Source organism: Opisthocomus hoazin, chromosome 3 (genome assembly GCF_030867145.1).
Source record: "Opisthocomus hoazin isolate bOpiHoa1 chromosome 3, bOpiHoa1.hap1, whole genome shotgun sequence".
Classification (NCBI taxonomy): Eukaryota; Metazoa; Chordata; class Aves; order Opisthocomiformes; family Opisthocomidae; genus Opisthocomus; species Opisthocomus hoazin.
Window position 1 is genome coordinate 53,575,902 of NC_134416.1, and position 71,859 is coordinate 53,647,760.

Consider the following 71,859-nt stretch of genomic DNA (forward strand, 5'->3'; position numbering starts at 1 on the left):
ACGTGAGCACGGCAGTTCTCCAACCCTCCCCCCCCTCCGGCCGTACCACTTCGCTGCCCGTCCGGCGCTGAGGCGCGTTGGGCGGGAACGTACCAACACCGCGGAGGGAAAGGGGTAGCCTAGAAGGTCGCGTGACAATAATAGGTCACGTTCAAAGGGCGCAGCGGCGACTCGCGGCCCCGTCCTTTTGGCCGAGAGCTGCGAGGCGGCCACGGCCTCATCGGGGCTCCCCGTCGCAGCGGGAAAGGAGGAGAAGCCGCCGGCCCTCCTTAGCCCTTTCCCGGCGGGACGGGGATGGGCCGTCCCGCTGGGCAGCCGCCCCCGCCCCCCGCGCGCAGCGTTCTTCCCGGGTCGCCGCCGCCTCCCGCCGCTGGTGGTTGCGCGGGGCGCGTGAGCGGCGGGGGCGGGCCCTGCGGGTAGCGGCCCGACATGTCGGTGGCGTTCGCGGCCCCGCGGCAGCGGGGGAAGGGCGAGATCACGCCGGCCGCCATCCAGAAGGTGAGGGGAGGGGGGGGGGAAGCGGCTGGGCCCGGGCCCCGGGGGCTGTAGCTGCTTCCTGCCGCCGGGCCGCGCGGGGAAGGGGGTGGCGGCGGCGGCGGCGCCCCGGAGCGCCCAGGCTCCCCGGGGGGGAAGAGGGGAGCTTCGGCGCTTGGCCGGGGGGTCCCGGGGCCGGGGGGAGGCGCTGGCGGGCTGCGGCGGGGGGGCGGGGGCGGCCGATGGCCCCGGGACCCCCCCCGCCCCTTCCCGGGCTGCCCCGAGCGCTCCCGGGGCTCCTCAGGCCCGCGGGCTTGAATTCCCCCGTCGGGACGTGGCCTGGCGCGGTGGCGGGACGGGGGAGCCGAGCGGCTCCTCGCTGCGGAATGTGTCCCCAGGTCGGCCCTCAGTGACGGAGCCCGGCCTGGCTGCGGGCTCTGCCTCCGCCGGCGGCGGCTCCCGGGCTTGGTCCGCCGCGTAGCAAGGCCCACCCAGCTGAACTTGAGGTGTTGTGGAAGGAGAGCGTCATGGCCGGAGCCGGTGACAGCGACTCCGGGCGGCTCCGTTTGAGCTTTTGGGCGGGAGCAAGTTGACTCGCTAAAGCAGTCGGAGAAGAGTGTGTGTGGGGTTTGCAGTAACCCACGACGTTTTGCATCTGCAGGAGCAGAGGAACGTGGTGAAGTTCACCGGTAACTTGGTGGCATTCAGAAACTTCACCGAAGACTCGCTATTATCGGTGTAAATAGCTGTGAACTGCATGGATTTCAGATTACTGCAAATTCTTTGTGTAGGAGCCTTTTGGGTAGCTGCAGCTAACCTCTGGTCTAGTAGAAAGTGAGAGCGTCAGCAAGGTGGATGTTGTAGGGAGCAGGACCTCAAGGAAGGCTCCAGAGTTGTGATGGAGACCACAGTTACCTGGCAGAAGTCGGTGCTTGAGATGTGTACGTGAAAAATCCCTACCTGCTGGGTGGAAAGCTGCCTCAGGGTAGTCAGTAGAGACGACAGGTCACTGGGCTGTATGCGGTGAATGCAGACAATTAAGTTTTTCTTGAGCTGTAGTCAAACCATTAATTTGATGGTGGTGTGCTGGCAAAACCCTAGCATAGTTAAAGCTGAAGAATCTTTGTAATGTACATAAGCTGTCATAAGCCCTGGAGGTGTCTTGGTCCAACTGGAAACTTTTGATGGTAGGTGTTTGTAACTCTTTGGAAGAACTGCTTCCATTTTCTATCGGCAACTGCTCAGTCAAAATTGTATAACACAGTGCCTGCAGCCCTGTCTAGGATACAGTTGTATTCCTTCTTGTTTGTTTTCCTCTTGGCTCTCGAATTCCTTTCCCACCCTCCCCAAGAGGTCCAGCTGACATGGTGACAGTGAAGAAGGCAACCGTCTTGCTGGCAGTCTGAAGGCCTACCTGTGTGCTGAGCCTTAAGGATCTGCTGCCTTCCCGTGGAAGGTGGGAGGTATCCTGAGGAGAGCCTTGATTCAAGCCTTCCTTTACAAGTGCTGTGTTAGACTTTGGTAGCAATGGTATTGGCTCCTTTTTCCTTATTTTTTCTGGTGAAAATGGCCACTGTGTTTCTTACAAAATTTGATGTTTGCACGTGTGAAACGTGTCTGTGTAGCATTGAATAGCTGTTTGTGAGGTTCTTCAGGGTGTGCAGCTACAGTTCTGCCTAGTTTCTGAGGTTCAGGCAGTAACTCAAAATATTGCAGTTCTGTCTGTGTTTAGTGCTTAATGACAGTGTTTCCAGATCCAGCAGTTTCAGGCAAAATAGTTTTTCAGGGATCGTTCTAGTCAGTTCTGGTGAATTATTGGTTTGAATTTAGGACTGCTCAGCTTGTTGGCTGGTTCTTACATGGATAGAAGTCCTGAGTGGACTGCGTGAGGTTTTTGGCTCTGTACCCTGCTCATAGTAGAGATGGATTAGTTGGAAGAAAAAAAAAGTGTCAGTACTTACTACTTCCTTATTGCTTCTTGCCCCCCTATAGAATTTGTTTAGGTTGGATTCCTAGGGAAATAAAGGTGATGTAATAACACTTGTGCTTTCCTTGTAGAAGCATGAGCCCTTTGGCTAGTCTCAACCATGTCTGGAAGAAGGAAAGAATCTTGCAGATGGTTAAGATCCTATTAGTTTTGTGAAATTCAGCAGCTGGGTAGAGTACAGGTGTCTAAACTAGCTTTCCGCTGGGAAGAAGCAAAGGGAGAAATCAATGCAAAATTTTACGTTTGGCACTAAACTTTCCGTTTAGTTCAGTTGACTTGGGTAACTTTTCTGGTAGCTCAGATTAGCTGTGGTTCTGCTGACTTTTGTCTGATCAGAGTGCAGGAGTGTGGTTAAAAAGACAGGAGTGTGGACATGTGCAGCTCTAGGAAACCAGGCTTTGTTTTTTTCCTGTTTATGGAATTTGGAACATCTTGAACTGGTGAGCTTTTTGTAGAAAGCTGAGAGATCTGCAGTTTCCCATGGTTTTGGGACCTTTTTTTTTTTTTTTTGTCAGAAAGATACTTCACATGTGCTCATATTCCTGGATGCTTCTGAAGTATGATAGATCTGTTGTGCCCATTATACAGAATATTCATAAAGTGCAGTTTAATTAGAGATTCTTGATGCAAATACAGCCTAGCTTTCCTGTGCATTTGCTTGAAAAAAAACCTGTCTGGTAATCTCAATTTCTGTCAATAACAATTTCAATGCCTTTTAGCATTAAATTTATGAACAGTTGCAGGCTTTAGAAGAAGGGGAACTTGGAGCATAAATTTTTAAGTAAATTTCTTGGTAGAGATCAAATGAAGACATGCAAAACTTTGAAAACTTCATAAGAACTGGATGCAAAACCAGCATAGGTATTTGAATGGGAAACTTCACACATGTAGCTATAGTAGTGAGATGAAACACTTAAACTGAAAGCTGTAAAACTAACCGGAGGGGGGAAAATAGGAGCAAAGGAGTGTTCTATAAATAATTGGTTGAAGTAGAACTTTCTGTAATGCTACTTTTTTGTTGTGTTTTTTAAGAACTCTGAGAAGAGGAGCAAGACTCAAACTTACCTTCAGTTTCTTTCCACAAAGAACATGAAATTTACTGCAGACCTCTTCTTTATCGTTTCAGATGTTGGATGAAAATAACCATCTTATACAGTGTATAATGGACTATCAGAACAAAGGAAAGACGTCTGAATGCTCTCAGTAAGACATTAATCAAAATCTACCGTGGACTGGTTGAATTTCTGTCTAGGTCTCCATTCTTGATTTGTTTAGCTCACCTTGTAGGAGAACTGTGCTGTGAAGGACAGAAAAGTATTGCTATAGATACTACCTTTGTAGTTGATGGGGTGGTTTTTTTTTTTTTGCCACATGATTATCACTTCTGTCACTGAAATGTTGCAGCTTGCCTACTGCAACTTGATGTCATGGTGATGACGCTTATAAAAGTGGGGACTGTATAACCAAGATCTTTTTCCTCTGCATCAGAATTACATTTTGGGAAAGAGGTAGTTTTCTTCGCAAAGCTTTCAAAATCGTGTAGTAATGGACCTTTCTTCTTCCTGACGGCATGTTTGAAAACTACTTGCTTACCACTTGCCCAAGAGCAAACAGGCTTGTCTTAAAAGTTTGGCTTCCTGGAATATCCCCCGTGGACTTGCTGTTTAGTGGGATCTCTGGAGAGTGATCTGAGAGAACTGTGGAAGGAGTGAATTATTACGGAGTGTTGTTTTCCCATTACTCTTTTCTGGCATGGATGGTCATGGCACCCTTGTAATCGGACAAATAGAGAGTTAAATGACAGATGGGGCATGACAGTATGGCTGGAGTCCCTTACTAAGAGAACTGGTAGTCTGGAAGTAGGAGGGAGGTCATAAATAGTAGGTATTTTTGCTTTAAGGGAATGCTTTTATTGTAGCACAGTTACTGTATTAAACTGTTTGCAAGCTTGTAGTTATGTATTCATAATCTGTTTCTGCTTTCAAGGTTATTTTTGTGACTGTGGGCTAGATGTTGAGACTCTGGAACGTGGTTCTGTGGCAGAAAAATCATTCCATAGCAAACTTCCAAAGTTCAGGGTCCTGATGAAATGTTTGCACTGTTCTTGGTCATGATTCTCATAAATCTATGGTATCTTGTATCTGGGGACATAATAGATGGAGCTCTCTTTCCGTACTGTTTCTGGTGGAAATTACACCAAACAGCCACAAACATACACCCTGTATATGTCTCCTGGTGACTTAGTTTGGGACAGGAAGTGAAATAGGTGAGAACAGTGGCACCCACCCAGCTTTAGATTTTTCATAATAAGGCAGAAGTTGTATAGAAGATACAGGCACAGGTCTGATGGAGAAATTGGGAAAGACTGGGTAGTAGTAAAGTGTGAGGAAACAGGCTTAGGTTTCCTAAAAATAGTACTCTTGTAAGTCTTTTGAATCTTGTTTTACATAGGTAACTTTCTTTACATGTAGATTTAAAGTAAATTCTGATGTTATTGTATTTGTGACTGAAGATCTGTTTTGCTTTTGTTTGTTTTGATAGGTACCAGCAGATGCTGCATACAAACTTGGTTTACTTAGCCACTATAGCTGACTCCAACCAGAACATGCAGTCTCTACTACCAGCAGTAAGTACAAAATAGTGTAAAAGTAGGGAATAGATTTCATCTGGGTTCCTGGAAGAAAAAAACAAAACACAAAAACATACAGAAGTGTTAGAGGCAATGACCAAACATTTAGCCTCTGATTTACTGTACAGTGGATACAAGACGTTGCGTTGATGGTTGGACTTGAAGATCTTAGAGGTCTTTTCCAATTTTAATGATTCTAAGATGCACTGGCTCTTCATGTTGAATTTGGAGTCTAGTAATCTCACTACTTAGGTGTTGCTGATGACTGATATTCCAAATTAAACTTACAGTGCACAGGTTATCTGGCCTGCCTCATAGATAGTATTTTCTTTTGTTTTTGTTTTGCTTTCTCAACTAAGAAATCTAGTGATGTGGCTCTTAGCTCCTACAATAGTACTCTGTTTTTCCTCTCATGTTAGGGAAGGGTAAGGGGGTGGGGATTTTTTTGTTTAATGTTTCTCTGTAATATCATCCATTCTTTTGCCTCAGTTGAATGAGGTTGAGTAAATCTGTGTCTGCTTTTCTGTACTTTAGGTGAGTCTCTTAAATTTGGTGGTTAATGATAATATGCAAGAAATAATGTTGCACAGGCTTCACTTGAAACACTGCATTGCTTTACAAATGAAGCATTCCTTGGATAATAGTTGCTGTCTTACTTTTTTTTTTTTAATCTGGAGTTTTCTGAATCTGTATTCCTGAACTCTGTGTTTTAGAAGATATCCCCAATTTTTCACTCTTCCCATTTTTTATGGAGCAGTAAGGAAAGATACAACAGGCATTAAAATAGCTTGCTATCTGTTTGCTTTTTGTGTTAATCGGAAAGCTTGGGGAGTTCATTGAGAGTAACCCAAGGAAGTTCTTTGGTTTTTGGTAATAAGACTTTTCTTGAATTAATATAGTCTTGATTCATTTCTGTAATATGAAGCTAAAAAGAATGTCTATAAAACAGCCATTCCTAGATACTAGTTTTCACCAACTGAAATTGAATTACTTTTTCTGTGGTCTCTGGAGAAGTGTTCTCCAATCATTGCTGCTGTCGAATCATCCTTTCGAGTTGGTACCTAGAAGACTACAGAAACAGTGCTTCATTATGTCTTCTTGTGCCTGTGGAGGCTTCTCTTTTTATGAATCCATGCTTGTAGCTGGCGGGGGAAGAAACCTTTAAGAGGGCAGTGTGTCTATTACTCAACTAATACGTTTTTGGAGGCTCAGTTCATATCCTGGTTCCGATGACAACTGGAAATGAATTTGACCTTGTCCTAGTCCCTGGTGAACAGCTCTGTTCTTAAAGTTGAATGTGATGACATTCTCTTCTTGTGAGAAGAATCAAGATAGGGCCAGGAAAGACTTTTGCAGATCAGGACGGAAGTGGATTTCTGGTCTTGAATGTAAGGAGTATTCCACAGTAGTGAGAAAATAGCGCAGTGTGTGTTTGTTTGCTATGGGGGAGTACCCTTTGGACAGCTGAGGAGGGGAATAAAAAGGTAGCTTTTTCTTTTTTTTTTTCTTTTCTTTCCAAAGTAAAATACAAAATAAAATTTAGATGTTCAGTCTTACCTAAGTGTACATGCTCTGACTTAAAGTCAAATCTTCAAGATTTTGCTGAAATACGGTAACATACTCAGGTAAAATGACTTTTGTTGGAGTTTTTAGAAAAATATTCTTTAAATTCTTTGTCTTCCCAACAAATTTTAGTGACAAGTATTTGGGAACATGAGCTACTGCTTATTTCAATGCAAGATAAACTGCTTCAGACTCTTTTCCTTTTAGTGGCTTTCAGTTTAAGAACTGATGAGGCTCAAGTTGACGTGGAAGTATTATGTTTCTGTTCGCCATGCTTCTGTGGCAGCTGTTGAACAGTCTTAATAAATTCAAGGCTTGTAGGTGGCAACAGTTAAATACGGAGCAAGACACTGTGTGTGTGAACATCTAATGTTTTTAATAGTAAAATACATCAACTTTATAATACTACCATTGCAACAGTTTGCCACAAAACTTAAGAGGGCTTCAGTCTGGATAGCTTCTGAAGTTGGACTGTAGCTGATCTATTCGTTTCTGGAAGATTGCTCCCCTGGTAAATGATTTTTTTTGTTTGTTTGTTTAAATTTAGTCTTGTTTTTGTTTTGATCAGGTAAATACACTCTCAAGAAACTTCGCAATTTAACTATTACTTTTTTACAAAATGCTTTATGTGATAAAATGAAGTTGCAAAGAGAATACTGCTGTTAAGGTAGCATTCACGCTGAACAAAAGAGCTGAATGATCAGGTTCACAGAGGTTTTTGATATAAGCTAAAATGATTTGAACCTGATGACAACTTCTTTGTTTCCTCTCAAAATACTCGTTAGACTTAATGCTTCATATGGTTGGAAAAAGTGCTTGTAGTCAGCTTTTGTGCCTGTGTCCACATCTTTTAGAATGCACTATTGTAACCAAATGACTGTACATCCTTTCTGAAAGTGTGATATTGCCTGTAGAGAACAAGATAAATGTTATACTAAATGAAAGTGTAGTGAAGTAACTGTGTTGTGCAGAGAAATGCTTCTACAAAGGGGTCCTGGAAGTGAGGAAAAGGGGAAACAGGTGAAGCAAGCGTTGCACGGTGTGGGTGAAGGGAACTAGAAAGCCTTTGAAACTCCAGTGTCGTAACAAAGCTCCTGTTGTCTGTGTATGCATGATAAATTTACAGTATTAAATTGTGACTTGTGGGGTAAGAGACCTTCCCTCACATCAGAAGACAAAAGAAGTGCGAGGTTAATCTCCTCAAGTCAACTAGTCTTTTTTCAGCAGTGAGAACAGCAGCATTATTAAGGGCAGGCTGTTCTGGAGTGTCTTCTCAGCTGGACAACAGTGGTGGCTAAGTCCACGTCTGAAGTTGATGCAACTTTATGCTGCCTCTTTCCGAGTTACAGGTATTCTCTTTCTTAGATAGCAGTCAAAAGTCTGTTTACCACCACTACCGTATGGGATAAGCTAGCTTCCCAAAATGGGCTTGTATGATGAGGAACACAACACTGTTGCATTCTTTTTGATTTTAATTTGTGCTGCTTTTGAGGGAGGCAATAGCAAACATTAGTCTTCTTGAATTGTGGAGAGCAACAATACAGTTAAAGCGTGTTACTGGGACTTCCAAGAGAAACTCCAAAAAATAATAGTGAGGTATTGTGTACGTGTGTTTCTAAACACATTAACTCTCAATTTGCAGAACAGGCATCTCATCCTTCCCGACTTACTTATTTTTTGTTTTCTTGCAAGGGAGTGTTTTAGTGGCATTGAAAAGTCATTGCAAACTAGTGAATAAAACCCCCCAGCTTTTGCACTTGGACATGCTTCCTCCCCAATATATCTTCATTTTGCCAAATATTTATAAGAAAATCAACCCATGACCATCACTTTATTGGGAAAAGTAGAGGGGAACTTTTGACCTGTACTCCAGCCTTTTTATTTTGGTAATAGTTTTATAACAGGCAAATATTGAGGTCTGTAGGAATCATTGAATTGAGAACGTTTGTTTTGGTTTCTGTAGACACAGAAAAAGGCTTTGCATGTTTTTCTTCAGAGTTGTTCTTACATAGTGGAACTTGCCTTCTGTCAGCATGCAGAGCACTTGATTTCACTGTGTATTTCAAGAAGGTAATGAAAATAAATGCTTATAATTATTACTCACTTCTAGAATGTGCTAGTTTTGGTTTCTATTTAAAGTGCCATTTTCTTCCAATAGCAAGCTAACTCTGTATGTGAAGTGACTACAAAACACTTCTATATAATACGGTGATTGTTTTTTATAAACACCCAACATAAACACTGAAAGGCTGGTTACTTCCAAAGAAACTGCTTCAAGAGGCTGAATCATTAAACATACCTACTAGCACCTAAAACTTTGCTTCAAGTTCCTTGTTGGAAGGCAGTTTTTTGGGTTTTGGTTTGGTTTTAAAAGCTGTGGAGTTCAGGAGGCTAAATAGGAGTCTTCGGTGTAAGAATGGTTTTACTCCATCAGTGGAACGTCTCATATGATCTTAAATACACTTTAGTACTTTTGAAAGGGGTAGTGTTCAATCTATGGTTCTAATGTACTTGGGATTAGTTTGATTCTAAGACTCTGAATTGTTTCTACGTAGAATCATAGAATGGTTTGGGTTGGAAGGGACCTTAAAGATCATCTGGTTCCAACCACCCTGTCATGGGCAGGGACACCTTCCACGAGACCAGGTTGCTCAAAGCCCTATCCAACCTGGCCTTGAACACTGCTAGGGACAGGGCACCTGCAGCTTCTCTGGGCAACCTGTTCCAGTGCCTCACCACCCTCATTCATATTGAAGAACTTCTTTCTTATATCTGGTCTAAATCTACCCTCTTTCAGTTTAAAGCCATTACCCCTTGTCCTGTCACTACACGCCCTTGTGAAAAGTTCCTCTCCAGCTTTCTTGCAGGCCCCCTCCAGGTACTGGAAGGCTGCAGTAAGGTCTCCTCAGAGCCTTCTCTTCTGCAGGCTGAACACCCCCAACTCTCTCAGCCGTTCCTCGTAAGGAGAGATGTTCCACCCCTCTGATAGCTCTTTGTCACCCTTGTCTGGACCCGCTCCAGCAGGTCCATGTCCTTCTTGTGCTGAGAGCTCCAGAGCTGGACGCAGGAGTCCAGGTGCGGTTGCAGGAACTAATCAGTGCACTCTGCTTTTTTAGTAGCTTTCATTCTGAACATAAAAGTTGTCTAAAATACATGTTAGTTGAATTATCTTGATAGTGCAAGGTAGCATCCAGAAAAGACAAATATGACTTAGTTTTAATAGCTTAAAAAGAAATTTACAAATAAAATTCCTGTTAGTAAAGATGAAAGTAATCCTAAATTAATGAAATTACTGTCTAGATGTGTACTAAATGCCTGGGAAGGTCTGATATCTGTTGTAGTATAGCAGAAAATCTGTTAGTGGCATCTACTTTCCTGCTAATCACAGCTGGCATCTGGCATCAATCTTTAAACCTTTGGCTGAATTCTGTGTTTATTGAATGGTAGCGTGTTGATTAAATTAGTTTTAAAGCAGATACACAAAGCAGTATGGTGTATTGTTCTGCACTAGCCTTTCAGAACACAAGTCCATGCCAAATTCAAGTTCAACTATTGGTAAACTGAATTAATAGGGAACAGAGCAAAAGAAAGGTTGAATGTTTCCTGTCAATATGCAAGTGAGCTGTTAGTAAAAAATGGAGCTTGAATTTTGAAGAACTCTGATTAAATGTTCTTCAAACGGTTTTCAAAAATCGTAATAATTTCTACAGGCTTTTTAAAAGAGAAGCATTAGCTAGCAGTTTTTTGAGAAAGAGAGGAAAAATGATGTGTTCATACCCACCATGTTATGCAGGTGTACTCAGAGGAGGATTTGTGGACTGTGTCACTAACAGTGATTGTGTACTTTAAAACAAGAGATTTGGATACTTCTGTTTGGTGTGGAATTTCACATTAGAGTAACTTAACCAAAAGAGCAACTTTCCTACTGCTCTTTAAATAAGAGGCAAGTGGATCCACTGTGATTGAGATGGGTAAAAGACATTAAGTTTCACGTTTCTGTATTGTTATTAGAAACTGTCAAGCTAGTGCAAATCCATAATTGATAAAACCTAATCTATTTGTTCCTTAATCCTCCCTGAAGAACATGATGTCTTGATTTTTTTTTTCCCTCTCTCCAACTCTTGATGCTCTACTTTTTTGTTTGCGCTGTGTGTTTTGCATAGCAAAAAATATTTCCTGTGTTTTATGTGAGCAAGAAACACATGGGGTAAGCCTCCTTTGGTAATGATCTCTAGCCCACAGTTAGTTAGGCTTTGTCACTAAAGCATGGGAAATGTGGGATGCTTAGGTTCATGTTGTAGTACCACATCATTCTAAGAATTGAGCGTTACTACACTGTGTTTGAGCGATCTCAGAGACTCAGCACTTTGAACAAAACGGTAAAGAAGACTTTTCCTGAAATTGTGCAGTATTACAGGTCTGTTAGAGATGAGATTTAATTCTTTATTGCTGTCAGTAGCGTGGTTCTTGGGTCTGGCTGCAATAACCAGTCATAAAAGCAATGCATTATGACAGAACCTTGTAAGTGCTTACAGAGAGGTCTCGTGTGTGTGTGTATCGCTTCATTGTCTTTGCTCCAAGGCCAGCACGTGGACATCTGTATCCGTTTTTCTTTATTTGAAGCTTTGGATGCTATTTTACTTGTGACCTCTCAGTGAACACTCCAGTTGCCTGCATGTTCATGATATGTAAAAATGGGGCTATGGGATATTAACCAAAAGAGAACTAGTTTTACAAATAGCTGCTCAGAGGTGTTTTTTTTTTTTGGTGGAGCACGAAAGAACACATACATTGCTTCCACCAGGAAACTGAAGAACAACTCATTGTGGGAAGGAGATCTTGCAAAATTGTCAGTAGTACAAGATTTTTAGAAGGCTTAAAGGCAAAACAATAAAATTTTGAGTTGTTTATTCCCTAGCCTATTTGTTTAATCTTTGTAACAACACAAGGCTGTGTGGGGTGCATGAAGAAGACTAGCCAGCAGCTTGAGGGAGGTTCTCCTCCCCCTTTACCCCGCCCTAGTGAGGCCCCGTCTGCAGTACTGTGTCCAGTTCTGGGCTCCCCAGTTCAAGAAAGATGAGGAGCTACTGGAGAGAGTCCAGCGGAGGGCTACGAGGATGATGAGGGGACTGGAGCATCTGTCCCATGAGGAGAGGCTGAGGGAGCTGGGCTTGTTCAGCCTGAAGAAGAGAAGGCTGAGAGGGGACCTTATAAATGCCTAGAAATATCTTAAGGATGGGTGTCAAGAGGATGGGGCCAGACTCTTTTTCAGTGGTGCCCAGCGACAGGACAAGGGGCAACGGGCACAAATTGAGGCATAGGAAGTTCCGTCTGAACATGAGGAAGAACTTCTTACCTCTGAGGGTGACGGAGCCCTGGAACAGGTTGCCCAGGGAGGTTGTGGAGTCTCCTTCTCTGGAGATATTCAAGACCAGTCTGGACAATGTCCTGTGCAGCCTGCTCTACGTGAACCTGTTTTGGCAGTGTGGTTGGACTAGATGATCCCCAGAGGTGCCTTCCAACCCCTAACATTCTTTTGGGGCTAATAGTGTCATGCTGCTTTAGCAAAAGACAATTGGGTATGCTGCATTTTTAAAAGAATTTTCAGATTGTGGCTCCTCGGTTTATCCACACATGCCATAGTCTTATGAAAATTGCTTTTCTAGGTTGTTTGTTTTGCTCCAGTGAGGATTTTAAATATTGGAAAGAAGTTTGGCTGTTGTTTGACAAGATTTCCTTTTGATGGTAGTGGTTACGCTGACATAACCATACCCACACTCTCGTCAGGTGCAGTTCTGTGCGATGGTTTGAAGTTGTATGATGAACCAATCTGGAGAATCAGTCCAGATTAATTAGGTGGAAAGGAGGACATTTTCATTTTGGATTAGTTCAGATTAACCGCAGAGCTATGGAAATGGCTGTGTTGGCACAACTGAAGGGTAGTAGTGGGAAATGCAAAGCAGTTGGAGGGGGTTTCTTAAGCCAGCAATTCTGATAAACAAAAATATCAGAATAAGGGAATTTAAGATGTTAGCATGTTAGGAGTGAATTCATAGACCACTAGTGTACTCCACTTTAAATAAGAGGATCACTCTAACTTCTGTAAGCTAGTTTGCATGTATTGCTAATCAGGTGCGTCCACATGGGGAGCTAGTGCACTGTACACAAAAACCTGCTTATATTGCCTACTAACTTCTGTGGCTGATCTAGAAACCAGTAAAAATAGCAGCCAATTTGAATTAGGACTATGCTCTAAAGTGTAGTTCTCTCATACTTGAAGATGTGATTTTCCTCTCTGTAGTACAGCGTCTGCACGGTAAATACCTGTTTCAACCCTAGGCAGTTTGCTGAGAGCTGTACCAGCCCGTCTGGTAGCATACATGCCGAGTCCTTTAGCCTGTATGGTTTTGCGGTTTTCCCCAATTAAATGCTCTGAGGGTTCTGCAGGATTCTTTCTGCTTTAATTGAGTTTACATAAGGCTGCCTAGCTGAAATAGAGGTGGATTTTTTCTCTTAGGTTACTAAATGCAAGCAAAACCTGTATATATTGGTCCAGACATTAAACCATCTTAAAAGTCAGAGGCAGGAGGTAAACAGCTGTGGAGCAGAAAGCTCCTGCTTCTGAGGACAGACAGCCACTGCATTTTATGAGGGAGTTAGAGTACCTCTGAAGTTCTCTAGTTTCTGTAGTTCAGTGTTCACCAAGTTAACATCCACAGTTAACTTATTGCTAGTCACTTGAAATAAAACCATCTGAATTTGTACCAGACTATTTAACTTTTGATCTAAAGAATTTCTAGCTATATCAAGAGTTAAGAATTTTGTGTGATTGCTTTATAAGTATCAGAAGAGCTATTGATTTGTGGACGTCAAGTATTTTAGGGTTAAAATAATTCTGTTTGTTAAAATGATGCTAAAGAATATTTGTACAATGAAATATTTTTGTACGGTGATACACAATTTGAAAGAACTAAAGATTTCAATTTCCTCCTTAAACAAAGTGTCGAAGAATTATATTGTGCACTATTTTAACGTTTTGTTCAGGTAGTAAATCAGAGTTTCTCTGGTTTTTGAAGATACTGATGTAAATCGAGATTTAGAAACGGCTTGTCATTCTAAATTTAGAATTCCTTACTGCTAGTGTCACAACTGGTGCTCCAATGGTGAGAGTACAAATTACATTTGTAATTAATATCACTATTTAGATGTGATTATAAATGCTTTTCATGTAGAAACCCTCCCTACCGCCAAATACTACACTTGCTGAGAATTGATGCAAGTTCTTTGTTTTTTTTCATTTAAAGTATTCTCAGTACTAGAATACCCTGCACCTTGTAGAAGAAGAGTTGTAACACAAACAAATCTCACCTCTTTCAAATTGCAAAATGTATACCTTTATGATCTTACTTCCCAGTCTGACACCTCAGTAAGTACTCTGCAGGTGCCATCACCACCTATCAACAGAGTACTGTTCTCTGAGACTGGGACAGGTGCTGTGATATTAGCGATGTGATGTCAGCAGGGCAGGGTGCCTCCTGGGATGGGATATTTTGCTTTGCAGAAAATGGTAGTTGAGAACTGAAAACAAAGATGATTGATTAAATCCTGAGTTAGAGCTTCTTTTAAAAGGATCAGAAGGTTTTTCTGTTTGTGTTCCACATAGCTTTTGATTGTTATTCTGAGAGAATTTCAAGAAAATTGTATTTTTGATAGTGTACTTCAAATATCTATTGCTATTTGTGTTAATTAGCAGTACTTTGTTTTAGTGTGCTTAATGGTATTTCTTGTTTTTTACATTTTATTCATGACTGAGTTGGTATTCCATCTCAGTTTTTACAGCAATAAATGTTCCCTAAACAAATCTTTCAACCTGCTGTTGATGGTAAGAAAAATCTGATTATAAATATAAAGTAGGGCAGAGAAGAGGTGATAGATGCAAGTTCCAGGTGTACAATTCTACCATGGCAGCTTTTATTTTGCTGTCTTGCATTTGGTCTAATTTGTTATTTAAAAGAAAATCCTCTAAAAAAACATGAAGTTTGGCTATTGTTTTAAGTGTATGCTTTCAAATAACTTTTGGGTTTAGTAAGAGTTTGTTTGCTGAAAGTTGTTGGTTAAAATCTGCTTTTTTTTTTTTCTTATCTCTTTTTTTTGGTTACAACCGCAGGTCAGTTTCAGTCTTTTTCCAGTTCAGATTTCCAGAGTTGGTCAAAATAGCTTATAATTTTTTTTTCATGCTCTGACAAATTTTAAATGCTCATAGCGGCTATAAATTGTATTCTGTGTGTTTGGGGAAGTGAGCCAAAAACTAGCGTTTAGCAAGTCAAGCTATGTCTAACATCTTGCTTCTAATTCTTTGATTTACTTTTTACTGACAGTAAAATATTGAACATGTTCTACTTCATAATTGGAATAAAATCAGCAGTGATTTTAATTCCCATTCCTTTCTGTCGTTCATCCAGCAGAAAGAGGGAGGTAGCCTTTCCTTTGATTCTGTTATCCTCGGAACATTTGGATGTCATTTCACCCTTCATATCTAGACTGAATGGGTAGGGTTCATGCTTCTCCTTTCACAAAGGGTGAGGAGCTTCTTTTTTCTTTTCTTAGTATTTGGCTTTTGAATACTGCATGGTCATTTTGTATTTTAAAAGGTTTTTATCTTGCATAGTGCGTATTACTGGGGATAGTCAATTTCCTTAACTTCTGTAAAGAACAAAAAAGGTCAAAAGATCTAGGTTTTGTGTGTGGTTTTTTTTTTTAATTAAAGGTGATATAAAAGAAGTTTGTCACCTATAAAAGCCTGGATCAACTCTGACAGAAATAAGGAAGCTGCCATTTATAACAATTTTTTCTTGTTTTGTTCTGGCTGCGGCCAGTAGAAAAATGCTCTGGAGGAATTTCATTGGGGAATAATTATATCTGCAGGAGGCTTTTTTTTTTTAATTACTCTCAAATAGTGATTGATTTAGGACCCTAACATGAAAGCTTGTAACACACTTTTAAAATAGCCTGTATAACTGTTTTGACTGCGTATAGATATGTGTAATTATCTCTGAATCTTATTTAAACTTTGTTCTAGTGTCTCGTATTGATGAATTCTTCAGGTTTGTGTGATTTATGTGGTGTCTTATATGTTTAATGTTATTCCTCAATTTATTGACTATTCTCTGGGGTTTTCTTTGCTGTTAAAGCATAAATTGGATGATCTACTTTTTGTATGTATCATATATTAAATTGTATTTCTGTTATATCCTCTGTTCATTTCCTTTCGAAGAGGAGAAAAAAACCCCACCAAAACCCCCAAAACTCTGTACTTCAGGTGTTAACATTCAAAGTCTTTAATCACTGGTTGCCTGTCTTTGGAATTCTTCTGCTTTTGCAATATCTTTTTGTGATTGCTTTCCTCAAATCGAACATGTATCATGATCACAAATACATTTTTTTTCTTGCTTATTGCACCTCACTTTTGATATATCAAGTACTGCAGACAATCAGAAAGTGAACACAGGTATTTTGAATAGTTTTTATGCATTATTTTTTAATTATTTTTTTCCCCACTAATCTGTCAGGGTAGGGGTCAGTTGTGTGTTTGGGGTTTTTTTTTTTTATATTAGTTGCAATAGGAGTTTCCTATTTCTGAAGAAAGAGTGGCTCAAAATTCAGTGTAATTGCTGTGTATTTATCCATGTTGAATTTCACTTGCACCATTCTACTTGTTCTTTCTTGCACAGTTTTCAGTAATTAACGTTGCAGTGTCTTCAAATGTTGACATTTAATAAGAAATATTTTCAGGGGACCTCTATATGTTCCTTTATTCTTTGAACTTCATGTAAGATTATTGCTTATTTCTTCCCTTTGGGTGGTTTCTGATCAGTAAAAGTATGTACCCTTGGACAACGTTTCTGAAAAGGGCTTTGTCAAAAAACTGTTTTGAGAAGTTTTTTGTTAAATATGCAACTAATTTTTTTTTTTTTAATTTCTAATAGATTAGAAAGATATGACTTCACTATATTGGCACTTTACTAACTCATCTTTATTTTTATCATCCTGGGAGTTTTATAATACTCTTAATTATTAATTTTCATCAATTTACTTGTAGCTTGGGGAACAAGGCTAACAGATTTATGATTCTTAGAATTGGTCCTCCTACTTTTATAAAAAAAGGTACAATGTTCACTACCTTCTAGTCATCTTACGGGGTAGTTTATTTTAATGAAAGATTGAATTTGTTAATGGCTTAGACCTTTGTGTTGCAATATTTTCAAGAATCTGCAGTGGATTCACAGAGTCTTTGGGCTGTTTCCGTACCTAGAAGTTCCTCTTGCTAAATCGTTTTCTGGTAGTAATACCTTTTTGGGTGTTTTTAATTACTTACTCAGTTCTCTCAGTTCCCTGTGGATTGTGAAGTCTCTTGCAGGTTTTTGTATCTAATGGGATTTTTAAATCCTTAATACTTTTTTATTCCTGTCCTTGAATGTTTGTGCCCTCAGTGCTGTTTTTGGATCACTGCAGTGTTTGTCTAAATGTTAAATGATACTTACAGAATAAATTTCAAAGCTGGAATATGTAGTGTTGTCTCCAATAACCCTTGGAGTTTTTTTGTCCGTCTTTCCATGCAGAAGGGCATGCCTATATTTGTACCTGCAGGATAGCTAAAACCTAGGTATGATCTAATATTTTTTTAGTACTTTATAGTCTTTTTCATTATCTGCATGTTGTATGAACATTGGATTTACAAATGATTTATAGTTGAAATCTGAGAAGTTGATTTTAGTTCTGGAAATCTTTCAACTTGGATGGTTTTTGGCTTTGCTCTCTCTGCTGAGATGGGGCTCTTGTTATGCTCTGAGCTCTAGCTGCGCATGTGGAGTGCACCAAGTGTGTTAGTTTGGCTGGTATTCCAAGAAATACTTTCTAAATAAAAATTAAAAATAGTCTCTTTGTTTTCTTTTTTGTTTGCTTGTCTATATATCAGTCTTAGATAATTTCCATTAGATGAAAAAGTAGGATGATGGCAAGCTTTTGAAGGTGAAGGGAAGGAGTACTTAGCTGGAGTGGCCTTGCTTTGATTACTCACTGGCAGGGGAAGATCAAGCAAAATGGAGCAGCATTCCACTCACGCTGTCCAGAAGGTACAACTGCTGTACCTTTTCCACCTTCTGCCATTTCTGCTGTAGGGTGAGGAATAAACTTGCTCATGAAAGGTCATTCTCTTCATCATGGAGGGATGAAAGGAATTTAGTAAGAGAAGTCATTTACTTGCTTGTGTTTTCTTTCATCTCCTTCCTTCCTCCTGCTGAGAAAAAGCCTTTCACTAATTTCTTGAGGAGTTTTTAAAGATATTGCAGGGAAAAGAATACCTGCTTGAGGTATTTGAAGAAACGTTGAGAAAATAAATTCGTGCTGTTTCCCATCTTCCCCGGCAAGTGAGCATGTGTGTCCCTGTGTTACCCTGATGTTGCCGTCTCCAAGACCAGAACGGGGTCCTGCCTTACACTCATTTGGAAAGCGTTACTCTCATATATTGCATTATGTCTTGTCTTTATGAACGTCCTGATCAGTAGGTGCAGGCATAAATGTGGCTGGGCTAGGCCGGAACTTAGGGCTCGCTCTCTTGGTTCTTTCTGTGGGGAGAAGTGTTAACAAACACATCCATGTTTGTCTCGCAGGAAGGGTTTTGCATGAATAGTTACGGCCTTTTAGAGAGGGCCCTCAAAAGCCAGGGACCCAGGCGTTCGCTCTCACAAGAGATGATTTTTATTCCCCTGAACGCATTTGGCTAAGGTATGTGAGGAGGATCGTACGGTCTCGCAGGTGTTTTTAGTAGGAAAACGAAGCTGGCTACTAGCAGTTTCTGTGTCTCCTTACACTGCCGTGAGTAGAACCTAATAGTAAATCCCCCCTTGTATTTACTGTTTTTCTTGCTCTCCCTCTTTGAACTCTCAAGGTTATTCCGTTATTTTCCTCACAATTTCATTAGGAAATTTGCCAAAACCGTCCTTTCTAGGCAGCTGTCTCTGGACCTTTGGAGGCCAGCACTAATGTGCTTCCAGTCCGTAGGGGGTGTTTGGCATGGAGTTACCAGCCAGGCCTCCAGCGCCTGGGGGGGGGGGGGGGGGGGGGGGGGGAGGGAGGGAGAGGGGCAGGGATGGTGGGCACCTCAGGGGGGGAGGGGGGCAGGGATGGTGGGCAGCTTGGGGTGGGGAGAGGGACAGGGATGGCAGGCACCTTACAGCACCTGGCTGCACGTTTGTCGTAGGCTGTGAGCACTGAGAGGCTTTCGTCTTGCTTTGTACCTGTTTTGTCCTGGTGTGAGGTCCATTAACAGCATCAAATTGTTGATGTGAGAGAATTACAATGGAAGGGTTATTTTTCTGTTCAACAAACATTGCTTTGAAGCAAAGCTTTTGTGTGTGGGGGAGGGAGCAACTCCAGCAATCTTAAACTGTTCAGATATAATTTTTTTAAGGAGTCATTGATTTGTACTTGTTTATTATTTTAAAGCACTGCTTGAGGGTGCTGTGGTGTTGTCTGCATGTAATACTTCATGTAAAATTGATTGAAATATTAAACGTTCTGCCAAAATTAATATTGAGAGGAGCTAGGCATATTTGAAAGAGCAAGAAACGCATTTCAGTGCTTGCTTTCATACCCCGATGAACACTATAGGCAACTGCTGTACCATATGTACGTATAATATATTTGTCAGACTAACTGCTTCTTGTGTTTGACTAAACTGTCTCCTTTCAGCCACCCACACAGAATATGCCGATGGGTCCGGGAGGGATGAGTCAGAGTGGGCCTCCCCCGCCTCCGCGCTCGCACAACATGTCTTCAGATGGCATGGTAGGTGGGGGCCCTCCTGCACCACACATGCAGAACCAGATGAACGGCCAGATGCCTGGTAAGTTTTTCTCCTCTAAGACATTAACACCAGCGTTGCCTGGCAACTGAAACGACATGGGGGCTCAAGGGATACTAGATTGTTGATGACAAAACTGCTTTGAATGCCCTCGAGTACGAGCTCTCTTAGAGTTTGTTAGCTACAGAGCTACGTGACCTGTATTCAGTGTTTATCAGGCTGCCCTTGGGCTTTGATGTAGCTGACACACAGCATTCCTCTGATGAACAGAACTGGCTAAATTTAGTCTGTTTGAAACCGTGGAGTACAGCTGGCTTTGGAAGGCTTATTGGGAAAAGGTATTGGCCTGTGGCTGACTGAACACAAATCCTTCCATAAAAAGATAATGTGAAATCGTAGTAGCTAAATAATTAGATAATAATAAAATAGATACATCTTAAAGAAGGTGTTTTGAATGTGAGTAAATTAAAAAAAAAATTGCTTTTATGCAGAAAGTCATCCAGCTTCCACTAAATCCTCTGTGTTCTTTATTATTGAAGAAGTGTTGAATCGTAAGGGATTTGTAAAGCAATGGCCTCCAGATTATTGTTCTAGGTGTAAATTTTAAGTCAGTTTTTATGCCATCCTGTTTTGTAATGAAAATAAAAGTGCTTGGGAAGTCAGAAACAAAGCAGTGAAACAAGATGATAAAACTCCACATTGTACCTACCAGTACTGGCTTTGGGGTAACTATTCCCTTTAGCAGTCAGATCAGAATGGAGCAGGCCCTGGAAAAGTGTTCTTTTTATGTAGAGGCTGTTTTCCAGAATTTCTACTCATAAAGTCATATTGCCTATTTCATGTGGATTGGCTTTCAGCTTAAAATTGCATTCCCAGGATTGCTTTTGTTCAGGACCCCTTCATTTTTTGTATGGAGGAACTTCTCGTACAAAAGCTCTTCAAGGTATTGATTCTTCCAAGAAAGGAAACTGCTGTCAAAGGATCTTTGAAAATTCATCTCTCAGTGGTCACAAAGAGAAGCTCTAGTGACAGCAAACACTGTAAATAACTATGCAAAACTTAATATAAAATAAAAAATACAATGATTGCTGTAGTCTCTAGTTTCTGTGCTAATCTTGATAAAACAGACCTGGTAGTGACAGCTTTTCTGACAAGAGTAGCTGAATAGCCTCCAGAAACCATGTGTAAGAAGTATAATAAAAGATCTAGAGGAGAAGTTAGCTTCATCATACATTGTTGGTCATGGTCTGCATTTGGAAGTTGAAAGAGCAATATGTGCTGCTCCCTAAGCAGGGCAGAGATATTCTTGTTGTGGAGTCCTCTATCCATCTAAGATCCATCAGCTCCCATGGAGAATAGCATTGCCTCTCACAAATCAGTCTCTTTGACCCTCTAGTGTAATCATATTATTGTTATTATAATGATCTTTTGCAAGGAGAAGGATTACCAAGTCACAATGTGAGCATAATGACTTCACTGCAGAACCACAGGGGACAAAAGTCACTCCTTAAACATACATATTTTGTAATTAGGTAGAATAAGAAAAGAGCTTTTACAAAAATATGTGAAAGGTAGATAGGTTTGTTTTTGTGTTCACGTAGACAGATACTTAAATACGCTTTTCATCTAAGCTTTAATTTAACCTTGCTTCGAACTTAATCCCTTTTTTTGAATGTCTCTTCCTTCCCTTCTCTGTTTAAGATTGTCTCTGAGGATGTGAAGATAAACAGTTTAGGATGAGGGCATCTCTAATATCAGAAAGGCATGCTAAAATCATTTCATAGTTAGGCGTTAAAGGAGGGGAAACAGAATCATCTTGCTAAGTGCATAGCTGAATGATTATTTTGTTTTTTAAGTGTGTGCTAGTTTGCCTCTATGTGAGCCTTTGTGTATTTCATAGAATCATTGAATGGCTTGGGTTCGAAGTGAACTTAAAAGATCATCTAGTCCCAACCTCCCTGCCATGGGCAGGGACACCTTCCACTAGACCAAGTTGCTCAAAGCCCCATCCAGCCTGGCCTTGAACACTGCTAGGGACAGGGCACCTACAGCTTCTCTGGGCAACCTGTTCCAGTGTCTCACCACCCCCATTCATACTGAAGAACTTCTTTCTTATATCTGGTCTAAATCTACCCTCTTTCAGTTTAAAGCCATTACCCCTTGTCCTGTCACTACACGCCCTTGTGAAAAGTTCCTCTCCAGCTTTCTTGCAGGCCCCCTCCAGGTACCGGAAGGCTGCAGTAAGGTCTCCCCAGAGCCTTCTCTTCTGCAGGCTGAACAGCCCCAACTCTCTCAGCCGTTCCTCGTAAGGAGAGATGTTCCACCCCTCTGATAGCTTTTTGTCACCCTTGTCTGGACCCGCTCTGACAGGTCCATGTCCTCCTTATGCTAAGGGCTCCAGAGCTGGATGCAGGACTCCAGGTGGGGTTTTGCCAGAGTGGAGCAGAGGGGCAGTGTCACCTCCCTTGACCTGCTGGCCACACTCCTTTTGATACAGCCCAGGATATGGTTGGCCTTGCAGGCTGCATGTGCACAATGCTGGGTCATGTTGAGCTTCGTATTAACAAATCCCCTGAAGTCCTTCTCGTCGAGGCTGCTCTCAGTCCATTTTCTGCCTGGTCTGTATTTGCGCTTGGGATTGCCCTAACCCACGTGCAGGACCTTGCACTTGGCATTGTTGAACTTCATGAGGTTTGTGCAGGCCCACCTCTCAAGCCTGTCAAGGTCCCTCTGGATGTCATCCCTTCCCTCCAGCGTGTCGACCACACCACACAGCTTCTTGTTGTTGGCAAACTTGCTGAGGGTGCACTCAGTCCCACTGTCCACGTCTCCAGCAGAGATGCTAAACAGCACTGGTCCCAATAGGGAGCTCCTGCAGGGCTTTATCCCATGTTACTCTACCAAGCAGGTCCCTGAAGAGGCCAAAGTCTCCTCTCCTGAAGTCTGGGGCAGTGAGCTTGCTGTGCGCCCTCCTTGCTGCTGTCAGGTTCTTGAACTCCACCATTTCATGGTCACTGCAGCCAAGGCTACCCTTGAACTTCACATTCCCCACCAGTCCCTCGTTGGTGAGAACAGGGTGCAGCATAGGTCTTCTCATGGGCTCTGCTATCACTTGGAAGTTATCAGTGCATTCCAGGAACCTCCTGGATTACTTACGCCCTGCTGTGTTGTCCCGCCAACAGATATTGGGGTGGTTGAAGTCCCCCATGAGGACCAGGCCTTGTGAGCGTGAGGCTGCTCCCATCTGTCTATAGAGGGCCTTGTCTGCTCGGTTTTCCTGGTCGGGTGGTCTGTAGCAGACCCCCACTATAATGTCACCAGTCCCTGCCCTGCCTGTAATCCTGACCCATAAGCTATCAGTCAGCTCCTCATCCATCCCCAGGCAGAGCTCCATGCACCCCCGTTGGTCACTGACATACAGGGTGACAACGCCACCGCTTCTCCCCTGCCTGTCCTTCCTAAAGAGCCTGTATCCTTCCATTCCAGCACTCCAGTCACAAGAGCCATCCCACCACATCTCCATGATGCCAGGGAGCTCATAGCCCTGCAGGCGTGCGCGTGTCTCTGACTCCTCTCATTTATTCCCCAATCTGTGTGCGTTTGCACAGAGGTGTTTCAGTTGGGGCCCCGATGGAGCCGACTTACTGGCTGGAGTTCCTCTGTGCTGCCCTTGAGGTGCTCTCCTGCTGACCTGTGATCCTTCTCCAGGCTCTGGGCATCTACTGCTGGCCCTGGCATCAGACTGGTAGCAGTGGGATGGATTGAGGTCCCCCTCCCCCGGCATCTGTAGTTTAAAGCCCTCTTCACCAGCTTGGCAAGGCTCTGACCAAAGATGCTCTTCCCTTTCTCTGTTGGATGGACCCTGTCAGCCCCCAGTAGAACAGGTTTCTCAAAGCAGTTACCATGGTTCTAAGTAGCTGAACCCCTGGCTGTTGCATCAGTCCTGTAACCATTTGTTGATTTGCCAGATTTGACCAGCCCTTTCAAACCCCTTTCCTTTGACTGGGAGGGCTGATGTAAAAACTACCTGCTCTCCAGAGTTCCTCACTGTCACTGCCAGGGCACTGTGATCCTTCTTGATACTCCTCAGAGATTGCTCCTGGCTGTATCATTGGTGCCCAATATAATAGAAGCCAGATACAAAACCTTAAGTATCTGAAGAGGTACCTGAACAAGAAGAATAAAGTCGCTAAGGTGCAAACTGAAGAGAGTCCAGGGTAGACAACAACGAGTTGAGCAGCCTGGAAGAAATAAAATGCAGGCTCTTAAAAATACCAGCTACAGATTTCTGGAAGGCCTTATCCGAGTAGGGGTTTCCACAGGACTGAGTGTGGGTGGAAGAGTTGATGGGAGGATTAAAAGAACTGCCAAGTGATGGTCAGGGCATAGGTTGATTTAAAGTTCTGCTGTAGCCCTATCCCGTTACCTGAAGGTCAAGGAATGATTTTTCTCACACTTGTGTTCTGGTTAATAAAGGACCTGAAGTACTGCTGAGACCCTTAATTGCATCCCCTGATAAATGAGTGTCTGTATCCTCTTACCAGGGAAGACAGTCATGACAAACCTTTTTCAGCCTGTGGTGGAGTTGAATGTTACCTGTGCCTGTGACAGATTATGGCTTTTATTGGAAAAAATGACTGTCTGAAGAGTTACATGGACTGAGAGTCTGTGTGATGCAAAGTAAGGGTGATCTGGATTTGGAAGGAGGTGATGAACCGGGTTGTGCTGGTGGCAAGTTGCCTTCCCAATTTCTTGAGCTCTTTTTATCATATGTAAAAAGCTGAAAAGTAAGACTAGCCGTAGGGTTCTCAGACCTTTGTCCTGGCACTGGTAGGTCACGTTCCTGAACAACAAGTGCTGATGTATTACCAACGAGTTCTCTGAGTCGTCATTCTTCCTGCAAATGTAGTCTCAAATGCACTTGGGCTGGCTTACAGCTGCTGGGAGCTAAGATACTGTCCATAAGTGGTTAGGAGGAAAAAGGACTTCTGTTTGTAGTCAGGATAGATACTGATTACGCTAACTTTATTATAACACAGAGTCTAATTAGTTTAGCATTTAAAGCAGTTATTGTAATGGCAGATATGCACTTCATGTCTCATTCATTCTTACTTAATTCAGAATCTGTTCTTCCTATTTCATTTTTTCATATAAAAAAAAAATCAACTGTTGTTTCCATATGTGCAGAAGAACCCTGTGAAGTATTTTGGCAAACTATTAAAAGAATTTTGTAAAGTGTGGGTTTACTATTTTTTGTTTGCAAGGTTCTTTGAGACTATGGTCTTAGCTTTTCCTCTGTCCTTGTCTTCTTGCTTCTGACTAACAAATTACCAGATTTTTGACCCCAGAACATACACATGCCTGACAAGTTATACGTCAGCTTTTTCTTAGGAGTGCTTTCTCCTGTTTTGGTGCTACGTGAGATGTGGGGTGTAAATCGGCTTTTGAGAGAAGGCGTTTCATTTTTTTCAGCTTCTCTCTTGCGATGATTTTTGCCTTTCCTATCTTGCTTCTCACAAGTTTTTGAAAACTTATTCCACTGTGTACTTGGATAGCTCTCTGAAATCTATTGTTGACAATTTCTTCTTTAAACAAAATGGAACAAATCCACCCCCAGGCCCTGCCTTTGTGGCACTAACCCTGTGTATTCCTTCCTTTTCTTAGGAAAGAAATTAAGAAAGCAGTCGTCCAGCAGTCCTGCAGTAGTTGTTTGGCACTACAGTCTGGAGGTTTTGTTCGGCTTAGCTTTACTTTAACACGGCGATGATTAATCTCATGGTTAGAGATGATCTCGCTTTTTCAGAGTTAAACTGTCTCCATGTTCTCACTATTACAGCGTTAGGCAGTGTTGAATTTCAAGGGTACAGTATAGGCGTCTGTAGGTCTCTGTCATGGTCTGAATGCTATTCGCTGAGTTATTTTTTCTGTATTTGTGTGGATCCGCCTTGGTACAGTTGGGCAATCTATGCTCACCTTGTTTTCCAGGAACAGTGAACTGCACATGTGATAACTTTTTTTAGCTTTTTCACTTTCCTTGATAAAATAAGCTTATGGTATTCATTTTGGTAAGGTACCTTGAAAAGGGCAAGAGGGTAAACATATTCTTAAACGTATTCTCTGTTTCTTCGTGTTGGCTTTTAGTATCTGTGTTCCTTGATCATTGCTATCTTTTTCTTCTCTGTCTTTTTGTTTGCGGGTTAGTTGGTATTGCCTCTATGACCTTGTGTGCAACTCTCTAGGTCCTTATTTTAGCCTTCATCCTGTCCTAGATTAGTGCAGTTATTTCTTTACTCAAGAACAGGAGTTGGGAGATGTTTACATCTGAAGGCAGATAATCCCCTTGCCCCTGGGGAGGTACATAACCAAATCACTGTCTTCCTGCAACTCTGCTGGCAGTTTCTTTTAGGTTCCTATTCCAAGTCTTGTATATTTCTTAGGTTTTTGTAGCTTAAACAAAAAACCTGTGGCATGTTGGGCAACAATGGCATCTTCTTCCTGAACTCTATATAATCAACACTCGCCTTGTTTACAGTTGACCTACTCTGTCCTGTGCTCTAGGTGTACATATCTTCATAAATGCTTCATGTGGTGCTTGTCACATGCATAATCCTTGCGTTTTGTTTACTTTTTTCACTTGTCATAGTTATATCTGGTCATACCTCTTACTGATTTCACTCCTAGTAGCTGCTCACTTATCCCAGCTAAAGTAGTGAGTGAACTGATCAGATGGTGGTGTAATGGTTATACTTTTTACAATACCATTGGAGAGTAGGTTTAATTCACAGAACAACCAATTCCAACCTGTGTTGTCAACAAGATGGGAAACAAAGGGTCAAGAGATGTAGCTGGCCTCGTGAGCATATGAACAGGTTGCTCTTCCTTTGAATCTTTGCAGGCATGAGGGGTGAGCTGATAATTTGATGACTGTCCTTCCAGTCATCATGTCCCACCCTAGTAATATATAAATACCGTTGTGGTATATTTGCTATACATTGTATCTTCAAACAGTGTTAAATATGTCTTCAGCCATTTTTATTCTACATGTATTTGTACCATGTCGGTGTTAATACTGCCTGACTTTTTGGGGAAAAAAAAACAAACCCAAAACTGTTACTTTCAGAAAAGTGTCCAGTATGATTTGTTTGAAGAGACAGAAATGTTACAGCTATTGTAACAATTATGTATGTAGCTGTGACAGGGCTGCCAAGCTGGCTGTTGAACTGATACTGTGCAATTCAGGTTGAAATTCGGGGTGTGTTGGGTGGATACTAATAAGACTAGTTTTGCGCATGATATGAGTATAACATGAGCTGTATGGTATTTTACACCTTTTGTTTTGGTAGCTTCATCTGCTCAACAAAATAAAATGTATTGCATAATAAAGCTGAACTCTGTTGTTGACTTTTTTTTTTAATTTAAATTCGGCCATCATGAGTAAACTGTTTTAGCTTTGTTTTAACGTAATTGTATTTAATAATGTTTATTTAGCTTTGTGATTCAATATGGTTAGTTTGCTTGTTTGTAATACTTAATGTAGAACCTTTTTTCCATGTTTTTCTTTCTGAAGGACCGAACCATATGCCTATGCAAGGACCTGGACCTAACCAGCTCAACATGACAAACAGTTCCATGAACATGCCTTCAAGTAGCCATGGGTCAATGGGCGGCTATAGTCACTCAGTGCCATCCTCACAGAGTATGCCAGTGCAGAATCAGATGACCATGAGCCAGGGACAGCCAATGGGCAACTATGGTCCCAGACCAAACATGAACATGCAGCCAAACCAAGGTAAGTGAGGTGCTTGTTAGCTTCTGTAAAAAGGAAACATCTCAGACTTTTTTCTAAGAGGGCTTGTAGATTTCCTTCTCTAAATGCATTTGTAGACATGTTTGGAGGACTTGACGTCTACTTTCTCCCATGTGTCCGTGACTTTTTATTTATTTGCAGACTTTAAACTTTTTTCAGGTGTTGTGTGAGAATCTGGGAGTGGGTCTGCTTTCATCAATTACAAATCTGAACTGCTGTTTATCTTTGTCAGACTTTACACTTACTCTCTAAGTGTTATTATTGCTTGAGTTGATAAAATACATCTCTACTTTGCAGTCTCTCGGGTAAATTGAAAAATTAAAGTCACATAGCCCTCAGATTTTTATACCTATTGAATCTTTGTTCTCTGCTGCATGCTGTTGTAGCATGGAATGTCTGTTAATCTTAAAGAAATACAATGCAGTTCCAGGAACAAATCCACTATTCCGTACTGTTTTCAGGAGAAGTCCTTGTGTATATTGTAGAATTCCAAACTGATGTTGTGTCTAGGATATTTGCATAGCATAAACAGATGATGTATCCCGCTGACAGTATGGTCCTTGTTGAAGTGCAAGGGCATTGCAGAATTAAAATATTGCATTAGAGTCACAACAGACCAAATTTATAAGAATATGCAGTATATATACAATTTAATAATGTGCTTTACAAATCAGCAAGCAGTATTTTCAGCTTGCCTGTTAAGTCTGTTACTACATTGGATCTGAACATGCCACCTGCTAGAAGACATACTGCAGATTTTTTTTAAAAAAAATGCTTCTGCCATGTTTACAGCAAATATGGTTTGTGGTTTTTTTTTTTCCCCCCCCTGCAATATGTGTGAACTCTTACGGATGTATTAACTGAAGGATATGACTTGAGTTGAGGTTTTCATCTCTTTCCTGATGCTGTAGGAAAATGTGGGTTTTTTTCCAAGGCTCCTTCCCTGGTCATTGTAGAAAAAATAATCCTCCAAGTGGCATAGGTTCTTATTCTTGCAGTCTACTCTTGTTGGAGACCAAAGCTCCCCTTTGTTTAGTAGATACCATTTGTTCCTGAGATGCAGAAACTGACCAGGTCATACCGATCAGTTTGATTATTAGATCACAGAAAGGCTCAAAACAGGCTAAGTAAATGAGAGACCAAAAAATAAGTCAAGGCAAAACAGCTGTTTCTACAGTTTTCTTACCAGTAGTGAACATGGGAAGTCGGAGTCCTTTATCGTCCACGTAGTTAATGGCAGAATTTAACAGCAGAGGAAACAAAAGATTGGCACATAGCAGAGGAAACCATCACAAATGGGAATATTTTTAACTGTCTCTCTGAACTGACAAGCTATCTGTGTATTCTGGCCAATACACGACGGAGTAATTTTGTAAACATTGTAAGACACTTTGGAAAAGTCCTGTGCATGCTCAGTTGAAATTTTTTAGTTTTTAGAGTTCGTAATAAATATGCGGCAGTATATGTGAGGGAGTCATCCACTGAGTCACTCTACAGAACACAACTTACTTTGTATTACTGGCTTACAGTTTAGGACTAGTGATTATTCCATCTCAAGGTAGTGTTCTTCACTCTTCCTCATAGTATTCCCCTGCTGTATTTTCAGTACTTTGCCAAACTTGAAAATTGCTCGTTAGAAATTAGGCAGAAAAATACTTTAAAAGTTTCTGTTCTGAACAAATAGTTGTACTGAAGTGTCTTTGGGGAATAAAGAATAAAGCAATATCTAACCAAATTGTAGGTTCAATAACGAGAGTGAATTCTCTAGTTAGAACAGGAGCTGGTACCATGCTTGCACTTAGGGACACAGTAAGCTTTCACACTGGGTAACTAATTTTGCCAAATTTTGACACTTTAGGCTGAAATTTTTTTCCATTCCAAGTGTCTGCTTCAAGGCAGATTTTTTTTGTGGAAGTTTCACAGAAGTGGAGAGCTATTTCTGACCGTGGGGTGAAAAATTACATTCTTTAAAATATTTCAGTGTCTCACAAAAACGTCAGTAAACGGAGCACTTCATATGTAAATGTAGGAGTGCAGTGCCCCTTGCTTTAGAGCAAGGCTTTGAAAATTGTCTGTTATGCCAGCAAGGTGCTATTTGCTGTTTCAGTGAAAATATTGTCCCAGATTAGTCAAATTTTAAGTATCTATGGGGGAAGATGTCTGTAAGTCTGAAGATGCACATGTTTGTTACGTGTTGGTAGCTAAGGTTTTTGACCTAAGAATATTCCCAGTCAGGTCTGCTTAATACATTTCCTCAGTTTTCTGGTCTTAGTTATTGCATTTGTATTGAGATTTGGTGACAAATTAGAGGAAGTATTTTTATACCTTCACTCTCTTTTGTCTCCAAGTCAGCAGGGGAAAGAATGGCAGAGAAATCTGTGAGACCATGAGAGATTTAAATAGGTAGCCAGGATGCAGTCTGGCTGGGCAGAGGGTCTTGGCCAAGCACGGACACGGCAGGCTTCTCATCTTAGTGAAGAAACAAGAATGACCCTCTAGGAAATGCAGTGAGATGCAGTTTAACAAGAAGGGAATAAACAGATTGTGAGTTAAAGACTTCTTAACTGGCAGCGTGTGCTGCCATTCAGAATCAGAAATGAATCAAAATTTCTGAAGACTTTTGTGAACCCCTGAGCACGCTTTGTTTCTTTGCCTTCTAAAGCGGTGATCCCTATTGAGAATGAGAGACCCTACTATATCTCTCAGTTAATAACAGCACTAGCTAAGTATAATGCTAAATATTCCGCAAGATAAGGTCTTAGCATCTCAAGATGACTGTTAAAAATCAGTAGATGTTTTTGACCTTTTTTCTTTCTCTGCATGGGTTCCCAATCTGTAGAGGAATGAATCTGATAGTAAGATTTTTGATACCATCTGATTTCACAGGAGTGTTGTGAAACTACATTCATTATGAAGATTTGGACATGTTAGTTATGAGTACCATAAGAAAACCCTCGAGTAAATTAATAATTCTGTCTTCAGTGTTTGATTAGGGATGGCATCTCACATAAACAATTAGAAGGAAACAAAATATTGAAACAGGGTTTCAGTGAATAATATCTACGATGTACTGAATGAGGCCAGTACTTTTAGGAAAAAAGCATGCTGTCGTATAATAGATGAAGGCACCATAACACACAGAAAGGTTTGATACAACTTTTGAGTGGTTTTAGCATGACTTTTTATGTACATTTTCTAGCAAAACATCTTGCTGTATATATGCATTTTGAGGCAGATGGTGTTAGTAAGAATAAATGAAAAGGTGCAAATTAAGAAATAAAATGCATAGTAACAGAAGCCTTTGTTAGATTTAATTTCTGTCTCTGCTTAGTACTCATTATTGATTTGCACTACTTCATAAAATGCTGGCCAGAGGAGTATCTTAAATAAGAAGCAAAATTTTCCTGGTACTGTTTTTGTATAGTCAGTCCAATTAAAAGAAGAATTTTAGTCAATTTGGACTTACGAAACTTGTTTTAAGTGGAAGATTCTGTAGATGACTCTTGATTAAAAAGCTACGATAGCAGCCTGGGACATCCACAAGAAATACTGGCTACCTTTTTGGAAAAGATAGGATGCAGCAGGAGCTGAGTGAATGTGGACAAAACTCCTTTCTTATGGGTGCATTTTTCCTTTTGTATGGGAAGCTGCTTATGTTGAATGAAATATTTCAAGTCTTGCCAATTTTTGAGTTTTCAGAGGGGAAGTGTAAGCATGATTTTATAGAACCTGAAAATTACATGGCAATTCCTCTTATTTATGTTGAAGAGATCTTTCACAGGCAGAGGACAATAACAAATAGTAGAATTCAAATACTTTAAAGGTAAGGACGAAGAAATGGTGGCTTGGCCATCTCAGAGACTGTGTTTCTGGCATCCTTTTGCTAGAATTCCATTCTCTTGTCAGAAGCGCCTGAAGCAGTTGCCCTGTGCCCCCAGTCTGTATTTAGTGAGCGCTGTATGTTGCTTGGGGTGAGGGAGGGGAACTAGTTCACAAGTGAACTCTACATGAGAATATCATGTTGATTCAATTATTTGCAGAAGACTAATTGTTGAATCTGGTGCTGAGATTTGGTTTCGGCTGCCGCCGGCAAAAAAAGCGCCACGCGGCCGCCCCTCCCCCCGCCGGCGTGCGGAGGAGAATGAAAAGAAAGAGGCAGAAACTGGTGGGTCGGGATAAGGGCAGTTTAACAGAACAGCAAAACAGAGGGAAAACAGGAACAACAACGATACAAATAAGGAGAAAACACAACAACGAACCGTACAACCCAGACGGCCGCTCTCCCAAAACAGGACCGGCGCTGCGCCCCCCTAAGCCGCGAGAGCCTTCCCGCCGCGCCGCCCCCCCCACCGGAACCCAGCGTGACGTCACATGGTATGGAATACCGGGCTCTGTTTGGCCAGGTGGGGTCAGCCCCCACCCCCGGGCTGTGCCCCTTCCTGGATTCCGGTGAAAATTAACCCTGTTCTGGCCAAACCCAGGACATTATCCACCCCTTATTCCATACCATCTACGTCATGCCCAGGTCCCCCATTGTCCAGTTGATCACCACCACTTCTCCTGTCTCCAGATATCATTCCCTTAGTCTATGGATCATCACTCTAAAGAGTCCGTTGAGTTCATTTAATCCATGACTTCGGGCTCCATCTGTCGTAATGGTCTTCCGTGGCAGGAGAGGTGATGTGTGGTGGTGGGCGGTCACTTGCTGCATCCGGAGCTCACGGCTGATGTATCTGGTGCGGCCCGTGCCCACAGTCTGCAGGAGATGTTGATCTTGATGAAGTTGCTGGATGCCAGTTGTTGAAAACCAGGTCCACTTCTATCATCGCTGTGCTCTGCTAGGTTTTCATTGAAAAAGTCCATCCTTCTGGCCAGTCCATGATTACCTCCAGAATTCCTGGGCGACTGGGGTTTCCCATTCGGGCACGCTGGGTGATCAGCGCGACCCACTTACTCCATGTAGCATCGGTGGCATGATGCGTAGAGGGGACCCTCTCTTTGAACATCCAGCCCAGGACCGGCAATCGTGGAGCTAGGAGGAGCTGTGCTTCAGTGCCGACCACTTCTGAAGCAGCTCGAACGCCTTCATATGCTGCCAGAATCTCTTTTTCAGTGGGAGTATAGCGGGCCTCGGATCCTTTGTATCCCCAGCTCCAGAACCCCAGGGGTCGACCTCGAGTCTCCCCTGGTGCTTTCTGCCAGAGACTCCAGGTTGGGCCATTCTCCCCGGCTGCGGTGTGGAGCACGTTTTTAACATCTTGCCCTGACCGGACTGGACCAAGGGCTACTGCATGAACTATCTCCTGTTTAATTTGTTCAAACGCCTGTTGTTGCTCAGGGCCCCATTCAAAATCATTCTTCTTCCGGGTCACGTGGTACAGAGGACTCACAATTTGGCTGTAATTTGGGATGTGCATCCTCCAAAAACCCACAACACCCAGGAAGGCCTGTGCTTCCTTTTTGCTGGTTGGTGGAGACATAGCTGCTATTTTGTTGATGACATCCATTGGGATTTGACGGCGCCCATCCTGCCATTTTATTCCCAAAATCTGGATCTCTTGTGCAGGTCCCTTGACTTTACTTCGCTTAATGGCGAAACCGGCTTTCAGAAGGATCTGAACTATTTTCTCCCCTTTCTCAAAAACCTCCTCCGCTGTGTCGCCCCATATAATGATGTCATCGATGTACTGCAGATGTTCTGGGGCTTCACCCTTTTCCAGTGCAGTCTGGATTAGTCCATGGCAAATGGTGGGACTGTGTTTCCACCCCTGGGGCAGTCGATTCCAGGTGTACTGGATGCCCCTCAGGTGAAAGCAAACTGTGGCCTGCACTCTGCTGCCAAAGGGATGGAGAAGAATGCATTAGCGATGTCAATTGTAGCGTACCACTTGGCTGCCTTTGACTCCAGCTGATATTGAAGTTCTAGCATGTCTGGCACGGCAGCACTCAGCGGTGGTGTGACTTCATTCAGGCCACGGTAGTCTATTGTCAGTCTCCACTCTCCAGTAGATTTTCTCACTGGCCATATGGGACTATTAAAGGGTGAGCGAGTTTTGCTGATCACTCCTTGACTCTCCAGTTGACGGATCAGCTGATGAATGGGGAGAAGGGAGTCTTGGTTGGTACGATACTGTCACCAGTGCACCGTTGTGGTTGCGATTGGCACCTGTTGTTCTTCAACCCTCAGCAACCCCACAACGGAAGGATCCTCCGACAGACCAGGCAAAATGGACAGCTGTTTAATTTCTTCCATCTCCATAGCAGCTATGCCAAAAGCCCACCGATACCCCTTTGGGTCCTTGAAATACCCTCTCCTAAGATAGTCTATCCCAAGGATGCACAGAGCCTCGGGGCCAGTTACAATGGGGTGCTTCTGCCAGTCCTGCCCAGTGAGGCTCACTTCAGCCTCCAGTACACTCAGCTCTTGGGACCCCCCTGTCACTCCCGAAATGCAAATGGACTCTGACCCTTTGAACTCTGATGGCATTAAAGTACACTGTGCACCAGTGTCCACTAGAGCTTTATACTCTTGTGGATCTGACGTGCCAGGCCACCGAATCCACACCGTCCAATAGACACGGTTGTCACTTTCCTCCACCTGGCTGGAGGCAGGGCCCCTCTAATCCTCATCAGAGAATTTGCTGCTCACTTGCTGTAAGAATGACTTGGAGGTCCCCTCCAGAGGATTGGAATCAAGGTCAAACTGTCTACCTTGTCTGGAGAGCTGGCTTCTGGAAACTGGAGCGGCATTTTTCCTAACAGAATCCCCTTTTGTGATTGTTTTACCTCGCAACTCACGCACTCGTGCCTCTAGACTTGAGGTGGGTTTTCCATCCCACTTCCTCATGTCCTCTCTGTGGTCACGCAGGTAGAACCACAGGGTGCCCCGTGGTGTGTAGCCTCTGTATTCCCTCTCCTGAGCAGAGAAACGCCTGCCCCTAATAGCTGAGATGCTGGCCCGTACAGATGGGGAGTAGGACATATTCCTGTCTAGTCGCTTGACCAGTTTCTCCACAGCTGAGACAAGGGATGAAGAGAGACTTTCCTCATATTGGCGGAGTCTGACAGCCACCTCATCCACTGTTGGTGCCTCCTTACCTTTCCAGTTTACAACTGCCAGTGAGTTGGCATGTGAGGAGGGTGCGCTCCGCACAAACTTCCTCCACATGGATTGTGAGCACTGGAGTTCATCTGGGTCTGTGGGTACCTGCTCATCGTCTGTGTCACAGTAAACCAGCTCCCGCACAGCTAATTCCCTCAAGTACTGAATACCCCTTTCCATATTGGTCCACTTGCCAGGATAGCATACAAAATCGTCACTGAAGGGGTACCTCTCCCTCACGCCTGACAGAAGTCTCCTCCAAAGGCTGAGGATTTGTTCGTTTTTCCCAATGGCCTTGTCAATGCCCCCATCCCTGGCCAGGGATCCCAGCTGCTTGGCTTCCTTGCCCTCTAATTCCAAGCTGCTGGCCCCGTTATCCCAGCACCGCAGCAGCCAGGTGGCAATGTGCTCGCCTGGGTGGCAGCTGAAATCTTTCCACATGTCTCGCAGCTCGCCCAGGGACAGGGACCGGGTGATGATCTCTGTCTCTATCTCCCGCGATGACCCTGGCTCATCGTCATCCCTCCCGGAGCGATCTGCTCTCTTTGCGTCTTTCTTTAGTTTTACGGGGGCGACTGCTACTGGCACAGGTTGGTCATTGGGCTCAGTCACTGTGCCTGTGGCTGGAGCTGCAGCAGCTACCGTGCCCACCGGGGGAGCTGGGACAACGCCAGTGGCTGCAGCAGCCGTGGTGCCGGTCGGGGGGGGCTGTGACTGCCTGCTGGGCTGGAGGGGCTGCAGGGCTGGCTGGGGGGGCAGCGCCAGTCCCAGTGCCTGCTGCTTCGTTTCCCCCCCTTTCCCCTTTAGGGCACTGAATCAGGTTGAACAGGGCTCGGTAGGCGTGGGCCAGACCCCAGCACATTGCAGTGATCTGTGTCTCTCTCGAGTTCCCAGGGTGGCAGCACACTTTTTGCAGATATTTTACCAGACTGTCTGGATTCTGTATTTGTTCAGGGGTGAGTTTAAAAAACACCGGTGGTGCCCATTGCTCTAGACACCTGCCCATGCTGTCCCACACACCCAGCCACTCACAGCTATCCAGCCCCGGGGCAGGTCTCTGCACGATGTTCTTAACGACTTGCTTAACCCTAAACAAAACCTGCAACCCATTCAGGAGGCATAACAAAAGGAGAGTGCTGCCCTGAGCATCCCAGGGGTACTCAAAATTCTCAAAAGCAGTTAGGACCAGCCTGAGGGAGAGAGGGGGGGGCGAAAGAGTGGGGGAAGGTATCCCCTTCGGCTTTCCCCACAGACTGGGTTTGATTATTAACAAAATCTAAGACATAGGATCCGAGGTACGGAAATGACCGCAGTGCCGCATGCAAATACAAGACTAATTTCATGCACATTGACGTTATCATGTCATAAGTCGATATTGTACAGTACAGTAAAATCATAATCCTGATCCTTTTCCCCGTGACGATGAATAGCACCACAGGGAACAAGTACAGCAAGTACGGATTCAAAAACCACAACCATCTGATGAAAGACAGAAACATTTTTACCGGCGACTATTTAAGTAACACAGAAAAAAAATGCCTACAACAAAATTTAACAAAATCTAAGAAAGCAATTTTAACACCCGCTGCTCAGCCCTGCCGTTATCCCTGCCCCACGCTTGGGCGCCAAATTAAATGTCTTGGTTTCGGCTGCTGCCGGCAACAAAAGCGCCACGCGGCCGCCCCTCCCCCCGCCGGCGTGCGGAAGAGAATGGAAAGGAAGAGGCAGAAACCGGTGGGTCGGGATAAGGGCAGTTTAACAGAACAGCAAACAGAGGGAAAACAGGAACAACAACGATACAAATAAGGAGAAAACACAACAACGAACCGTACAACCCAGACGGCCGCTCTCCCGAAACAGGACCGGCGCTGCGCCCCCCCAAGCCGCGAGTGCCTTCCCGCCGCGCCGCCCCCCCCCACCGGAACCCAGCGTGACGTCACATGGTATGGAATACCGGGCTCTGTTTGGCCAGGTGGGGTCAGCCCCCACCCCCCGGCTGTGCCCCTTCCTGGATTCCGGTGAAAATTAACCCTGTTCTGGCCAAACTCAGGACACATTCATATAAACTTCAAAATTCCATTAAAGTTTCAGAGGTCTTTCAACTGCAAGTAAATCTGAAGACATCACGGACACAGCAGAGATGAGACGTGGAGAATTCCTGTTCTTTTGTTGTTCACATAAAGAAAGGAACATAAAGATAGGAACATCCAATACCATCTGAAATATAAACATATTCAGAGTATAACAGATCAGGATAAAATGATACCTGAGGTTGAGGACCTTTTGTGTTGTCTTGCCATCTGTTCATTCCTGTGTAAGCAGAGGCTGTTACGTTTCAATACGTCAAGTGCTTTACAGTAGCCATGATGTCATGGACAAAGTAAGGCAGTCTCAATTTTTTGGACATCTAACCTATTAAAGAAAAATAAAATTGCTTCCACGTTCTGATGTACCATCATGCTATAGCTGGGTTTGTAGAATGTTTAGCTGTAAAAGACACTGCAGTTCTCATATCTTGAAAAAAACAAAGATATAAACAGGTGCCACAATGCTTGTTCTTTCATCTTTCTTCCCTAGCATTAAACATGCAAGGCAACATTAACTAAGGAATTGTTTTGTATGACTTATTTTTATGTATTTTTTTTCTTAAATGACACCTGAAATTATGATTCAGTTTGAGATGAGAACTTGGTGGAATAGGTGAGCGTGGTGAAGTTTCTACCACCTTAAATTTGCAGCCTGTATCATGCATTAGGAGTAGCAAAAAATTTTTTATCCTCAGCGTCCTTTGAGATAGTATTTAAACTGCCCCTCATGTTAAAACACCTTTAAGATTTTGGCTGATTTGACCAAGTACATATCAACTACAAGCATTTGTCAAAAATCTTGTGAAAATTGAAAGTTAAATTTACCTATGGTAGACTTCCTAAGCTAGCTCTTGCAAGAGTTATCACTATCACTTATGTTTAAAAACAAGCACTTTTTTTGGTAAACATGAAGAAAATCAACAGAAGTTTTGCTGAGGGCTGCTGCATTGCCAGGTATATATTTTGTTGTTTATGTAACAGTGGACACAATGATGAGATTTACCATGGTAAATCTGGTATGGTGTACTTTGCTGATACTCTAGATGTGGATATGCAATTGCTTTATCGATACTGAGTGCACACAGTGAAATGCCTAAAGAATAGACCTCTTCTTAGCAACAAAACCAACATGTTTTTGAAGACTGAAGAAACAATAGCTGGTACTGCTCCTTTTTGGTTATACCTGGCTGCTCCTATAGCTCTTTAATCAGAACAGCAGAGCCACCAGTTCATTTGTGAAGGTGGTTCCTCACTTCTCTGCTTCTTCAGAAGTTTCAACCAGTTATTCTTGTCCTCTCATAGCATTTACCACCAGTATCTGAGTTTCAGCAGAAGAGACAAAGCTAAGGAGACATTTTTAAACTGCTGAGTTTTTTTGCAGCAATTTCGTCATCAGTGCACCTCTGGTCTCAGATTTGTTAGGTTTATCTGGAACTTGCATCTAGTTCACATTCCCGTTTCTCTGTATTCATCATCAAATGTTGTGTATTCTTGATAATGTAGATTATTTTTAATTAAATTGAATAACGAGCAGTTCATTTTTCACCTGTTGTCTGGCTTGCTTCATACATTCACTTGCTCCACAAGACTGATTTGGGTCTACACTGTGCATTTTTTCAAATGCCTGTTTAACAACTGCCAAAATTACTTGCACTCCTCACAGGACCTACAGTATTACTTCTCAGTGTCTCTTTCTCCAGACTTTTATCTCGGGAATGCTTCCGTATATTCACATGCGAAGGCAGCCTTCTGCATATACAGAAATGTTTATAGGGCTTTTCTACCACCAAAGTTAAAATAGTTTCTTGGAAAGACAATAGTCTGCTTGTGCACTTGCATGCTTACAGGGATAGTCCTACACAATGTTTTCTTGGACTCATTTTGGACTCTGTACAAATGGGTATTTTGTCCTCTCTGGAATAAATAGTTCTAGAAAATCACCAAAAAAGAGTTTCTAAGGAGAGTTTTTGAAAGCAGTGAGCATTCTCTTGCAGCGCACAGTTTTGTGAACTTGTGTGTGTGAAGTCTTGCCTCCAAGTCTGGAAGAGATCATGGCTTCCACTGAGTGTAGTTTGTTGTGACCTGATTGGAGATTGAAGAGCTGTATTTTAAGTGGGCTGTAAAAATATGTGCTACAAATATTAGAAAGTCTTAGATCACAAACTAATGGTTTTAAGTTTTTGACAAATTTTGCAATGGGGTTTTCTACATTAGTTTTATGTCATTTCAAGTATTATACAATGAATAAATGTAGTTTAATCGTAGGCTTGATTTTTCAAAAGAAAAAAGCAATTTCAAAGTTCCCTCACTCATTAAAACTACCGCATAAAATTGATTCTGTTGCGGGAGACGGTAGAGACCATGGTTCTTCTTTTAGGTAGCTTCTTAATAAGAGAGATGTGAACTAGACTGGAAGGAAGCCAGGCACTCTGATATTAACACAATACACAGTCTGATACAGAGTAGTGAATTCTCATTGTGGCTCTACAAAGCGTTAATGAAGTTCTAATTTAAAAAGCAAACAGAAAACCTCTACATTGCACCATGGGGACCCAACACATTTTATCACGTTGTATTGTGACTAATATTAATATTGTTAATTAACAAGCTTTCTTGAGATGTAGGAATATTATGGCAACAAGTTTTTTTGTTTTTTTTTTTTTTCAAGGCAGCCTAGTGTTTCTCAGTACCTCCAAACAGAATAGCAGTGAAATGGAATGATCTAAATTACCTACTCGTTCAGAAGATCAAAAAATGAAATACATTTTTGCTAAGTGAAAAATAATTACAGTATCTCAATTTAAACCATTTTTTTTTTACTTTTAAATCGGTACATGGAAACTGCCGTGTTGCAGTATAGAAGCATAACTGGATCATTTTAAGAGTGGCCAGTATTTATCTTCAGAGGAAAATGAAGCTTAACAGAACTAAGGCCACTTTACTTCTCACTGAGAGATTCCACGCAGGGGTTTAATGGGATTTAACTAGCGCACTTTGAATTCTTACCATTAATTAATTTAGCATAACTTTCTCTCATAACCCCACATAGACAGGATCTAAGTAGTTGTGTATTCCTTTCCTTGCATAAATCCATTGTCGGTATTGACCGTATCTAGGTAATTTTCCAGTACTGTGGTTTCACGTAGGACTTTCTGCTTGTGCTTCAGCACCTAGTTGTTTAAAAATATTAAATGCAATGGCAAAATTTAGCATATAGAATAGTAGATACCTTTCTGTTTTTTCCTGGAATGGGGCTAAGGAATGGCTGTGCTAGTTTGATGTTTTGATTTGTTTTGTTTTTTTTAGTGAGACTAGGTACTTGTCTTTGTAGTTTCTAAAATAAATTTTTTAAAAATGCAGAAAAAGCTTAGGGCTTCACCATTATAAAGTGTGTGATATGTGTTAAGTGACTTGAATTAATATATTAGAAAAATACATCGTTTAAGAAGTTTTGCTCCTTGTCACAACTGTTTGCTCCTCATATTTTTAATACTAGAATAATTCTTTTCTGAAGTGTTACTACAGAATAAGGGAAGAAGCTATTTGTTAAAAGTTATATCGATCTAACCTGCAATCTCATATAATGAAATGGCGTAATGATAATTTTCATTGCTGTGTGGTGTCATAGAATCATAGAAAGTTTTGGGTTGGAAGGGACCCCTAGAGGTCATCTAGTCCAACCCCCCCCGCAGCGAGCAGGGATACCACTAGCTAGATCAGGTTGCTCAGAGCCCTGTCCAACCTGGTCTTGAATGTTTCCAGGGATGGGGCCTCCACTACCTCTCTGGGCAACCCGTTCCAGTGTTTCACCACCCTCATTGTAAAGAATTTCTTCCTTATATCTAGCCTAAACCTACCCTGTTTTAGTTTAAAACCGTTACCCCTCGTCCTGTCACTGCTGTCTCTACTAAAAAGATTGTCCCCATCTTTCCTATAGGCTCCCTGTAAGTACTGAAAGGCTGCAATCAGGTCTCCCCGCAGCCTTCTCTTCTCCAGGCTGAACAAGCCCAACTATCTCAGCCTGTCCTCATAGGAGAGGTGCTCCAGCCCTCAGATCATTTTTGTAGCCCTCCTTTGGACCCGCTCCAACAGTTCCATGTCCTTCTTGTGCTGAGGGCTCCTGAGCTGAACGCAGTACTCCAGGTGAGGTCTCACCAGAGCAGAGTAGAGGGGCAGAATCACCTCTCTCGACCTGCTGGCCACGCTTCTCTTGATGCAGCCCAGGACACGGTTGGCCCTCTGGGCTGCCAGCGCACATTGCCGACTCATGTCCAGCCTTTCGTCTATCAGTACCCCCAAGTCCCTCTCAGCAGGGCTGCTCTCGATCCTTTCATCCCCCAGCCTGTATTGATACCGGGGATTACCCCGACCCAGGTGTAGGACCTTGCACTTGGCCTTGTTGAACTTCCTGAGGTTCACACAGGCCCACCTCTCCAGCTTGTCCAGGTCCCTGTGGATGGCATCCCGTCCTTCTGGTGTCTCAACCGTACCACTCAGTTTGGTGTCATCTGCAAACTTGCAGAGGGTACACTCGATGTCGCTGTCCATGTCATTGATGAATATATTGAACAGCACCGGTCCCAGTACGGACCCCTGAGGGACTCCACTCATCACTGGTCTCCATCTGGACATTGAGCTGTTGACCACTACCCTTGGGCTGCGACCATCCAACCAATTCCTTATCCACCGAATGGTCCACCCATCAAATCCGTGGCTCTCCAATTTAGAGAGAAGGATGTTGTGGGGGACCGTGTCAAAAGCTTTACAAAAATCCAGATAGATGACATCCATATGGTGCTGTTTTAACTGTCTGTTTTCAGTACCAGCGTTTGCATTTCTCCAAATTCAGCCTTAATCAGATTTTCTCAGTTGATAAAACATGGACAGTACATGTTCTCTCCTGGTCTCTTCCTGTGGTTCACGGAAACTTTGTGCAGCTTAGTATGAAAGCAGTTTTTTGTTACAGGCTGCTTGGGACTGTTCAGTGGTGGGCAGAGCGTGTATTCCTGTGGGCCTTTCTGCGTACTGCCTGTTGTGTGCTTGCCTGACTCACTGGTACATGTGCGTGTGGTTTGTCTTTACAGGCTAAATAAAATTGTTTGTTTTGTGATAACAATTAAGTGGCTCATTGTTGGACTATAACAACAACTACATGTGTATTAAAGCTATGCCCTGAGGAGCTCACAATGTGAAATAATTTTTCCATGACTTATCAAGGTTTCTCTATCAGATTTTCATCTACAATTTCTTTGCAGCTGCTTTTTAAAACAAACAAACAAAAATGGTAAAAGTGTTTCAGTTGTCTTTGTGTATGAGTAAACTAATGTCTGCATAATTTGAAGAAAAATCATCTAGAAAGCAGCTTTATTTCAGCTGAGTTCTGTTTTGTAATTTGGGTACGGAACTGATAGCCTGTATTTGCATAGGTTCAGAAACAATGAATCCTTATGAGAACACTAGAAATAGAGAGCCCTTTTTTGGCCCATCTTTGAAGGCTGGGTTTTCCATGTTCTTTTTGAAAGATCTAATCTCAAGCCATGTGTTACAGAGGATGTATTTGCTGCTTTTCCCTTTACAGGTCCAATGATGCACCAGCAGCCTCCCTCCCAGCAGTACAACATGCCACAAGCAGGTGGCCAGCATTACCAGGGGCAGCAACCGCCTATGGGAATGATGGGCCAAGTTAACCAAGGCAATCACATGATGGGTCAGAGACAGATTCCTCCATACAGGCCGCCACAGCAAGGTAGGACTTCACTTCAGAGTGATTTTAAATAACCGTCTTTAAAACTATTCTAAATCACTTCCTTGCTTACACCAAATTTCAATCAAATCATTGGATGTAACAGACTTTGTTTGCAGACTCTTTTTTGTTACCCTTTTAAGGGTGGTTCTTGCAGCAACAGATTACTGGTATCACCATGAAATGCAAAGACAAGTATTTCTTTTGGTTTTGAGTTCTTTCTGACGAAAAGTATCTAAAAACATGCATCTCAGATACGCTGATGCAGAATTCTGTTTCAGTATTTAAATGATAGGTACAGAAAAGGAACAGAGTACCTGCTTGGTTCTGAATTCACTCAGTTACAAAAAAGGAACAATGTTCCCCAATCTTGCTTCTATTTTTTCTTTTTTTTTTTCTTTCCAGTCCTTTTAGAAAAGGAATAACTTTATTTTTAACACTTTAGTCTGTTATACATGTGTTCCTAAAGTGAGCTCAAAACTGAAGTTTGATATGTATGTGCTCAATCTAGCACAACTGTATGTGTGTGTGTATATATAGATAGATACATTTATTTATTTTTTTAAGTAAACCAGATTACATATGTTGTCTGAAATGCAACAATATGGGTGGGGAGTACATTTGAGAAATGTCTCTCGTATCAGAAATTAGCAGGCTTTATAACAGAGAAAACAAGTTATTTACGTATTGACTGGTTGTGGTTTTTCAGGCCCACCACAGCAGTACTCAGGCCAGGAAGACTATTATGGGGACCAATACAGTCATGGTGGACAAGGTCCTCCAGAAGGCATGAACCAGCAATATTACCCTGATGGTAATCTCTCATAAATGTTAACTTTCCCATTTTCTATATCTGCCCAATACTAATGTAGTCATATGCCCAAAATTAGGGAATGAGGCAAGAACGGTAATTGGATATCATACCTTACTTTTACAAAACCTTCCAAATTCAGAATTGTTACTACAGTCTAAGTTACTATGACTAGCTACTTTTACAACTTACTAAAAGCATGTAATTTGTAATACTCCCATTTGAAACTCTTAACAACAGTTTTAGTATTTCAAAATGAATTTCTGTAATTGGTTTATCTAAAAGTATGGAGGGTTCCTTAGCATATCTGGTGTAATTGAGATGAATTAAAACAGTCATAACTTACAATAAATAAGAGAGGGGGCGATATCCTTTATTAAAGATTTTATTGAAGTGGAAAAACTTGCTAAAAAGATGTGGTTTTCTGTAAATATTTTGGTTTTTAACTTATTGTTTAGTTTTCATATAAGTCGCACAAGTGTGTTATTGCTGTTATGGTATGGGCCTTTAGTTTAATTTTTGCAAAGGAATTAAATGGTCCCTGCCCTGAGGAGATTGTAATTGTGAATCCTCTTTAGAAGTCCCCCCAGTGCTTTCAAGAGAAGACCAGAACTTTGAATTCCATAAATTTGTCCTCCTGCCTCTTGGAATTTAGAGTGCTGAAGGCTATTGGATTGGGTTATAAGTTAGAAAAGTTGTAATTAACCTGTTTTTAGGCTGCGCAGAGACTGGGAGAACAAAGACGCTGACTCATCACTACTGTGATAACCATGTGTGCAACTTAATGGTATCTTATGAAGTTCACGGAGTGTGGTAGAAGTTAATGTTTTAGAAATATATACAAAGCAAAGCTGTGTAATTGCCATAGCAACTACTTGTTACAAATAAAAGGTTACAAGTTAGTTGTATTTTAATTTCTATTAAATTGATTTTAAGAGATGTCGAGCCACATCCATATAATCTTACGTGTGTTATTTTTGAAGATAGACGTGCAGAGTTATTTTACAAGTTGTGTTAACTCGTAATTATTAAGCTTTCATTTTGGAACTTCTGTGTTATACACATGAACTTTAAATGGTTACAGGCCATTTAGTGTAGTAAGGGCAATTTGATGTTACCATCAGCAGCTCTGTGGCAGCACAGATTACTTCTCTAAGACTTATTCCTTCTAAAGATTAATTCTTTATCAGTACCTCATTTATTACTCTTACATAGAACATAAAGAGCATATATTAGAAGACTTGTTTTAATTATTGTGTATTTGTATTAGATTCAGTCAATGGCATGTGGTGCAGTTACAGAACTAATTACAAAGACCAGTTAGTTTTAGAACTGTTTTCTCCTTTCCGTATTTTTACTCCAAAATTTTATTTCAAATTTAAACTAAATGATGATTTGTTTTCCTGACTAAGTTAGCAATAAGATATATTTTGGCCATCTGTAAGGCAAAATATATTTGTTCTAAAAACAACAACAGGTGGGGTGCTTACTGCATACATTGTTTCTTAATCAGAGATGCCTGTAGTCTCTGAAAAGGAAGGTTTGTCCTACTCAGGACTGGAATATAAGAGGAAAAGTTTTCTTAAGACTTGTAGAAACTCTGTTTGCAGGGCAAAAATTGAGAATGTTAGTTTTCTGTCACTTAAAAGCAAAATTTAATGTAGAATGTGGTTCATAACTTCATTGAGCTTTATTCATTATATTTCACGCTGCTTTTAGCATATGCTTTTGAATTGGAGATCAGCAGAACAGGTGTTAGACAAAGTATGATAATTGCTTTCTTTGTTCATTCTAATTTAATTCAGGTTATTTACATGTGAAAGGCCTAAATGCTTTCATTTTTTTTTTTGAGTGAAAGATAAAGTACTTTCCCCACCACCCCCCCTCCCCCAGCCCCACCAACAAGGATTATCAGAAGGTTAAGACCATACCTGGCTGTGATGTTGCTAAAACTACTGCATTAAGCCTTTTTTTCCCCTGTCACATGTTAATTCAATATGAAAGGAAATCATATTAATAAGTCTTTGGCTAAGTACAATTGAAAATTCTTTTTCATGTATATCCAGTTGAAATTTTTTTCATTTTTCTGAGAAATGAAATATTTTTGGGGTTTTCACTCAGAGGCCATTAACGTTTCTTCCTGTCTCTTGTCGAATTGATGTAGGTCATAATGATTACGGTTATCAGCAACCGTCGTATCCTGAACAAGGCTACGATAGGCCTTATGAGGATTCCTCACAACATTACTACGAAGGAGGTATCTATATACCTTCACACACATACGCACATACATTCCCTTTCCTCCCTCACCCGCAACGGGAACAAAAATTCTTGCACAACACGACTTATACCCATGCAAAGCTCTTGTAGAATACTAGTTGCTGGCTGTCTTGAAAATTGCAGGGAACTTGAAGCGTTCAGAATAATTTCTTGCAAACACCTAAAATTTATAACCACAATTTACCATTTCTAACAACAGTAAAATGACTAAAACACTCTAGAGATTTTTTTTTTTACCTCAATGGAAATTTTTATTTAAACACAAATTTGTTGGTTCAGTTGTATATCTTTTTGTGTGTGTATAATTTTGTATAATTATAGTGCCGTTAGGAAACAGCTTGCTGATCTTGTGTAGCTAGTCTGTGCTCTTGTAGCTGTCCTTAATTTTGTCTTTTTTTTATTTTATTTAGCATAGTCATGATCTTATGACTGTGATGTTCCAGTAAATGTAATGCTCATTTGGCAGAGATGCTGAAAATGCTGCAGTTCAACTTTGCAAAATTGGCTTTCACTGCAGTTTGTTTGGCCGAATTCCTTCTGTTTGGTTTGAGTTTTCTTTGTTTTGTTCAGTTTTTGAAATCAATATTGCGTTTCTATTTTGTTTTTGTGTTGTTGGCTGTGCATATTAGAAAGAAAAAAATAATAAAGTAGGTATCATTATAAGTTTTTGCTTTCTTGCAATCGTCTTACAGGAAACTCGCAATATGGTCAGCAGCAAGATGCATATCAAGGACCACCCCAACAGCAGGGTTATCCACCACAACAGCAGCAATATCCAGGCCAACAAGGCTATCCAGGACAACAGCAGGGTTATGGTAAGAACCTGAAGACACAGACAGCAGTCACAGAAAAGACCAGGAGAGATGCTCACATGTTACTCCATCCCTGTTTTATTGGGTTGGAAGGCTAGGCTTGTGCAAAAGAGTTGTATGCTTGCAGTTTCACTGGGCCAAAACAAATAACTGTAGAAGACAGCATCTTTTGGAAGGTAGATCCGGTGTTGGTAGTCTAGGACAGTGTGTTACCATAGAAAACTGAGGGTGGATAGAAAACACCGTAGCAGGTGTCTGTAATTTAAAAAGACACAGAAAGACTCTGCTCTTTTTTGTCTTCTGTAGGTGAGTCAGGAGGGCAGAAAGATGGCAGAGCGCCATTTATACCCTTTCATCCCTGGATTTGCCATTTAGAACAAGATCTTTTTAAAGCTAGTTTAAAATTTCATCCAATATGCATGAATCATTCTTTTAAAATTCTTGTACTGATCAGTAAGGAAATGAGTGTAAGCATTGCCAGTGCAGCTTCCAAGACAGTTTGTCTTATAAATTTGCACTAGTAGTGTAAACCTTCTGATGTACGACCAGAATGAGAAATCCTCTATGAGAAGTGAGATAATGTAGTCCTTGGATTCAAGGAAAACCTCCTAAACAGGAAACTTACAGTAGTAGCGTGTAATTTCTGTTCATTGCTTGTGAAAACTCAGGTCAGAAGCATACTGAAAATACTGCTCTCAAGTTTTGCTTGCTTGCGTATTGTAAAGCTGTGTATATATTTATCTCAGAAGAAGGAATCTCTGAAAACTATCTCTGTATATTTTAACTTTCAGCTTTGTTGCAGGTTTAAATGCTAAAACTTTCGGCATTGTGGGTATGTGAGGAAGTGTGTGGCTGACTTGTTTGCCATGTACATAAATGGCAGGTTCGTATTAAATCCAGTTACATTGAGACAGAGTTAAGTTTTAAGAGGATCCACTGAGGTTCAGCAAGTTTTCTCCTTTTGGAGGTTATGGATGAATTGATAGTTGTAAAGTAATATTAATGTACTTATATTCTGCTAAACGTAACACAGGAACAGAATGAAGATCAGAGTGAAGGTCCGTCTATCTCACTGTTCTAAATGTTGTAAGTAAGGAAACAAAACTAACTTAGTTTGAAAATTTAGGTTAAGAGATAGTGGAGGAAAGAGATGAAGAAATTCTGTTGGAGCGACTTATCCACTGTAATTTGTAAATGCAAATATCATACTTCTCAATTTCTACTTTTTAGCAGAACTAGATATTGAAGTTTCATTTTATAAAATCTATCACTGAATATGTAGAATTCAACTATAAAGAATTACCATGAATAAATAAAACCCAAGTTTCATTTGTCAGATGAACACAACACTTCTTAGGATGTAGTATCCTTGCTCAATTTAATATTTAATTGCTTTCTAATTTGCAAAAATACATCAGCATCCAAGTCATTATCGTCAGTCTTTAAGGTTTTGTTCCACTGTAGAAAGCTGAAACTGCACAGTTCAAGGGGATTTGAGGCCCAAGGAGAATGGTAATTAACCCATGGAGCTCTTATTCTCCAGGTCATACTTTTGACTGTCTCAGAAATCCGAGTAACAGAAAGAGTTACCAGCTGATGTCATCTTAATGTCTAATGCCTGTACCTAAAGTTAGCCCTCTGTAGCACTGAATCACACTATTGCTAAAACACATCTGTTTCTACTGAGGGGGGGGGTGAAAAAAAAAAAGGATTGGTTTGTTGAAAAGAAAGCACTTCTAAAGAGTTGCAATTCTTCCTGACTGACGATTTTTATGGGGTGATGCTGAAAAAGCTAACTCAGATCCACTGCGGAAAATTCATATGGAGTGTCACTGAAACGCACAGTACACCATCTCTCCCAAGGCAGGAAGCAATGAGGTTAGTTTTGTTTGGAACATGGCTGCACTGCCTGATGGTAGTAACGTGCAGCTTCCAGTGGCAGACAGGCTGAGTCCCTGTGAAAAGTAACAGAGAGAGTTTGCATTGACAAAAGAACTGCTTACTTTTACAGCCAAAAAAGGCTGGAGCCAAAGTTGTTTGGTTCCACCCCCCCCACCCCTCGCCTTTTCTGGAAAGTGAAGATGACCAGAGGAATATGGAGTTAAAGGGTGCTTATTTTCATCCCACAGAAACATTTACTGGTGGTCGCATTTCACATTTTGTGTGTCTAACTTGTTTTCCTGACGTCCCATTTATGATTGCCTGCTATGGTGTGAGAACTGACCTGGCAGTGCAGCGCTGCTGGTCACTGCAGAAGGTCCAAATGCTAAACACAGCTGATCATCCACCTGCTCCTGGCATTGTAAAGTTCTGGAACTGGAGCAGCGTGCAGCAGGAGGAGAGTGTGCCTCCCTAAATCCTGGAGGTGCTCATGTTTATGGGTTGTCATTTCTTGCCTTGTACTTCCCTTTCTTATGACCTTGTGTGGAACTACGTGCATTGGTAATAAATAATGAATATATAAATAAAGGTAAACGTTTCTGTGGTTAGGGCACAGCCCCTGTCAGCTAAGGTGGTTTCCAGGGTGAGAGGGGGTGAACGCTGGTATATTTTTAGGTAGGAAAAGACCCAGTTGTGCAGTGGTGAACAACTTAGCCCTGCTTGGTTGTATAATTCAATGCTTTTACTGTTCTCTTTTTCCTGTCACCTTTAAGAAATCCTTTTTTCTTTTTTTCATTTACATTTTAATGATCTCCAGGCCCCTCCCAGAGTGGACCAGGACCTCAGTATCCCAATTATCCACAAGGACAAGGGCAGCAGTATGGGGGATACAGACCCACACAGCCTGGGCCACCACAGCCACCACAACAGAGGCCTTATGGATATGACCAGGTATTCTTTCATTTGATGAGAAAGTTGTGATTCTTACACACTCACTTGATAATCTTAGTTTCCTGCGGACATTTAAACTGGTGAATTTCAGGACGTAGTCTCTTGGGTGTGCATATACTATTCTCACAGACTTTATTTCCAGGTGAGTTACCCAGAATCATTTGTCTGGAGGTGTGGTTAGTTATTCTCTTCTGAGTTTGTCAAATTGCATTAAAACTTTGTAAAGTGAGGCATTCCAGACAATATTTTTGGACCTTAAAAATTAATGTGATCTCTTTCATAGCCTCATTGTGGATGACTGATATGAAAGGTGAGGTTCCTAAATCTCATAGTGGATTGTTCTTCATTACTGCTTTGCAATAATAGTGGTTGAATTGATTTTCCGCAAACACAAATCTGGTAATCCTCCTCTCCAGTTGCAGAACCACCTCAGGTGTGCATATGAAGTGCCTTTACTGTAGAGCTGCGTGGGGAGACTTGAAGCCTATTTTTCTGCAGATTTGCTTTGAGCAGTATAAAGGAACACTGAACATGGGAATGAAGTGACCTGAAAAATCAACTGCTTCTTCCTATCACTACAAAGATCAGTTGAAAACAAACAAGAATCACCAAAACTCTAGGCTGGAGTTGTAGTGGTGGACTCCTGTAAAAACGCTGTTTTCTAGTTAAAGGGTGAAGTGGAAGTTTTATTCTGTAGAAGGTACCAAACTGTAAAAATCTGATCTTTGCAATATGCATCGTTCAGAAATGTCATTAAAACTTACACTGTTACTTTCCTCAACATAAATAGAATGGAGAGTAGCTAAATATACCTTATGATCAAGTTGAGGTTCTAGTGTTTAAATAAAATCCTGATACGGCAGTAGAAGATTAGTTGAACTTTCAACAACAGCTTTCCCTTGGAAGTGAGAATAGCCCCAGTTGCCCCCGTTTTTGAAGTAGAACAGCTGGCTTCCTTTCTACAGAAATTCAAAAAGACAGGGAAGAAGGAACAAACTCTTTCAGTGTGGTAGTTTAGAAATGCAATGACTTCTGATTATTGAACAGATAAACAAAATGCTCATGCACTGAACTAGTAGCTTCCTCCTGCAAATAATAAGCTACAGGAAAATGCTTTGTTTGTGGCAAGTGTAGGGTCAAGGAAACATAATCTCAGTTTGCTGAGTTTCTTCCAGCTTTCTTTGTAGTAGAAGTGAATAACCCTCTCTGTAGATAGGCTCTACTCCAGTTTGTGCAATCTAAGTTCCACTGGGAAACTCAATTACAGAAGACCTCTCTACTCTTTCATACTAGTCATTCCCATAGGAATTATACTGCTTAAATTCTCATCTGGCGGCTGTTCTGAAACTCTTCTTCCTGACTGATTGTCATATTACAATGGAAAAAAACTGGTATTACAACATAAAACAGGAATTTAAAATACAGCTTTGTCATGATGGTACTTAACATGGAGTGATGGTGGGACTGCAGTCTGGAGAATGTTCACTTAATAGGACACTACTTGTTTCTGCAAGCCTTGAACCCTGTGGTGAAGGACCATGGTAAGCATGGAGCATTGATGATTTCACCTCTGCCCTCCTCTACGATACATAACATTCTGTCAAAAGAAACAGAGATTATCAATAAGGGTAATAATTCTATGTATTGGATCTATGGAATAATTGATTCCTGTAGAACATGTTGACTGGTTTACCGGGATGTGCCTTGATTTTTGAAGTACATGTATCAGTGTATTCTGTGATTCTTGGTTTATGAGTATTTTTAGGTATTTCTGAAAGCAGGTTAGTTTCCTAAATTACTTTGAATTTAGGTGACCTTTTTGAAATTGTTTTCAAAATTTAGGGGGGAAGTAATTCCCATCTTTTATTTGTGACGGTGTTTTGCAGATTTCACAGCAGTGTATTGAATTTAAAGATACACTGTTCTGATCAAATTAGGTTCCTGGCTTTAAATCCGTATGATCAGTCTTACTTTTACATTAAAACACAAAGGATTTTTAGTGAGATGAAGCTCTTAATACTTACTTATGTTGGTTTATCATTTGTTATTACTTCTTCCCACATTCTAACATCATAGTTTATTTGGATGGTCTTCTGATTTCAGCTTTTAATACTGGTAAATATTTCTTGTGGTCTAATTACGTATTTTGAATTTCTTTCTTAGGGTCAGTATGGAAATTATCAACAGTGAAAAAGTACTCACATTCCGGTAGGCAATATCTATTAGCAGCCATATTGTCTCCTCAGCACTGTGGACATCTTCCTGAGACAAGAACCTCCCATTCCATCTAGCTTTTGGAAAAATCTTGTGGCTGTTTTATGGTATACAGTCTTTATGGGTTAATTGTTAAAGACTGTAGATTCTCAGAAACTGATTTCACATCTCTACTCTAGATGGCAATATTGGACAGAAAATATGAGACATAACAGTTTGCAGTGAGTTGAGAACTGTGTGTCAAATAGACTGTTACAGGCTGAAAGGTGCAAACAGCTTTGTATGTTTATGAAGGTTATGGGAATTTAATATTTTTTCCACAGATTTTTTTTGTAGGGGGAAAGGGGAAATGCACACTTTTTACAGCAGCAATATTTTGTATATTATGTTTTTCATGTGATGAATATGCAAGACAGTACACTACTCGCTGGGCAGGATAAGGAATCTACTGTTAAAAATAGGTTGGGGCATGATAAGTACTTTGATTGTGTAAGTCTCGAAATGGTGTACAATAAAGATAACTGAAAAAAGATGGAGGGCATCGTACATCACTGATCGGTTCATGTACAAAGAATAAGATTCCCAGTTATCTAATTGGGAACATAATTAATGACAGTATAATATAGTCTTGTGCAAAGATTAATTTTTTTAAGCTTTCCGATTTTTCTGAGTGAAGCATTTTTGTAAAAATTGTTTCTAACATAGTTTGACAATTTTCTGCAACATTTTTTGGGTAACAAGATAAACGTTTGGGTTTTATTTCTCAAGTGTTTTGTCACAGCTTTGCATAAGCAAGCTGTAATCCCTCTTAATAATTGCAATAACAAAGAAAATGACAAGTGTTAATTTTACTTGGCTTGAATATGCAAAGAACTTGAAAAAGAATATGGAGGACAGGACTGTATTGTATACGTGTATTTTAATCTTTAGTTGAATAATTTGTATGTATCAAAATAGCCTAGAAGACTTTGTAAAGCCTATCTAAACTTTCCTAACTGGGAGTTAATATCTTTAGAAAGGGGGCATTTTTTGTGTGTGTCCATTTTTCTTATTGGTTAACATGAGACCAAGGGGTGTTTTGTAATATCAAATATAAAACCTGTTGGTGAGGTAAATGACAAATTTTGTTTTGAACTGCATTAATGCTTATAGTGTTGCATGTGAGATAGAGGCAGCACCTTGATCAATAGCATAGTACACAAAAAATTGGTTTTGAGACTGTCCTGCAACGGTATATTAGATAAATAAATGGATATTCCATTGTACAGGAATATATGCATTCAAGAATTCCTGGCAAATTTTATAAAGGACAAAACTTAAAATTAGCCCAGGAGTAAAATAATATTTTTTTTTCAGTTGGCGATCATGTTTTTTGGGGAAAAAAAGAAAAAAAACTGGTGTTCATTATACGTATGACATTATACATGGAAGACAAGAATTTTGCTTTGTTCATCATTTTTAAAGGGAAAGCAGTTTTCTTAAAGTCGATAGAAAATACACAACAAGGTTTGAATAGATACGGCATGAGGAACATTATTATGAATGAAATGCTTGTAGGTCTGTGCCAATTTTCCACCACTGTGTACTTCATTGCTATTTAAAACTGTACTCCATCAATTCTAACGGAAGAATAAATTATTTGTGATTTTAATTTTCTCATTTGTTTCTTTAAATTAGATCCCTATCACTCTGATGTCTCATCTGGAGACTCTGCTGTGGGTTTTTATTTTATAGAAGTTTGGCCAGCATAACCAAGCAGTCTTTGCATTCTAGGACTTTATCAAAATTCTCTTGCCATAGCCAAGTTAATTAGAATTAACTGTTCAGTAATCAGCATGTTGTGTAGGTTTTTTGTTACGAAATTCTTGCTCAGAAAATGATGGTCCATGAGGCTATAATCAAGATGACTGAATTAGATAAATGACTTGAGGAGGCAAAAATGTGTTGAACCCAACCTGGTGTAGATATGTTATCTCATTTGAAATAAGCTCAACTGACATTAAGAAATAATTTGTCTTGCCAGCCCATCTTCTGTTGTCGTCTTCTCCTTTTTAATGGAAACTAAAATTGCAATTTTAATAAGCAGAATTTCCTCCAGGGTTTCCCTCCTAGAGACTACTGCATTTGCAAGGTTTAATTGTTTTATAACGGTCCTGTTTCGTAAAACTTTTTAATTGGTGGTGACAAAAATTACCTTATTCCTCTGATACTATGCCAGAAGAACAACTTGAGAGGCGATAGCTTCACATGAAAGTATTTGTACTAGAATTATATACTAAAATTAACCAGTTTTCCCTAAACAGAAAAGAAGCAGCAATGCACAACAGGACCAGGATGAAATAGCAAGATACAAGGTTCATTTTAGGAAGTGCTCTTTATTAAATAAAATTCAGCCAAGATGAAACTAGTAAAAGGGTGTGCATTTGGCATTGTACATGTAGAATGTAGAAAATAAGACCTAAGAGGGGGACTGACACAGCAAATCAAATAAGGGAACAGAAATTATAAAAATACTCAAAGAGGATGAGTTAATAAATTAAGCAGCTTTTAGTTATCGTAGTGCTGTGATTTTTGCCATCATATTCTGCTCTTCCTTGTCAGACAGTTTTATTTCCTTTTCTACTCTGTGAAGGACTCACAGAAGTGAGAAGCTGGCTCACTGTTTCAAGTGAAATTGACTTCAGAATATTGTAACGTAAGTAAGCAAACATGCCAGTTTATAGAGCAGGATAAATGTATCTTTTTGCAAATAGTCCTGCTTTGGTTTTCATATCTAAAATTATCTTTAAATGTTTAAAGTAACTGATTTTTTTTGAGAAAATACTCCTGAATAGAGGCAAGGACTTCAGTGCAAAAATATCATTGTACTTCTACAGTTCTTGCCGCTGAGGATGCCGAAACATTTTAATGTGATTTACAGAAAAAATTAGGAAATCTAATTTTAGATTCCCAAAAAGGAAAGAATACTTACATTTACAAAATGAAAAGAAATTGTTATATCAGCAAGTCCAGGTGAAATTCAGCCAGAAGCCCTGAAGTTTTAAAAAAAAGCAGCCAATTTTACTACATGGACAACAGTTGCTGTATCATAAAAGCACAAGAGTGAAATCTTATGAAATAAACCCAAACAAACCTTCTGAAGTTAATAGATAACTGGATAAAGAAGTAAGTCAAATTTAAAAAGAAATAAAAAGAGGAATAGTGTATTAAAGAAGTTTGTTTAGAAAAAAAAAAAAGACCAAAGTGTGTTCCTTAATCTGCAAGAATTATTGTAAAAAATGATAGCACAGTCTGATGGAATTGATCTTTATTTGTATGTTCACAACGCCTGAAGTTCTCTGAGAAGCTGCTACCATAAAAATAAAGCATGCAGTAAGGTGGACTGTGAAGCACTGGAAAACTAGTAAGATGGGGGGAGAAAAGGAATAAATGCTAACATAAAAAATTATGGAGATTGATAACAAATTATGCCAGAGCTCTGTTGGGACCACTGATGAACACTTGCCAGTTAAATTGGAGAAAAGAACACGTGTTCCAGTAGCAAAATGAGGTGGGAATGGTACTACTTTAGATTATGGAGGACTTAAAGCTTTGTGGAAATACAGGGGACCATAGCAGAACTTAAGGAATGGCTGACGTTTACAAATACAACAAAGTAGGTAGTGAATGGGATAATATCAATTTACTCATTGTCAAGAGAAATTCTGCGGCCAGTGCAGTATAACTTCTGTTCGGTCGGTATTGGAAGTTACAGTGCCACCAAAATGTTCAGAAAGAGGTGGCATGGAAGGCTTAACAAAATACCGTAGCACTGATCAATTTTAGCAACACTCTGAATCACTGTGTTCATCCCCGTCTCTCCCGTATCAAAAGAAGATAGGTCAGGTAAAAGATGAGTGGGTAACGAGTGGTCAAGAAAAAATGAAGTATGTTTGGGGTTGGTTATTTCGGAAGTGGGTATGTATAAACCGGGGGCACATAACAGGTAGTGTAATTTTTGCAAGGATACAGACGGCATGGTAACAAAGGCAACACCTTTAAAATCAGTAACAGGGGATGCTTTTTATGACATGCACAACTTGCAACCTCAAGCGTCATGATTTTATTGAATCCAGGGGCTTAGTAGGATTAAAAAAATGAATTGGATATATATGAGAACATGCACAGTACATTAGATGGATGAAACCATTTGTTTTGAAAGAAATGTAAAGCCTCATGCTTCACAGCTTTACGCAACAAGCGAGTTCAGAAGGTATTTCTGTTCGTGCTTTGACAGTAAATACTGGGAGTACATTTAGATTTCTCTTTGTCATAACTTGTAGAACCTCCCTCTGCAAAACCTCTAAGTAGGCATTAGCAGCAGCAGACTACTGGTTTAGGTTGCAGAGTTAAACCAAACTGTAGATCTGAACTGGGCTGGCAATGTTCTGTTCAGAAAATTCTTTTTCTCCACTATGGTGAAATGTATCACCAAAATAATATGAATAGTGAAATACTTATGTTTCAGGCTTGCAAGATGCTGGATGCTTTCACTCAATTTTCATCAGCTTCCCGTGACAACAATTTTTCAAGAAGAATTCTTGACTAATCTAGCAGAATATATGATTTCCTCTTCCTGAGATCTGATGATTTTAGGAGTTTTTTCAGCTTTCAGTGGATAGTGTTTTCTAATTTTCCCTTACTATTCTTCACTTGGTCTTAAGAGATGAAAGTAGTTCTGTCTGTCAGTGGCTTCATGTATGCACACCTCAGGTTTCTGGTGGGGAGGAGCTGTGGGGCTGGAAAGGAAGCTGTTGGAATAGCCAGAGCTATTGGTCTGTGATTCTTCAGAGCAGTGCATTATATTCACATGCCTTGACACTTTTTAAACAAATGGTGTAGGTGAATTGCCATATAAATGCTTTTGCATTTTGGTTCGTAATTTTCATTTAATCTAGAAGTTAATTTTACACAGCATAAATTCTAATCACCTACTGTAGTTGGTGTTGCGAGAAGTGTGCTGGCATCTTGACACATGTCCATTACAGATACTTTTTGTAGAAAAATACCATTTGCTAGGGCAGGCTTGGTAGAAGTACACATTATGAAACTAAGTTACATCAGTTGTACCTTCTGACTGGTTTTTTTTTTTAGCAAACTTTGAATCAAGTGGAGACCTGCTGGTCTCCAGTATGAAGTTGCCACTTTTACATTTTTCCAGACATAGCTTTTCTCAGCCCAGAGCTGTTCGACTTCTGTTCCGCAGGTCTATGATATAAACAGTTGCCACAGTTCCCACAGTTTCTATCTACATGTTACTTACTGAATACTACTTACTTATTAAGATAGTTTCTTACCAAGCTGATATGGTGTCAGTCTCAAGGTTAATGATCGGTAATAGTCTTCGTCTTCTCTCCCCCCCACCTCACCCCCCCGGCAATGATACAGATCATTTCAGAGCTAGCTCTTATTTGAGCACCTGGAGAACTATGTCTGTCTGTATGCTCCCAAGGTTGTTTCCAGCTTGGATGAAATGTTTGCCTTCTGTCATGAAATATCTTAGAAACTTACTGTTGGGGAAAAAGGGTTCCGCTTACAAGCACCAGAGTTGTCAATTCCTTAAGCCCATAATGCCTGCCCATCTGAGTATGACAAAAGTATTTGCTACCTTGACTCTGGTTTGAGATTTATCACCTGCTTCAGTGTCCATGCAGACCCAGGAGAGGTAAGAACACAGCAAAGCCGAGGCAGGTGTGAAGGTTTTGGTTGCATCCCCAAGTTTTTGGCTGATGGCAAGTGATTGATTTTAGGACCAGAAATAGGTGCTTGGTGGGTACTAAGGTATCTGTAACCGCTACAAGTACCTTGTGTGCATGCTAACATGTCTAATGGAGCCTGATGTTCATTGGTGCTTGTTATGACTTGCTGTGCTCCTGCTACAAAGACAGCACTGATACTTTATTACCTCAGAAGCTTAGTTCTATATGGTCTGCATTATTTGCGCTTAAATTTCACGTTGCTTTGTGTTTTCCTGTCCTCTGGCAGCAAACAATGAAGGCAGAAAAACAGGAGTCTTATGTGAGACCCGCTCTTCTGAGGAAGGAGCAAGAAACTTGGAGACAAATTAATTTGACTGCTTCAGTAGTTCTTTTGACTGTTCAGAAGTTTGGAGTTCAAAACATGGTAGACCTGAGGTCTGTGGGCCAAGCACGATAGAGGTGACCTGCTGACTAAGTTTTCTTGATACTCTGCCCTGTTATCGTTATTTAAGTGACGACTAACAGCTGGTCACCATTCGAATGAACACTGGACAGTATGTCTGCAGAACCAGTTTGTATTAGTTTTATTGAAGTGAGCTGGTGGGCCAAAGCACCTTTTGTTGAGCTGCCTGCTTTTCCACTGAGGTGCTGCAGAAGGACACTGCAGGGTGTCATGCTGGCTGGTGTGTATTTGTGTCTTTGCAACACATTGGTCCAATGATTCAGTATCTTGTAGGTTACCCCATGTTATGCCATCAGAAGTGCGGACAGTTTGTGTATTTCAATGAATATTGAGAAGCTCTCACTTTTGTTGCTGTTCTATTTCTCATCATGGGACCGTGTTGATCTTTTTTTATTTTTGTAAGCCATGACAGCTCACTTTTTGACCATGCCCATCTTCTAGAAGGGTAGCAGGCAAGACCCACCTTGAAGCCTGACAAAGACACAAAGGTAGAATTGCTGCTGGAGATACTGGAAGATGTCTGTGACAAAGAGCGGATAGCAATTATTTATGGAACGGCCCACGTGTATGATAAGATCATCTGTAGTTCCACCTTCGGTATGTGTCTGAGAGCACCATCTCCATTGCTATGAGGAGGCTCTGAGCCCAAGGCATAGCTATGAATTAGTGAATTTACATCATACTTATCACTTGGAAGCAGGGATTTGGGGTGAAGATCTCTATAGGGAACTACTCCTTGAGTTTCTAAAAGAGCACACCACCTTCCAAGCAACAGTACATGTGAGGAAGAGGGTGCCCAAGAGGCTTACTTCTATTGCTCAGTGGCTGATGACTTCAGAGTGGGGAAGTCTACTGCGAGGAAGATGGACAACAAAATCTGCCTTCTGGCAAAATCCGTAAGGTCATGTGGAACCTCATGCAGCATTGAGTCTTCAGTTTCTAGCACTGTGGGCACCTGTGACTACAATACAATAAGAGTTTACTACTCCTTTTAAATGAGGCTTCATGGATTTCCACAGTTGAAATGACTGGCATCACTGGCCCAGGCTGGACGCCACTCTCCCCCACCATCATCTGCATATGTAGTTCCTGAGAGCAGGAGAGACTGGTGCTCCATTTTCTCCAGATAAATGAATACCCAAGGAGAGTAGATCTGTAAGGGCACTCTGGGCAGTGGTGCCAACAGTCAGTGGCATAGGATCATGAGAGCATAAAGGGTCCATTTATCCACCATACTGTACACTGATGAGTCTGAGAGCTATGTAGACTTTGAAAGCAAAAAATTCATGCTTAAGTAAAGGGAGGGTGTAGAAAGCTAGGAAGAGATGGCGACATTTAGAAACATCCGCAAACATGAAGGCTCCCTTAATGTAACCCAGGTGACTTGCAAGGACAAGGGAGGGTCTGCAGCACCAGTGCCAGCACAGGGGGGAGAACTTGATGCTTTACAATGACTTGGATGGCTGATGGCATTGTCAGAGGACAAAAAGTCAGATCATAAACTAGTACACATTGGAAGGGACCTAAGGAGGTCTCTAGTCCAACCTGCTGCTCAAAGGTGGGTCAGATATGAAATCAGATCAGGTTGCTTAGGTCTTCATTGAGGTCTTTAAACCTTCCAAGGGTGGAGACTGCACAACCTCTCTGAGTGGCGTTCCTCTTCCTGACTTTCCTCCATGTGAAAAAGCTTCTTCTTTTAGCATGTCTGAACCTCTTTTGCTTCAGCTCATGCCTGTTGTCTCTTGTCCTCCAACCATGCGCTGTCATGAAGTACCTGGCTTGGTCTTCTTGCTAACCTCCCTTTAGGTGTTTGGAGGCTGCTGTTAGGTCCTCTCCAAAACCATCTCATCTCAGCTGAACAAGCCGTGTTCCCACAACCTCTTCTCAAAGGGCAAGTGCTCCATCCTGGTGGCCCTCCACTGAATTTGCTCCACTTCATCAGTTTCTTTGCTGGGCGTGGTGCAAGGCTGAACACAGTACTGCAGTCAAAGTTGTCAGTACCCACAAACAGAAAGTGTCAGGAAAAAGATTGTATAGGAGGAGGTATTTATAAGATCAGAAGAGGAACAAGAATGAGGATAGTGAATTGATGTGCTTAAAACTCCAGTTGTCTGTATATAAATGCAGTAAGTACAGAAATATACAGAAAGTTTAAGTGTATGATCAAAATTGTGACTGCACTGGGATAACAGGAAAATGGTTCTGTTTATTTATTTACATGGCTTGAACATTAACATACACAGAACTTTTTTCAGGAAGGACAGTAAATTGGTGAGAGAAGGCAGTTGGTCTGTGAATAGGGCAGTATGTCTTCTCTGAGGTATGGAAGATTGACCAGTTGAGAATCCGTGGCAATAACAAATTGGAAGAGAGCAAATGCTGTCATTGTGGTGAATTCTTACTATAGACTTTAAATTAGATCTGCCCTAAGGTGCAGTGGGCCATTCTGCGACTGACCACGCTGAGTCATCTGAAATGCAGGAGTTGGTGGTAATGGGGAAGGACAACTGCGCAAACACCTCTTGGGAAGGGGATGCAGCAGAATACGGGCAGGTTCCTGGGAGAGGTTTGGTACAGAAGGCATGGGGAAAGCAGTCAAGTGGAAGAGATCTTCTGTGTTCGTTCTCACCAGTGAAGAGGAATCACCTCTCAATGCAGGTGTCATGGTTTAACCCAACAACTGGCAACTAGGACCACGCAGCTGCTAACTCCCTTCTCCCCCTCCCCAATGGGGTGGGGAGGAGAATGGACAAAAGTAAAACTCGTGAGTTGAGATAAAGACAGTTTTTAATAACAAAGGAAATAATAAAATATGTAAAACAAGCCATACAGTTTTTTCTCTCCGCCTGATGACCGATTGGCAGCCTGTCCCTGAGCAGCAATCGTGGAACTCGTGGATTTCGTGGAAGTCCTGAAAAAAAAGACCAAACTCACGGAAGAGCTCAAACTTCTGGAAAAAAGAGGACTCCTGCCCCTGGCCAACCCCCAGTCATAAACTGAGCGTGATGTCTATGGCATGGAATATTTCCATTGCCCATTTTATGGTAGCTGCCTGGCTATGCTCCCTCCCAGCACCTGCACACCTGCTCATTAGCTGAACATGGAAAGCTGAAAAAAGTCCTGTATTTCTTACTAACAACTAAAAACGTCAGTGTATTATCAACATTCTTCTCATACTAAATCCAAAACACAGCAGTCAGTGGGAGGAAAATCAACTCTTATCGCAGCTGAAACTACGACAGCAGGGCTTAAAGATATCTTGAGTAAGAGATTATGAGGTGGTGAGAGTTTACTTTTAGGAAAGGAATGAAGGAGAGAAGCAAATAATGTTTTGAACAGCAGGACCAGTGTTGCCCATTTTTGCATTGTAATATGAAGAAGTTATTTGTGGTTGGATTCTCTGATACCTAACAAGTTGAGCTCTAACAACAGCCTTTGCTGAACTGAGGTATTTATCAAATTTATCAAATCTCTTTTCTTTCTTAGTTGGGTTTTTTTGTGACCCTTGTAGGAAGGTAGTGTCTTGAAACATCTGTCTGAGTTGAGTGAAGTCTGTCAAATTTGGTTCAACGAGTTCACTTTTCCTTAGGAAGCCTAACAAACAGCAAACTTCCACAAAGATGATGTCTATAATCTCAGAGAATGAAGAGGAAATATGTCATGAGGAAAAAAGTCTAAAGAAAAAAGAGTTCAGGAGAGCTGGCAAGTCCTTAAAGAAGCTATACTATGGGTAGACATATGAATTATCCCAATGTGGAGGATCAAGAGCTCATCAGTGCCTTCGAACAAAAGAGGAAGTGCAGAAATCTCTCATTGTTAGGATTAAGCTTAAAAGAATAGTAGAACACAGTGAAATAAAATGAAGGCAAGCCACAAAATGAACTATAACTATTCAGAGATACTGGTAGAAAAGGAAGAGGTGGTCCATTACTTCACAAAGAAGAAAAGCTGTAGACAGTGTTCCCGAAGAGTATTCATGCTTAGAGCATTGCTCCTAGACTTAGGTAGGAATAATCAGTTATGCAAATACCTGATGAGGAACAATTCATTAGGTACATGTAACTTTACTATAGTTAGTTACAGCAAATTATTAACTTGGTACCCCTATATTAGGATCAAGAAACTAGTAAAATAACAGCAATAGTAATGATACAGTCTAGATTTGTTATCTTAGTGCCCGCATCAGACCAATTTATGGCAGGAGGAAAGACAGTGGGCACATTAGAGGTAGGCTCTTGGTGGGGATAATTATCCCCAAATGACTACTGGCAAGAGGTGAGTATGGAGAGATGATGGTGGGTGTACCTCAGGAGAATAACATGTATTGATTGTATTTATCAAACATAACTGACCACAAGATCCATAATAGAATATTGGCTCATTATAGTACAAAACATGTATTAGCTCTAACGTATATTACACCTTTTCTTTTAATCCCCACCACCGCTGAGGGAGCCATGAAGTTCCAGCAAAGGATCTGACGGGGAGGGAGTAAATAAATGGTCCTGCGGAGAACCTGCCAGCTGCCACATTCCATGGAAATGGATGCTGGGAATCCAGTGGGCAAAATTCATTTTGAACATCAGTTGCTGCTGCTGTTCTGTTGTACTGTTATTCATTTTTAACTTCAGAAAACATCCTTGAACTTTAAACTTTGCCTACACAAATTCATGATGTTATGATTCAGTGGGTCCCGTACTCCTGAGTGATTTTCAACCTTATTAAGCATCAGTGCAAGTTTCCCAGTTGGTGCTGAGAAACTGGCTTACAGGGAGGTGAGAATCCAAGTTCTCTACTAAATAAGCTGCTCTTAAGCACCACCGTCTTCTATGGTTTGTTTCTCTTTTTGATAGTGAGAAACTAGTGATGCTCAGGATATCCTTCCACCATCTTCAGCTGAGCTGGAGGTGTCCTGGCTGGAGCTGCAGATGGTGCCCATGCAAGGGACAGAGGCTGTATCACCGTCACAAAAGGAGTTCCCATTGCTTAGACATCCTTGTTTGAGCCGGGAGGAAGACGAGGTAGAGAAGAGAAGAGCTGGTATTCTTCCTCTTTCTCTGGAGGAAGAAGCAGGTCTGCTGAGCATCTGGGTGCCAAGTGCAGGGGCAGCTGTGCTTCCTAGGATGGGGAGCACAGGAGTGGCACAGCAGAGTCGTGGCAAGACACAGAGCTCAGCAGAAACTGTTTTTCAGAGTTATTTAATTAACCCGCACCTGCTGCTTTAAGTTGTACTAGTGGTGCGTACGGAAAAACACATACTTCTGCTGAGGTGTGCTGAAAAATTACTTTTGCATCGTCTGTGGATATTTCCTAGCTAGCAAGCACGGGGTCTTGGGAGCAGTGGGGAAGGGGGGTGGGGGGGATATACTGGGGGACAACAACCATATTATTATGTGTATTTTGGCACTTCCTGGAACATCTGAGACCACAGGAGCAAAACAACTATTTCTGTGTTATCTCCAATCCCCTCACATTTTTAAGAAAAACCTTTCAGACTCTCCTTAAAGGTTTCTGAACAGAATCTTAAAGACTGCAGCTCTCTTCAGCAGCCGTAGCTCTACTAAGCCTTCAAGACCTAGTACTTAAATTTCAACATCCCACTCTCTAGCAAGTTGTTGAAGCTCCGCAGCAAAGTTGAGTGCTTCTTCAAATCCTGCCAGTTAGAGCTCAGTCCTCATTCCCACATAAACACAACCATTTTGCAAACATGATCTGATATTAATTACCCCCCTGGCACCAAAAGTCAGGATTTCCTGATGCAGCCCGCTAATGTAAAATGCATTAGCAAAAATGCTGGCTCCAAGGGGTTAGGTTCTCTAAATAAACACAGCAAAGTTCTTCTTTATTCGCAACTCCCAGGCTATTCTGAAAGACTGATTTCTCCAACAAGAAAAAAAAAAAGACTAAAATCATCCTTGGGTTTTTAATAGGTTGTAAATGCCTTTTTTCTCTTCAGTTGCAGGAACTGAATGTCGGGTTGCAGATCAGTAAAATCTGCCGCTTTCTTGCCTAAGAATGAAGTTTGTCCAAGCTCTTCCTGTGGTTGCGTGCTTTGTGTTGTGTCTCTGACGGCAGATGGCTGAGGATCAACAGGACAGGATTGCACTGCTGACTTGCGCTAAGGTGGCAACACTAAAATTCGTGGGTGAAATAGGAAAAGTTTGTAAGAGCTAGGGAGGATTATTATGTAAAAAAAAACCACACCTTTATTTCTAAGGCACTGACTTAAAATTATTTTCCTTCCACTAAAAATGGGTAGGAGGACTCAAACAAAGCCAGCTTGCAATGAATGAGAAACGTTCAGCTCCGTTAACAAAATATGACTGTGAGGCCAGTGATTTCCATCAGAGAAATTGCCCGTGTCCTCATTGGCAATACCAACTTAAGGCATTGCCACCTTCTGCCCTTGCCTTCGCATTTGCGCCAAGCCTTGGACACGAGCTGGAATTTGATCTGGCTTGAGCAGAAACATAAGGAAACATCTTTTTTTAAAAAAAACAAGATAAATCCCCTGAGCCATTCCCAACGCTGTCCCGGACAGCGTTGTCCTGGGACACCTGACAGGCACAGCGAACGGTGAGAATGAGAGATGGTTGCCCAAAGATACCTCTCGCTGAGCTGCTGTGCACCCCGAGTGCCAGCAGCAAACAGCCGGGGCTGTAACCTTGGGGGTTGTGCTGGCAGCGTTCACAGGGTGAGAGCTGCCTGCCCTGCCTGGAGGATCCCAGCATGAGGCAGGACGGCAGAGCATTGGCGAGGGGCAAGCTCTGCTTTCAGATGTTCTCCTGGCTCTTGCTGGTTGTGCCACTGGATTCATGAGCTCCTCCGAAGCCCTGTGCTGTAAAATTTCCATGTGGGCTAATAAAAGGCAGCCTTAAAATACCTGTGGGAGATGCCACAGAAGTCATAGACCAACAAGTCATAGGCCAGCTTGGCCTCTCCTGCCTCACTGACTGTTCCCTATCCTATTTGTGCCCAGGGTATCAGAGGGGTCTTTGGAAGTGAAACCCAAAGTATCCATCCTTATTCTCCCTCTTCTATTCTTTGCGTTTCCCTGCCTTTGCTTCCTTAGGGATCAGGGAAAGGGAGTGTGTTAAAGCCCTAGTCTAGCCCTTTTGCACGGTATAATGAGGCTGAAACAATAGTGAGGATGTCAATCCATAAATGGCAAGTACTGCATAACTAGATTGTCAAAATAATGTGTACTCAGTCCTCTTCCCACTTCAGAGCAGCTAAAAATGCATGCACTGGTATGAGAAGATCAGGTACCAATACAAGCATCTCATTCACACCTGATTTGAAACAAAAAGGCCTATTTAATATTATTCCACTACAAATAAACAAATTTGTATCTGAAATGCTGTCCAGCACATGTAATAAAATCTATTCAGCTAATGGTGCCATCACATTTATAAGAAGGGCTGAAACCTACAATAGGTTGAAAGAAAATTCAGTTACAGTTTCAACAGAATACCTGTCCAGATCAGATTTTGTTTGAATCATCTAACGAGGCACACTTAATGACTGGAAAACTACAGCATTTTTTAGAGCAGTTTTCAAATGTTAATTCTCAGGGTAAATACATCTCTTTATTCAATAGTTTGTGAAAGCCATGTTTGGTTACAAATTTAACTTTCTTGATTCCAGCTAGAATGAAAACCCTTTCTGTCTTGGTATTCTAGCCTTGCATATTCTATTCTTTAGTTGAATCACATCCTAGAAAATGTTTTGCTTTTTGCTTGCACACTTATGGAAGGAAGAGTGAAATGGCAGCTTCAGGCTACTCCCAAGTTTTTTCTTAACCCAAAAAAAAGTTGGCTGTACAGGTTTTCTACCAGGGTCAAGATCTAGGGAAGGGGGTAGAGGATTCTAAAATTTCAAAACTAAATACCTCTTTTTTACCCAGAGTTTTCAGAATTCATTCTTTGTCGCACAGGTCTGAAAGGTTAAAAATAACTGTACCTCCGGAGACTTGTCCCTGGGCTGTGCTCTTCCCTGGGATTCTGTAAGCTTTTTCCACCCAAACTGGGTCAGCCTCCATGCCTAATTTTAAAATCTCTGGGATCCAACGCTTTATAAAAATCAGTGAGAACTTTCCCATTATATAATCCCAGCAGTCACATATGATATGCTCTGGCCTGATTCTGCTGAAGCTTGATTTTATATACTGAAATGGTGATTATTAGTTTTAAAGAGCTGCAAGCTCCTTGTGGAAAATTATGGGGAAAATTCTTCATATGTAGAGTCTTTTCTCTGTCTCTTTATGCAGACCCTTTCCTTTTCAGGCAAGACGACTACAGTTAAAATGAGAATGTTTTCTGATTGAACTTAGGAAATTGTGTTTTAAACTAAAGGTTGCGAAAGTACATTTTGTTATATTTGCTCTGACTGTGTTTGTGATCTCTTTTACTCTCTGAAAATGTAATTACAAGAAATGGTAAGGGAGATCACAAATATCTCTACAAATATTGCTTTTCTAGATGTTTTGATACCAGAGTTGTTCATGCAGCTAGCCTGTGAGGTCTTGGAAGAACTCAAGCAATATTAAATAATATAGGGGGCCATAACTATCAGATCAATGAATAAACCAAAATGATTTAGGTATTTATGTAAAATACCTCACTGTTTTTCCAGTTTCTGTTTAGAGAGACTCTTCTTCTCTATGATGCCTACAAAATATTTGACAACTCCTTGCTCACATGCTAGTCCAGTGTCCATCATACTCAGCTTTTTCCGTGCTCTAGCTTTTCTGGTGATATCCAGCTGTTTCTAGACTTACACTGTGTACTGGAAAAAGAATTTTTTTGATCTGTGTTTGTGCAGCACCTAGCACAGTGTCACCCTGATACATGGCAGTGACTAGAAGATGCTCCTACAAAGTAAATTAACAGTGTCTTTGGGATTTGAAAATGACATGAAGAATTATTCAAGATTTGGCTCCAGAAAGTAAATCACGGAGTCAGATTGTTAACGGTAGCTGTGACTGGCCGCTCAGTAGCAACGCATGTTTTGGAATATTATTGTAAACAATTCGACAAATACTTTAGATAATGAACAAAGTAATAAAAAATCAATGTCTGTTCCCAGATAATTTATGAAAAGGAAAAAGAAGTATATTTGTCAAATATATTGTTTCTGCAAATAGTTCACCTCATGATTTCAGAAGGGAAATAGGTAGGAAGAGAAAATGAGCTCAGCAAAACAAACATCGGTTTATATGTCAATATCCTTGTAAATGACAATGACAGAGGGAAATACAGCTAATACGATATGGGAACAAAATCGTTTTTAAACCAAATGTTTTGTTGCAACTCTCCCGAACCTCACCAGCTCCGTAGCAACGACAGATCCGAGAGGTCCAGCACTGGGGCCCGACGCACCCCGACGCCGGAGACGGAGCCGCAGGAGGGCCCTGGCTGTGCCACTCCAGTAGCGCTTCCCAACTCTCCCACCCTGCCAGTCACCATCCCGCACCATATATTTCCTTTCGCTCTCTGTTTGTCTGCAGCAAACGGCTGTTTGGGAAACAAACAGGCACGTCTCTGAATTCCAGGGGAACAGCAGCCTGGCTCACAGCAGATTTCCTTATGACTTTTTAAGGACAACATTAATATCATTTATAGTCATCTTAATCATTCCCTCTGACAGAAACAACCACAGAAGAGGGAAGCTTCTTCCAAGAGACTGGCTCTGCCTTGCTTGTGCCTTCCCCCTTAATTAGGAAGCCAGAGGCATATGTCTGAAATCTACCTAGGATGAAGCTGGGCAGGTTTAGAAGCCCCAGGACATCTGTCATTTCAAAACTCAGCTACGCCAGACCCTAGCCAAGGTGCAGACACATCTGCGTGACCTGCTGTCACATCCTTTCCTCGGTGGCATGGAGTTTCACGGCAGCTCCCCTCCCCACCTCCCAAGGTTTTCATTTCAGTCTGGTGGATCACACTTCTCCTGTTGTTGGGGTTCACAGGTGGAGGGGAACAGCTGCTCCAGAGAGGTGCAATGATTTATTTTGTTTCTAGTTGGAGTCGCCATCATTTTTTAATGGGTTATTTTTAGTCTGATCAGATGTAACAGGAAACGGGTAATGCCATAGCTGAGACCAGGATGGAAAGCAAAGCCAGAGGAGTGCAGAAAGCCCACCGGCGCTCAGACCCCCCTTGCTGTGGGAATGCCTGCAGAAACACCAGCTTTTGACCTGTGACAGCAAGGCAGTCAGCTGCGTGTGCACACGGGGGGGTGGCGGGGTCCTGCCGGCGTCCGTTTGCTCTCCCCTCGGTGCAGACGCTCCTCCTCGCTCCTGGGAAAAAGAAGAACAGGAGGTTTGAGGTTTGCGCTTCCAGCCCCCATCTCCTGCCCTGAGGAGGGCAGCTGGCGATGCTCTGGCGGTGATGGCAGCCAGAGAAGTCCCGCCATGCAGTCCGCTTCCTGACAAGCAAAGCAGTGCAGTGGTCTTCTGCTGATGGGATAGCGCATGAGGAAGCGGGGCCCTCAAGCTGTTTGTGGGTCCTGGGGACCCAGCAAGGTGAAAGGAGGATCTGGTCAGAGCTGGCAGCTGCTTGCTGTGCTGTCCTCCCACCTGGCGTCTTCGTCTGTGGGCTTCAGCGCCCCTTGCCGCTCCCCAGGGTAGCTGAGGAGCAATCTCAGACCTGACCTCTTGAAATCAGTGGCCACCCCTCAGATCTCTGTGTTTTATTCCCCAAAACCAGAATCTTACTGTGCAGAAGGAGAGACTTTCTCTGGAGAAAGGATTTTCTCTGCCAAATGCCAGGACACTAAATAAGAAGGAGACTGCAACTGAGGAATAGGCTGAGTATCACAAATCCCTCAGGAGGTCTCTTCTTTCCCCTTGAGGCCCTAAAACCAGGCAACATATATCTGGGAGTTCTATCTTCCTCCTTTCCATAATATTCTCTTCCATTCGTAGTACAAATCTTTTAAGAATGCGTTTTCATTTTGTGACTATCCTCTGCAGCGAGACAGGTACGCATGGCGTCCACAAGAGCCTGTTTGCAAAGAGGGGAAAATGACGCCTGGTGAAGGTGAGTGGCACTGAGCCCTCCAGCCTCAGCTCTACAATTGCTCACACCTCAGCAACTTTTTTTTTTTCCTAGAGTCTTGCAGGGGGTGTTTGCAGAGCTGAGTAATGAATGCCCACAGCATCCAGCTTATTTTGGGGTGTCAGATGTTCTTCTGCCACTACGCCCATGCAAAGTCAAGATACCCCACAGCAGGGAGTTGAGTAACAGTGCTTGGCAGCAGACGGTGGGCACCGAACGCTGCTATAATCAGTGAAGGTCTATGCAATAAATGGCTTGTAGTAGTATTTCAATCTCAGGTGTCTGTGGAAAACACCAGCTTAAAGAACTTTCTGTCCTCATTACTTTACAGTGTGTTCATTCAAACTGAACAGAGAGCATTGAGGACTCTAACATTCATTTAAAGCCTGTTCAAAGTTACAGCCTCAAATTCACATTTAAAGCACCAAAGAAAAGGAAATCTGACTTTCAAAAAGTGTAAGTTCTAGTTTTAGAGGTAGTAATGAAATGTCCAGGGAGGGGGACTGTGTATCATACCCTTTTTTGCTGGTTTTAGACATACTCCTTGAGTTGGAGATAAACAAAAGCAAGGAGTTGGGGAAGCCATTACAGGAGGGATTGATTTCAGTTTGTTGAGGTTACACAAGTCTCACCCTGACTGCTCTTGTTCTCCAGGAGGCTAAGTGGTTATCTTAAATGTGAGGGAGTCTCTCCAGGTACAGCAGCCACTTGGGCAATAGCAGGGATCCAGTAAGGATCTTAAAACTGAAACAAGAAACCAAAGAAACCCAGTCCTGGTCTACACACAAATAAGATTTTTCTTTTCCCTACCTGACCTGATTTGAGGACGCATTATTTGCAATACTGGCATTTTTCCTTCAGAGAAGAATGAATTCCCTTCTACAGACTTTAGCTTGCCATCTGCACTTTGCTTTCCCTTGCACAGTCTGAATTTACTTTTCCTGAGGACTGATGAGCATCCTATTTCAACAAAGTGTAGGGGAAATCTGGCAAGCTTTGTTCTCCTGATGGGTGAAGTATTACGTCTCACTGTACCCGATAGAAAACTCTATGTTTTGATACCTTTAGATGTGAAGTGCCAGCTTAAAAGGTGGAACAGAGATTCAAGCAGCTATAACCTACTGGAAATCAGTGAGTCCCTAAGTCTCTTTATGCTAAATCTCAGGCTCCTAGCCAGAGAAGTTTGGCCTTTCTATACAATTTTCACGCATGTAATTCTTTGGACATTTTAAAGACTGTTTTTTAAGTCTTCTTTTTGCCAGCAGCTGACGTGGAAGCCCAGCCTAAACCTATTTAAATCCGTAGCAGTCTTTTAGCTGACCTTCACAGCCTTCCAGAAGGTCCATAATGTCTGGTGCCTGGATGGTACGATGGTTTGATAGAGTCGGTCATGCAGTCTGGACGACTTTCCTTCCCCTCTGTGTCTGAGTGCCTGGAGCACTCCTTGGGATGATTCCCTGGGTGCGAGTGACCCATGGCACCCACTCTTCGTGGGCTCCCAGCGGCACATCCCAGCATCTGCTCTGCAAAGGGACTTTGCAGCTAAACTCCTTCAGATCCCTTGGGACGGGTGTCAACACCCACAGCACGAGACGGCTCTTCCCAGAGCACCACCTCCTCCACATCCCAGTGTTTCGGCTTTCCACTTTGGGCGTGCTGGGGCTTGACTGCAGAGGTAAACTTGGCAAGCAGTCTGAAAACCAAACATTTCTTACGATGGCATGTACAGAGCATATGCAGAACCAAACTCACGTCTTTGCAGGAAGACTTTTGCCATCTTGCTTGGACCTGTCATTAAATTGGACCCTCTCTTGCTAAAGGATGCCTCCTTGGCTCTGGGGCTGCAGGCCTTGAGCGACCAAAAATTGTGACTTAGATTCTCTCAAGAGAATCAAAGTGAAAAGGCTGTGCCCCCAGTCATTAGATGATAAAAAAAATGCTAAATAGTGGGTTTTTTTTAAGAATCTGTGCCTTTATTTTTTTAAACTCATCTCTTCTTCCCTGGTACTGTTTGTGCATCAACTTTATTTGAAAAAACAACATTTAACACTTCCAGAAATTAAAGCTCGCCTTGCTGGCTCAAGGAGAGAATCTGCACATGCTGAAGTCAAGGGAAATCCGTGTCACGCAGCCGTTTGGGCTTTCTTCGCTACCATAGCCTCATCTCTCCCCTATACTTGCTTGTGTACAGGGGTTCTAAAATGGAGACGAAGGTATATTCTTTATGCACCCAGTGTGAAATTATTTTTCAATACATATTTATGTGAACTGCAAACATCTTTAAATGTAAAGTTGTCATTACAGTGTCAACCGTCTTGCTAACTGCTGGAAAACCCCTAACCTAAGCAGTGCTTTTTATAACTCAGCACATTAATTATATTTAGAATCCTTAATTATCTCTTTTCCATAGGCAACTCTAATAAATTCCAAACATTTAAAAATAATTTTAAATAATGCTGCTTTCTCTGCTTATTTTCAATCAACTGCACAAATATCTAAATTGGCTGGTGATTATACGGCATTTGGTTTACTTTAAAACTGGCAATATTTTGTCCAATGCAACACTTTTTTTTTTTTAGCCTCCGTTTTCCCTCCTCCTCACTGCCCTGGGATGGAGTCCCAGCTTTCCTTTGCCTCCCTCCCCCCGCTCCGGCTGCCTGGCCATCCCCCCTTGTCCCCGAGCCCAGGTGGAGGTCTCAGCCTCAGTGAGAGGTGGAGGCAGTGGCTGCACCGCTGTGGTGGCCGTGGCTGCTGCAGCTGTGGGACTACCACCTCCACCATCCCTCTGCACCTTATTCTGCTGGGAGGCTCCACTGATTGCGAGGTAAGTACTCATCATTTTAGGAGCAACTACAATTGGTAGTAGCTACACACTGTTTAGTAGTGGTAGGTTCTGGGTCTCAGTGCGCAAGCTACTCCGACCAGGCGTCGTCTTCTTGGGAACATCTGACTGCATTAAATCCTTGCACTCTCCAGGCAGCCTTAGATAAAAGAGGAGCACAGATGAACTACAAATGACAACATAAACGGTGAGCAGCAAGATGTTTAAGACTCAGCCATAGACATATACTAACCCTTTCACTGATACAGACCGTTCGCCAGTCATGCTAATTGACTGATTGGCAAGAAAGATGTCTTTGTAATTAAGGTTTTTAGCTACAAATGTGGGGTTTTTTTTTAATTTTACAACTTTCTGCTGTACAATTGCCTTTAAATAATTTTTAATTCACCATGATTTCTGTTTGGAAAGTAAATATTAAAAAGGAATACCTTTGGGGGTTTTGTTTTTGTTTTGTTTTGTTTTTTAAAGATACTACACACACACATTTTCTAACTTAAAAATAAGTTACCCCAACAGATCTAGATATGTTTTATGAATAGTTCTTGTGATGCTCAAA

The 71,859-nt window shown here is 41.6% G+C and overlaps 1 protein-coding gene across 3 annotated transcripts; it reads left to right on the top strand.

The window, feature by feature from the left end:
• The first annotated feature begins 234 nt into the window (after nucleotides 1-234).
• On the top strand, nucleotides 235-52,854 carry SS18 (SS18 subunit of BAF chromatin remodeling complex). Of its 3 annotated transcripts, XM_075416290.1 has the most exons (11): nucleotides 235-498; nucleotides 3,588-3,664; nucleotides 5,003-5,087; nucleotides 19,404-19,557; nucleotides 27,083-27,304; nucleotides 42,090-42,257; nucleotides 42,964-43,068; nucleotides 45,230-45,322; nucleotides 46,038-46,160; nucleotides 48,856-48,989; nucleotides 51,153-52,854. In XM_075416290.1, exons 1-11 carry the CDS (start codon nucleotides 430-432, stop codon nucleotides 51,177-51,179), a joined length of 1,257 nt encoding a protein of 418 aa, XP_075272405.1. In that variant the 5' UTR covers nucleotides 235-429; the 3' UTR covers nucleotides 51,180-52,854. The 3 variants fall into 3 exon arrangements, with proteins under 3 accessions (XP_075272405.1, XP_075272407.1, XP_075272406.1); XM_075416291.1 differs by lacking the exon at nucleotides 45,230-45,322 and having other exon boundaries at nucleotides 239-498; XM_075416292.1 differs by lacking the exons at nucleotides 42,964-43,068; nucleotides 45,230-45,322.
• Nucleotides 52,855-71,859: the final 19,005 nt, after the last annotated feature.

Excerpts from the sequence above, each read along its gene's own strand:
- SS18 (XM_075416290.1), top strand. The coding sequence starts at position 430 with ATGTCGGTGGCGTTCGCGGCCCCGCGGCAGCGGGGGAAGGGCGAGATC. Across the intron at positions 499-3,587 it reads CGCCGGCCGCCATCCAGAAG|ATGTTGGATGAAAATAACCA; the intron begins GTGAGGGGAGGG and ends TTATCGTTTCAG. Across the intron at positions 46,161-48,855 it reads AGGACAACAGCAGGGTTATG|GCCCCTCCCAGAGTGGACCA; the intron begins GTAAGAACCTGA and ends AATGATCTCCAG.